Here is a 72,089-nt window from a genome sequence, read left to right as displayed (position 1 = left end):
AACCATAATTTGAATGGTAAATAATAAAAATTGAAATGAATTTTTAGAAAATGGAGGTTTTAATTGATATTTCTATCGCTAAATGTAATAGAAAAACACTACTAAAGAACCAAAATTTAAAAATCTACAAGCAAATAATGTCCATCAACCCAACTCAAAACCCATTAGATGCATACGTATACCAAAGGAGAAACGAAACTAAGACGGAATTGATAGGATGTATACGTACTTGCTTGACCTGAAGGATTGAAGATGGGTATTCATATGTCCCTAGTTGTAAAAGAAAGACGAATAGACTAAAAAATAAAAAAGCACATTCTCAAAAGATTGAAGACCTATGATCAAAATGACCAAAAAGTAATTGTTGGGTGAGGGCAAAAACATTTTACACGAGCCTTGGCCCGCTCGGATACGTGAGCTATCGATGCGAATCAGGGTGAATTTTAAGGGATGGTACATTGCTTTCTCCGAGTACTGAGCATTTGAATTGGATCCTGGGTTTTGAGAAGTATCAGCACGACTTGGAAAGTGTGAGGTAGATGTGGCAGAGGGAAAACAATTTTGTATTTTATTTTTTATTTATTTATTAAATTGTTCAAACACTGCCAAAATGGCCTTTACATTGAATACAAAACATGAAAACTGCAGCTTTAACAAATGTAAACTACAAAAAAACTGCAAAAAGGATATAAAAAATATAAAAAGGGATTCAGTAGATGGCTTTTCGAAGCTGCCTCTTGAATGATCTGATGGGCATTGAAAGATCCAGGGAAGGGTGAGTACTCGAAATGGCATTGAAGGAGGTAGGGAGTCTGTAAAAAAGTGATCTTTGAGAGAGAGAAAGACGGAATTTAGGTTGGTGTAGTAGGTGGTTACTACGGAAGGAGCGGGAGGGAATGTGGAGTGAGAAGAAAGGCAGCAGAAAAGGCATCTGAGGATCGGAACTTGCCATTTAAGGCATTGTAAATGAAGGAAATATCATGGAAATTCCTACGGGAGGATAGTGGGACCAATGATAGGGCAGAAATTACTTCAGAGCGAGAAGAATTACGGAGGTGAGGAACACGGTGACGGACTACTGAAATAAAGAAATTGGGCGTTCAAGAATTTTAAGGTTGGAGGGGCTGGCAGTGGAGTAAATGACGGAGCAGCACTCGAGGATTGGGAGAACGCAACCGGTGAAAATAGATCTCATGGCGATTGGATCGGTAACAGAAGTGAGACGATAAAGAACTCCCTTATCTGAAAAGAAGAGATACTTAAACGAATCGATGGTAAAGTGATTATGAATACGTCCGTTGACATTGAAATATCAACCGAATTCATATACCGAATGTAATTTTGAATTCACATGATAAACGTAGGCAGTCAGCGCAAGAGATCTTAAAATCATCTCAGGAATGAAATAGTTCGTATACGCTGACGTATGCACCGTCTAAAGAGAGATTTGAATGGCATCAATGGATATCTTGAATTAAATCATAAAAAATAAGTCTGACAATAAATAAGATGGATTTATGGTTTTTTTTTGGGAATATCCCGCGTCAGGTTATTAAAATGGCCGACGTTTCTTCTCCTATGCCGGAGACCTCATCAGGGCAAATGACCGGTTGTCTTTATTTCGCATCAATTTATAGGTGGTGGGTGGTGGTAGGAAGTTTTCTCGAAGCTTGTTTTTCTGGAAATGACCGGAAGCCATGTGTCACTGATCTTCTGCCTGTTGTCTCTGTTGAAGTTGTTTTTTGAAGTTGAAGATGCTTTTTGACTTCTAAGGCTTCCCGGAAAATCCTCGTTCTAAAGTACTTCTCCCTGGCGAGAATTTTTGGGCTGCCCACATCGATGGTATGTCCCTGTGCGGCGTGTTCAGCGACTGCTGACTTATCGGCGTGGCCCAGTCGAATCGCCGCGCTGTGCTCCTTCACTCTGGTTCTTATTGTGCGTCCAGTTTCACCCACGTACACTTGGTCGCATGTGCCGCATGTTAATTGGTATACTCCCTCCGTTTCCAATTTTTCCCTTCCTTTTACGTTTCGAATGATGTCTCTAATTTGCGTGCGTGGCTTAAACACGGTTTTTATCTGATGTTTATGTAGTATTCTGGATATTTTATCCGTGACCCCTTTAATATACGGCAGGAAGGCTTTTTTCTGCCGCTCTTCGGTCTTTTCTTCTTCCATCCTTGAATCCTTTTTACTTAATTTGCGTTACCCTCAGTTCTACATTCCTTTCTATATTTCAACCGTCGCGTCGGCCCATAAATTCTTCACAATATTTAAATACAAAGAATAAGATGGGATGGCGAGTTACAAATCACGCGAGAAAATAGGTTGGAGTTTGAAACGAGCGTGCAGTCACGAGGATTGCGGTGGCGCTTAAAAAGTAGAAAGAAAAACAAATGTAATTTATATTCTAGAAAAGATAGGTCGTTAATGGACACCCCCGAATAGGGTGGTTTCCTAATTTTTTATATTCCTAAATCGAAATATTATCACTCCTGGAGTACGTATTTCACGCTTTTGGATTTTAAAATGACGATATCTATTTTTCGCGATTAAATGAAAAGTGAAAAATTTCAAGAACGCGAAAACGCGACGGCTAAGTATGAATGCTGGGAAAAGCCCGTGTGACGTCTGGCTGCTGCTGTGTGAAGCCACCTGGGTGCGAGGCTATGAATGCCACGATTATTATTACCCTATCAAACGATGGAGACTTTCCGACCATAATGGCAATTTTAATAGGTGATTATTAAGACGTGTTTCCCTGAGCTCTGTGCCTCATGCGTGCATTGGTAATCTCAGACGATATAAAACTCCTGACTACTCGTATAGAACATGGGTCCCTGTGACGTCACGTACAGTGGAATCGCATTGGCGCCAATCTGGCCTTTTTCAAATGAGGTTAATATTGACCATTGCCGTTCGTGTGAACTGGGATTTCTAAAACCAAATAATTTGTATATTATGAATAAACTAATGGTGGGTAACGAATCGCAATCAATGCCTTTCGTTTTCTTTGGTGAAGGAAACTACCCTATTGTGACCGGCTCAAGGAAATCAACCAGACACGAGAGAAAAGGTTCACTTTTAGTCGTGGAACAACATATCTAATGATAAAGAATGTATCGTATTGCCCAATAATTTTTTCATAACAGTTTTCATAACAGAATAACACGTCATTCGATTGTTAGACATTGATTCAAATTCACAACTGATCAAAACGATCGATAATGATTGTGTAACAATTGAAACACGTGTAATAACCAGCCATAATAACATTAGTGGGCAATATGATAACTTGTTTATCATTAGAGAGATAGGAGAAGGTGAGGAGATTGGGCACGTTATTACCTTGGCTGCGGCGGAAGCGGCAGTCTTGGAGAAGGTGCCGTGGGTTCCATCTCTCGGGAACTGCTCTTTCAGCGACGAACACTCGACGGGAGCCTCACCAAAGCAAAAAGTGCCCAATGCTCGCGGGACTCGCTTTTGTAAGGGTCCGTACTACATGAAACTTGCGAAGTGTAATATATCAATTTATCAATATCAACCTGTTTAATATATGAATCGGTAGGTATCTTAATTTTGGATTGTATTTTTAGAGCACTATATTAAATAAAACAAGCTGTTTCGGAGACAAAAAAAGTTGTTAAAAGGATCACAAATCTTTATTGTCATATTTGGTGGTACGTAGATATTTGTGATTGGACTTGTTAACTATCGAGCGGGCGCGCCTGATATTTTTACACGGCCGCGCGCGTGGCGTACCTACTTTGCCCACGATTCATGCATGCATTTCTATGATAACTCATGATTTTTTATTAAAATTTATCTTTATTTGTTGAAAATAGTTCAAGCATGTACATTTATAGGTGATACAGATATAAAGGTACACAGGTGGTATACGGCCGGTCGCGCGGCGTAATTTATACGCCACGGGTGTCGGGTTCCTCTTGCCGGTCAATGATCCATCAGTGATCCCGAGCCAGAAACAAATTATGGAAACTTTCGTGCTATCTTACGGATGAGGAGCTGATGCGGAGACTCAAATTTGATAAGACACATGGAAAAATGACGTTTAACAATACCTACCTAAGCCCGACCATACAAAATGTAATTGTAGCCATTTGTGGTGAAATAGTACAGAAAAAAATTGTGCAAGGATTGAATTCTGCGAACTTTTATTTCAGTCCTTATGACGAAACTACTGATGTTTCACGACAAGATCAAATGTCAATTTGTGTGCCGAGACGAAATATGAAAGATGATGGATTTATCCTGCGTGAAGATTTTTTTAACTTTTGCCAACGTTGAGAATACAACAGGAAAATATTTAGCTAATGCAGTATTATCTGAATTGAAATCTTTAGGAGTAGATTATGAGTATTTGATCGGGCAAGGATAAGACGGAGGTTCTTCGATGAAAGGAAGTTTTAAAGGGGTACAGTCAGTAATTCGTGAGTCACATCCAGAAAGAAGCCTCACTGTAGCTCACATTCACTGAATTTAGCTCTGGGTCAGGTTCAGCCGATTCAAAATTCTATTGGAATTCAAAAATCGATTGGACATTTTATCTAGTCCTCGGCAAAACGAACAAAGTGCCTAAAACTATATATCGAAAAAACCTTCCCCGAAACGCAATGGAATAGCCTTACGGCAATGTTCGAGGCCTGTTGGATTGATAATCATGATGGGTTGGTTAGATTTAAAGAAATCTATAAAGCAATGGAGAACTTGCAAGGATTTTGTACAGGCAATTTAACTCACGCATCTTATAGAAAATCAAAAATCTTTAATATGTATACTTCTCTTTAACCTGAGTGACGCATATTAATTGAACAATAACGCCCTGAAAATAATGATATCGTTTTACGGCATTAATGACGCGTGACGTCATGCATGGTAACCAGGCATAACAAAGTGTTTATCAGTTCGAGACGCTGGAAAGTGGATTTACCTTGAGATATACATCTCCTGCGCTGTAGTACAAGTTTAAAGAAGTACGCTAGCTGTTTTTATTTCACACTTAAGAGAATTATCGGCATGGAAGCTGGATATATTCGTGCGGAGTCCGGAAATCTGCCCGAAGTCGATTCTCCCAAAATGATGGAGTACTTAATGAGCTGTGACAAGTAAACATCAGCTGAAATACGAAATGTAAAGGCTTTGCGGTAAGTATTTTATGTTATTTACAAGATAAATGAATATATAAATTGTTTTCATGTGAATTCTGTTGCAGTAGGTCGTCATTATTAGCAAAGTTGTGATAATACATGTGACCTTTTCGCAATGTTTACATTATGAATCTCTATTTCAGATCTGTGAGAAAAGAATACATGAGAGGGCAATTTGACGTGTGCGATTACAAAGATCTAATAATTTATACCGGGTGAAGTGTTTTTCTGTTACGTAAAGTTACGGCCAAAAATTATAATGCCACCATGGTGTTCGACGAAGCGTCGAAGACGATTTTGAGCCTTGACTGTCACGATTGCACAGCGTCGTCAGGTAATTATAATGCTTCGGCGTAATGATTCATTAATACTAGTTATTAACCAATTCATGCATATCTTTATTAGTAGCTGAGACCATAGTTAATGGCTTTATAAGTACCTTTATGTTATGATGTTTATTTGTAATGGTTTCAAGTAACTCTTAAATTTATTGTAATTTCATCAAAGTTTAGACGTATACTTACGTATTTTATAGACAAAATATTCACGTAGAATCGATGGTAATATGTAAAATAATCATTTGTAAAAAATAAAATGTAAATTATTTTTCTGGAAGATGACTAATGATGCAATGTTTACCACTTCATGTTTAAGGGGGATGCAAGCATGCCTTGGCTTTCCTAGTGTGGCTCCACAACAAGAGCTTAAAGCCTTCCCCAACTGAAGTTTAGTGCTATTGGCGCAAACCACCTTTGTCTGGTGTGGGAAACCAACTCCTAAAGGCCACTGATCTATGAAATTTGAAGCCTGTGTACCCAAGTCTTGGAATTGGTGATTTCAAGGACCGGGTATAGATGGACTGCAGGGAAAATAACGATTAATGTGTCCTGTTGGGTTACAACTCTCCCTCTCACTCCCTTGAGCAGTTGGACTTATTTCATTTGGGCATTTTATTTAAAACTCAAAATTTGACCAATAAGCTCTATGAGGATTCAGCAGACAGGTTTTCGGAGTTAATACCGCGTAGATTCATCTCTGCAGACGACAGTTTCGCCGGCATTGCAGCAGGCTTCTTCAGGTCAATGAAGTGGAGATCCGTGGTATCGCCCGTCTCTTATACACCCCGTCGGAGGCCGGTGTCCTCCCATTGGCTTACACCGGCCTAAGAGACGGGCGATACCACGGATCTCCACTTCATTGACCTGAAGAAGCCTGCTGCAATGCCGGCGAAACTGTTGTCTGCAGAGATGAATCTACGCGGTATTAACTCCGAAAACCTGTCTGCTGAATCCTCACCACACCGCGAAAGCCTACACAAGGAGCTCTATGAGGACTTCATTCAATTTCCTAAGCCAAAAATGACCCTGCCCCTTTGTTTACAAGCATCATTATTGACTGTTGGGCAGGCATCATGTCACCTGTGTTATAAGTTGAGGTATGCACGAGTGGGTGCCTCAATGATTTATACAGATGCTAACTGTAAGATGGATGGTGGTGGTGCCCTGGCAGAGCAGCTGTTGGGTGCTCGACCCTTTAAAATCACAGGGCCAATGAAGAGGGGGAAAGACCTAGAAGGTGATGCAATTAAGTCATTAAGACGAGAGTTGGGTGTTAGTTTTGAAAATACAGGACTTTTATTGAAGGCTGAACTCCCTGATTTTGTGGCATCGCCTGATTAGTTCTGAATATGTGGTAAAGGTGAAGTGTCCCACATCTGAAACATGCAAGAATTATATTAGAAAATGTGGGAAAGTGGGCAGAAGATGTCATGCACAACTGCAACTCCAAATATTGTTTTATTGGAAGGAAAAAGGAATATTGTGCATTGCTGACCCTAAGTACGAAGTCAACTCCAAAATAGAAATTAAAATGCTCAATTATGATACAGCGGAGATCCTGGTTGACGGGGCCAGAGAACTCTGGAGAAAAAATATATTCCCACTGTTAATGAAAGCCCTTTGATTTCAATAAAATGCTTTAATGGATTTTACTTTACAATTTCTTTTAAAACCTTAGTCCATTTAAAGTTCACCAGAAGTCAACTGTGTATGTTAACAACCTATATATGTATTCCATGAGTGGAATGGTTGGATTCTGGATGGCAAAATGTAAGTAATGTGAATATGAAAATATGAGTTACCTGAGAAGATATGAGGTACTTCTAAACTTATGGCTAAATTCAGAGGTTTGTAGAGTGTTTTTAATGCCTTTATTTACAAGTACTGCTATAATAATAGACAAGCTCTCACTGACTCATTAAATTGCAATACCTAATCACATTTCTTAATTATCTTATTTTCTAAATTTATCAGTCCTGCAGCTATTTTATTGACATAAATTTTACGCAATTTTTCTGACAAGTTGCCATTTAAGTTACGTTTAATTACCATATAAGGCTCCCCTGCCCTCCCCAAAACTCCGCCCGTGCACCTTTTCCCCGTTAGTGCCGCCCAGAGTCCCGGAGGAAGCGGCCGAAACGGCGGCCCCCGCTGCAGTACTACCTCGGAGTCCTCGGAACGGCATATGTGACGTCAGACCCTTGGAAACAACCACGCCCGCTTTCGAACGCAGTTTTTCGCGCCGTTGGATTTTCGACAACTTTGAGAACTTTTATCTCGGGAACGAAGCGTTACCTAGCCCTCGGGTTTTTTGCGTTGTGCAAGATTCAACGTCCTCTATCTCCTCTATTTTTTTCAAAAAATGTGCAAGTTCTCCATTGTTGATACACTGGACGACTTAAGCACTGATATGGATTCTGAAACATCTTCAAAGGCTGATTCTTTTCTAAGATCAGTCATTTCAAGTGATTTTGTAGTGAGCTCATCTTGCTTAGGAATGTTGTTCCATTACACACTGTCACTATACGAAATACATCAATCTCCCTTATACGATTTGGCAGCAGATTTACAACAGGTTGATTTAATTATTAAGACTATTGAAGATGTTCATCAAAATAGTGATAAAAATTTGCTGAACTTTTCAAGAACGCGAAGAACTTCCTCAGAACCGTTAACGAGGAAATGAAAATTCCGCGAATAACAGCCCGCCAAGAGCATAGGGCGAACTTAAACACAAAATACCCTGAGACTTATTTTAGAATTACCATAATTATTCCACTTTTGGATGATTTGATAGACAGCTTGCGTCGAGATTTAAAAATCACTAAGACACATTATTATCTCTCAATATTTTAATCCCATCTGTGTGTTGCAAGGAAGAAAAAAACCGCCGTAACTTTGAGGTCTATAAAAAATACTTGTAATGGGAAAAAACGCTGTGTAAACGCTGAATCAGACATGTGACGGTTGAAATGGCAGAAAGAGTCTGAAATAGATCGCCCGACACCGACATATGTTATTGAAGCTCTCGGATAATGCAATGAGGGGTTATTCCCAAATATTCACAAACTTCTAAAGATCTTGGCAGCACTGCCTGTTTCCACATGTACTCCTGAAAGGACTTTATTTTCTCTAAAATGCTTCAAAATTTATTAAATGCGGTTTGCCAATCCACCGCAGAATTGACATTGACACCGAGGAGTAAATTAATTTGCTCGCTGCAAAAAAGCTAGAAGGCTAAATTTAATTTTTAATAATATGTTTATATTTTCCTTTAAGGGTTTATTATAAATGTATATATTTAACCGCACACGCTATTTTATTTATCTTATAAAAATAATTTTACGTTTGCCTACTATTCCATAAACCCCCGCCCCCCAAATATTTTCTGGCCACGGCCTTGCTTTGCACCATTTGTATGGTTTCGGACATAGCCAATATCTTATTAAACGGAGTTTTGTATTTCACTTTGGGCGAAAAACAAAAAGAATGTTTAGAGAAATAAATAATGAAATTCGGCGTGAAACTAAGAGGGCATGGGAGGCCTGTCGGAAAACATATCGAGGAAATGGAAATATTTCGGAAGGAAGGGGGGTAAGCGCGTTGCATATTTTCTCTATGACCTTTGACCCCCAATATGACTTTCGGAGGTCAAAATAAATTGTTATACGGATCCAGGGGTGCCGACTTACAAAAATATTGGGGGGACCCAAACCGGGGATCTTTCCCCGGGAAATTTTATAAGCAGTGAGTTTTAATTTTTTTTAGGCATTTTAGAACAGTCATATGATCAGCATTAGAACCATAATAGCACGAATCTCGATATCTGGACACTAGGGGGAAATGGACAAGCCAGTCACATTTTTTCCTCACACCCATAACGAATTTTTGAGTGGGCTCGGGCCCCCTCAGGCCCCATGGAGTCGGCGCCACAGTACGCATCTATTAACTGCCTAACCGACTTCAAAACCTATGGTTTGACACGTTGGTTGTCATGATAGCCCGACGTTTAACTCTATAACCTTTGACCCCCATTGAGACCTCGGTGGTCAAAAAATCAACAATACGGATCTATGAACTGAAAAACCGACTTTGGCACCCTTCAAATCCTATGGTTCGACACCTTGGTAGTCACGATGGCCGGACGTTTACCTATATGACCTTTAACCTCCTTATTAACCTTGGAGGTCAATTAGTGAATAATACGGGTATTTGGACAATACCAATGACTTGGGCACCCTATAAAACCCATGGATCGACACCTTTGTTGGTATGCTACTCTTTTTGCCACCCTTATGGCCTTGACGGTGACCTTAATGGGTCAACGGTTGAATTTTCGCAAATAAAAGTGACATCTTGGTCAATGAAATTCAGACTTTTTTCTACCTCGACTTTTTAAACATTTGAACCCCATAAGGCAAATTCAAATTATTGCTTTGGACCCACATTGTGAGGTCAAAAGGTCAAAATTGTAAAATATTGCTTACACTCAAAAAAACTTAGGACCTTTCCCCATAAGTGTGATCTTGATTCATTTAGCTTTTTGCGCACAGTCAAGGCTATGCGATGCCATACTACATCGTAAAAATATATTTATTAAGTCTATAATCATTTTGTGTGCCCAAAATCTTCACTTTTCAGCGACTTTGCAGAGTATGAGTGTTAAAATATCTCCAGCGCGTATACGGAATATCATCTGCATTCCCAACCGTGACGTCACGCTCCCTCATCTCTCTCACTTCCACGCCGTGCGATGTTGGCCACAGCGTTCCGCCCGAACGGCAGGTCTACTTGATTATATGGTCTAAGACCGGAACGATTGGGTTCTAAGGCAGACTCAATGCCCAGTATGTCGGCTGTGTACCTACACTTATGTCCCGACGAGAGTAGATTCCATTCTAGGTGATTCGAGGGAGAAGCATACATCGTAGAATAGTATGGCGAAGAATTCGTAGCTGAATCTTTTGCGCCTTGTCATAATGCTACGAGCATGATTATTTCCCCGGTATAAGGGATATATTGCTTTTAAAAATCCCGGTTGTATGAGAGCATTACGAGGGCAAAATTTTGGAAGAAAAGTAGTTCCTGAAATGGCCGCTATATAAATTACTATTTATGTGTGAATGTTCTAATATTCCGTCTCATCTGCGGCGTTTGTTTTTGTGATTTTCTTCTGCTTTTTCTTTAACAGAACCCTGTCATTCACAATTATATTCATGAATTCTGCGCGAGAAAGTTCTTTTGTGCACTTGGAGGAACTGATTTTTCCCCATTTTTTCACACGTAGCCTTTCTAATTGAAATAGTTTATTTCCGTGTCGTAACACGACGCATTTTTTAGATACACTTGCACTTGGGCTGCTATTCTGGATAAGCGTTGCAAAAAATAGCATATGCTATTCTGCGGGTCAATATTGCAACGACCCCGTATTCAGAATGAAGCGTAGTAATAATTTTGTTCGGAATAGCATCATGCTATTTCTTGCGCGAGCTATTTGGAAGCTCCGCCTCTTCCCGTATGAAAAACTTTCTGAACAGTTTGCGCAACCAATGAGGGAGAAGATATTTTATATATTTTTCTGTATTTTATGGAATATTGACTTGCAATTACAAACAATTGCTTCATTTGCATTTAAAAATTATATAAAACCGTGGATTTATATAATACGCTTTGAAAATCTCGTTTAGGAAATCAGCTGATTGTTGTTGTTTTGATAATATAACAATGGCTTCAGACAGGTGGGTTAGGTCATAATTTTACTGTTATAATGATGATTTATCGGGCATAAATATTGAATCAATTACCTATATCCGATCGGTCCTTTATCGTGAGATATATGTTATGCGAAATAATCATTGAAAGCTAAATATGTTTGATTTTCTTCGTAATTGTCTTAGGCTTCGAAGTCTGTCTGTTCGTTGCATGTCAAAATAAATATGTACCAACTTTTATTACTTTGATCGTGACGATATAGCTTTACTGTATTGACTAGAAGCTTTCGTTTTTAATACTAACTTTATATTATATGACTCCCTAATTTCAGTATTCAATCTCTGTTTAGGAACTGAAGTAGGTGGCAACGTCACAGCTGTGCTTTCATGTATTACGATGGAATAGTATCGATATTTCAGCTGCAGATTTGGAAAAAGCAGAGGGAGGTGATGGTGAATTTGAGGATGATGGAACAGCTGTGAAAAAGTGAATCTAGCAATAGTGAATCGTGTGGAAAGTGCTGTTGTGTCAGTTATCATTGTTTTCGTATCAGCTGATTTTAATGTGCTCACTGAAATTTTTGATAGACCCTGAACTGTGCCGATATACTGAAACTTAATTGTGTGAATAACTTACTTGTCTATAGAGGAAACAATTTGTATTGAATTCCACATGATATATATTGCATTAATGATGTACATGGATATTCCATTAAACGTTTGTGGCGAATCATATTTGTTCGGAAACTTTATTGGTTGTCGTAGAAGTCCTTTGTTTTAAGCAAGTAATTCAAGTCGACTGCCCGTGTTATAAGTTTGTAAATTTTAAGTTTTAATTGTAGAAGGTATAACGAATAGTGGGGAAAATAATTTCGACTCGTTGCATGTATTTCTATATACTGTCCAATTGAGGAAATGAACGGCTGATCAAAGTATATGGTATTATGATGGTAATATATGGTTTTCATTGAAAGCTATAACTATTATTATATTTGGCGAGTTAGTGTGTTAACACAAGCTTGAAAATTTTCAAGAATCGACCTGATAGCCTACATTGAGGATATTTTTAGTAGCTAGTCAAGTGATGAAATAAAATTATGAATAAAACACGTAAAATTTGGGCTAATTGTAGTAATTCTTTGCATTAATTGTTATTGTTTTCGTACTGTCGATGAAGCAAGCTTGTGCTTCATATAATAAGCGCGAATGTTAATTTCTACCCAATTCACTTAACTAGTTAAATATTCATCACTTTTGCTACTATTATTTAATTAAAATAAAGCAAATATCATTTTATTTTTGGCTATTATTCCATTTTTCAATGCTTGATTAGGTTACTTTAACCTCAGAAAAACAAGTCGACATCGCAATGCGCACGTTTTCTGGTTGCAATACCGAATAGCTCGGCCTCGAAGACCGCGTAATATTATTGCAAGCCTACCGGTTGCAATTCGCCGTTCAGAATAGTGAATTGCTACGGGCCTATGCTATTCTGAGAATTACGTCTTCCGGTGTAGTAAAACCACGAATTGCAACCCTTCTGAATACCAAATACCATAGGCGTTGCAATACGCTATATTATAGCAACATCGGTTGCAATATCAAAGAATAGCATAATGCTATTCCATCCAGAATAGGAGCCTTGGTTTCCTTTTTTTGTTGCAATATGATTCTGTAGACTCATTATTACAATGAAGGAGTGTGTTTCAACCAAACTATTTGTCTGAGATTGATCATGCATTTAGGTTACCAAAAGAGAGATTAAATAGTGCCTCCCAACGATGTAAGAAATGCCTAATCTCCATGGGATGAGAATGAAAAGCAGTTGACAGATTCCACGCAAATTTTATGTTGACCGTCAAAGTTTTGGCACTTGTGCAACTATCAAGGTTAATTAATCGCCTCTTGATGAATGTGAAATCACCTGTTTTGTACCAGACATTCCTCCATGCATAAATGGATTTAAAAGGGGGTACGGGGGCGCTTGCCCCCCCCCCAACACTGACAAATGGACAAGACTTTTATTCTATAATCCAGTTATAATTCGTAATTTCTGCATTACAGATCCTCAATCATTCAATTTCATATTAATAACTTAAGTATTAAAATAAAGGGAATATTTCGAGCTATAATTGTATACTGAGTTAGTCTCAAATATGAGAAAATCGTTTGCCTGTCAGACCCTTGTGACCCCCCAGAAAAAAATTCTGGACCCGCCCTTGCCTCCATGCCTTGTGCATCAACAGCTGTTTGTATGACAACTGTCACCAACTCCTGTTCCCTTTCCACGCACTGCATTTATGCCATTTTGAGTCCCCAAACCTCCCTATGCATGGCCTCCTAACCTTGCTACCCTTCTCCCTTCCCTGTGTTAAACGGTACAAATATATTTTTAAAAGATGCTACCTGTATCTCCATAATGACATAGTACTGAAACCAGGTCGGTTAACGTTAAAATTTTGGGAAACTTATTTAATGTCTTTCATTCCCATCCCATACCTCTCAATGACTTCTGTTGTCAAAATACCCGAGTACATCCTATCACGCGCTGTCCTCCAAATTATTTGTGAGATAATTAAGGGCAGCTTCCAGAGAGATGTCCTACTTCAGTCAGATGCTTTACACCCATACTCGCCCGTGATGGGCCTGCGGTGACGCCTAATACCACACGGCGGCAGCTGGGCATTGCTAAAAGGAACAGAATTGTATGGGCTCTCGTGCCCAATAAAAGTTAAATGTAAGTGTCAATAAAAATCGACTCATATTCGTATGAAATGGTATTTGGAGGAGACCACCGATATCAGAGGGTATTGGCGCCATGAGGGAAGGGAAGGTAGACAGATAAGTAGCGATACCATCCTACCTAGCGACGGCATTAGCCTACCTATAGCCGCCAATGGCACCACGGTTTAACGTCCCATCCGACGGACGGAGTGTTGCGCTTGAAATGTAGTCCACACATCATTCAAGCAGGAATCGGGCATTCTCTGAAACTTCACTGCCGCTGTCGGGATTTGAAGCAGAGCCCACGGGGTAGGAAGCCAACACTCTTTCCATCAAACCAACCCGAACCTTTTGTGTAAAAATACCCGAGTACATACTCGCACGATCTGTCCTACAAAACATTTGTGAGATAATGAAAGGCAGCTTCGAGAGAGACGTTCTACCTCAGCCTGATACTCCACACCCATGCCCGCCCGTAATGGACCTGTAGTGATGTATGATGCTATTTAGTATTAGCAGGGCAACACTAAAATGAACGGAATTACATGGGCTCTCATGCCATAAAACATAAAAATTAAATACATCAAAATAAAATTTCTTGAGACTTCATCAGTTGATTAAAACGTTAAAATATTTCCACTGAAATACGTATCACGCGACGTGAGCAATGTCAAAAAGTGCACGGTGAAAAACCCGAGTAGACTTCCAAGATTCTGTACGCCGGAAAATATATAATTGGAAGTCTGCTTTACTACAGCGACGATGCACCAACTCCAAAAGCAATTACTCAAAATATGGCATAAGTTATTCCCCAACACTTAATGATTTGCTTAGTCCTATTCACTAAAAGAAGTTCATTGGCATTCGTTAGTAAGTGGGCGTATGTTGAATTGGGATAGGCGATCCATTCGCAATATGTGAAAGGCCAAGGCTGCAAAAGTTATGGAAGTCAAAGGAGAATCGGAGTGGTCCAAGTGTGAGGCAAGGCTTTCCATCCAGATTTTTCATTTTTATACTGAGGAAATTATGCGGGAGGCACGGGATGAGCTCAGAAGTTTTTCCTCACCACAAAATTCTTTCCTGGCACCCAAAAAATACAATATAACCTCACAGACCTCTATCCAATCATCAACACAAACCATACTACATCCAGTCTCCTCCTTTCCACCACATACGGGCACCCTACCTGCGGAACATATTCAGATCCACTCGCTCGTCTCCCCCTTTCTCCATCCCTCCAACCGCTGAAGATGCAAATGCTGCTTCATGTCCCACCCCTCCTACTTACCAGGGATCAAAAATTCATACTCTCCTCTCTGCTACATATCCTCCAATGAGGTGTACCGCCTATCCTGTAATTTTTCCCTGCCCATTGCATTGAAGAATGCACCACACATACATTTACTCTACATCGTTGAAGACTGCTAAAAGAGTGGCCTGCACCACTTCACTCTCTCAGACTCTAGTTCTAGAAGACTTGGGAAGGTCCGAACAATATTTGTTAGTGTCCCATTTTTTTGTGTTTCTATGTTTTAAAATGTAGGTATTAAAAGAAACGTGCAATTATACGAGGGGGATGGGGAAGGATTTGCTATACATTTACATTTAACAACAACAGGAACTCTCTCATTTACACAAAATTACATTTACAAATTTACGTTGAGTCACTCATTACGCTAAATAATATGATCATTGACACATAAGAAAAAACACTTACACCACACACAATTGCATAAAACTAAATAACATACTCATTCACACTAAACTAAATCTCATTTCAAACTCAATTACACATTCTCACCACACTAAATTTCATACCCTCATTCACACTTAATTAAAACGTAGTAGTCACTCTAAACAGCTTACTTCTATCACTCCAAGTCACAAAGTCATTTACACTCAAAAACAGATATTCAACAAACGAAATTACATAACCATATTTGCACTTTAACAGCACAAACTATATATCACTCCATATTAAAAAATTTGAAAGATAAAAATGCCATTGGTTTTCGTACAAGCAAAAAAAAATTATACTATCTTTTCAAGTTTTTATTTTCAACAGTAGCATAACAACTAGTATTAAAAGTAAAATGCATCGAAAGTAACTAGTTATAATACATTAAAATAATGGATGCACAAAGTTTCTGGAATACGAAAATAATATAGAATAGTGAATTCGATATAAAAAATAGAAAAATGGCGATATGATATTTCTATGATAAATACATAATATAAATATTTTATTTTAAATTTTTTTTGAAATTGAAACACCGCGTCATTGACCAAGAGGCACAGTTAAAAAAATAATTTATTGCAAATTTAATCGACAAAAACATTATTACAGACTGATTTCACACGTAGATTTACTAAAATTATATGATTACACAAATAGATACAATCTATATTTTAAAAAAGACACTGTTAATTCTGATACATAAGCATCCATACTGACACATAAACACCAACTGCATTAGCCAGCGGAAAGTCATGTAATTGGTTAGCCAGTTTTACATTTGGGAAACGTCCAAGTCGTTTCCAATGCATACTTAGCTAACGCTGTGAAAATAAGCAATAAATCCACAGAACATAATGTAGCACTTTGGAATGAATCTCATTGGCAACTTCAGTTAAGCATGACTGTCCGCTGTTACACCCCCTCTCCACGTTGAGGACGCAGTTGGATTTGAGGGGGACATGCACTACACTACTTTCTACACAACACTACCAAAATTCTACGATATGATCAGACACACCAATTTATACCATTCATAAATACATTCCAAATCACACTCTCTCACTCATACTAAATAACAATATACTTGATATCATACTCAAATTCTCTCATTCATACCAAGTTTTCTATATTAAACCATATTACATTCATTCATAATCCCAAAATGCAATGCTAAACATACCAAGACAAGCATTAAAATGCAAAATAAATCACATTCGACAATTAATCTCAAATAAACTCTTCTCGACTACGTAAAATCACTCATTCAAATGTACACTAGATATCACGTGCATTCACACTAAATTACATACCCCCATAGTCATTCACACTAAATAGCACACTCATATTCACACTATATTAAATAACCAGAGACACTCATTCACACTGTAATACACACTAAAACTCAAGAAATATAACATACTCTCATTCAAACTAAATCATATAGCCTCATTCACACTAAATTCTATTGTATCATTCACACAAAATTATACTCTATCATTCACACTTTAAATACCTTCATTCACACAACATAGCATAATTAAATACACCATACAACACACTCTCATTCATACGAAGGAACATAACCACTTAATCACACTAAATTATACACTAAAATTCACACTAAGCAACATACTCTCAATCACACTAGACAACATACACGATCTAATTCATACTAAATGAATACCCTCATTCATACAAAATTACGTTCTAATTCTCTCGCATAATAACATACCCACACTAACACTCAACATTCTGTCATTCACACGTAATACCTTACTCATTCGCACTAGATAGCATTCTCATTCAAACGAAATAACACACCTTCATACTAAATTAATACCACCATTCACGCCACATTACGCTGTAATATTCGCACTTAATGATATACCCTCATTCACACAAAGTAGCATACCATAGCATAAAATAGCATTCACACATAACCGCATTCAGCAACTTAAACTTAAATACACTCTTCCAAGCACACCAAATTACATCTTACATTCACACCAAATAACACATTCTCATTCACGCGAAATAAATCATCCTCATTCACGCGAAATAAATTTATCCAACTTAAACTAAAATACGCTCTCTCAATCACACCAAATAACAATCTCACATTCACACAATATAACATTCCCTCATTCACACTAAATAACATTCTCACATTCAAACCACATCACTTACTCTCAATCACACCAAGTAACATTCTCACATTCACACTAAATAGCATTCTCACATTCAAACCATACCACGTTCTCACAATCACACCAAGTAACATTCTCACATTCACACAATGTAACATTCTCAAGCTCATACGAAATCACATTCACACATAACCACATATTCCCTTTCACACAAAGTCACAATCATCAAAAAAATACAGAATGGCATATACAATTGAAATAGGCACAATATATCAAGCACAAAATAAAAACAAGTTCCTCAGATTGCCATTCTTCACGTCTTGATGCTAAGCAGTGAATGTTCCTCTTGTGTCTTCAACTCTTGAGGCTTCAGCTTCTCAAATTTGCAATGTTTTTGTTTCATTCTTCAGTTTTCCGAGTTCCTGTATAGCTTCACTGTAGCGGCAGTCTACTTCTATGTTATTCCTATGCTGCTGTTTCAAGGTCCATGATTGCAAGCTGCCGTAGTCTCCCTATTGTAAAAACAACATCGAATGTACTCAACAATATGATAGAAACGTCTCTTTGTCAGGCATAAAAAGTTTTAATTCATGAAAAAAGCAACTTACGAACTAACAATTATACAGGCTTTTGATTTAAATGATTACGCCGATCAGTAATAAAGACATTTGATGGGTCAAAGTTGCTGTATATTAGGTTCATGGCAAGGCAAGTAAAAGTATCTCTAGTAAAGTATAACTATAGTAGATTTCCCAAAATGAAAAAAAACTTTAAAAAAAACAGGGAGAAAACGCATTTTCATCGATCCAATTTTAACGAATGGGTTGCGAAGGATTATGACGTAAAAATAAATAACTCTCGATATAACATGAGCACGCTACCATGAGACAGAGCATTATAACTGGAGGTGTTCGATGGGAAGGTATCTGAGATTACATTTACATCGATGCCATAACGTATGGGTTTATAAAATGAAGTAGAAAACAAATTTGACGAGCGCGAGTGTAAATGTTTACCATTTAAAGGGCTTGAAGAAATACATAATTTGCACTTATAAGCGTACAAATCTATAAAACGTATTTTGGAGTATACTGACGAAGAAACTGAACTCTCACTGATACACCGTGAGATAATGTGACACTAATAACATACTGATGATAACATTAAAAAATTCAATGATAAGTCCATTTTTTATATATATTAAATGAGGAATGTAAACATGCTGATAAAACCACATCCACCTTTAAGCACCCAGATGGGGCAAACGTCAATTCAACGAAATCACATTTTGAGCACCGAAATTCATTTCTTTGCTAAACCATATGGAGTGAAACATCTTCCCGGCTCAAAGAAGGTATGGAAAACATGGTTGCCTTAAAAATATATCTCATTTTTTATAGTCCAGCCATTTGAGCACTTCATCACTTAAGCGAAGGAGAGAGACAAGGACTGCATACGGGATTGTAATGACCCCGAGAATAGATTTCCGTGGAGTCCTGAGTCTTAAAGACTTACAATACCTGTTTGAAAACAACCCTAAATGTGCCTAAAATGGATTTTATGTTGCGGTGTGGCAAAGGTTTGATTATCGCCCCATTTCGCTTCAAATTAATTTAAGTTGCCACGAATACTCATCGTTTATGATATTAAATGATTATGGTTTTATCTACGAAAGATATTTTACCTGAACATCCCTCAAAAAATTAATCATAGTTCGTAAAACTTGGGAGAGATAATTATTTTACAGCAGCACTGCCTGATCAAGATATTTAGTACGCAGTCACGCGTGCAGGTGCAAATTTACATACACCAAGGTTGAAGATCGCCATGAAAAAATATTTGACTTAGTCGGAATTCGAACCCGGATTTCCCGGTAAAGTCAATAATTTTTCATTGTGTACATCAACCTTGGTGTTTATATTTTACAACCTTTAACACGGGTCCTCGAGGTCATCAACATGCGAAACCCTAAGAGAGACTGAATTAGCAGCATCCAAAAGCAGAGAAAAGAAGACCACGAAGATGGAGAAGAAGACAACGATGAATGTAAGACTATGATAAGAGCAGGCAAGCTAGGAAATATTAAAAAGGAAATGGAGAAAGGTAAGATAGATATCTTAGGATTGCTAAGCAGTGGTATGATTATGGGTGGATGGGGGGATAGATCCCCCCCCCCCCAAAGCCTTAGAGAATTTCATAGTGTACTATTTTTTCCTCTTGTGATGATTTCCCGCGAAAAATAACGTGTAAAAGGAAAATTTTAAGTTCCACATTGATGTAAAATGTATCCTCAGGTAAAACGTCATTTTTCCAAACTTTTTGGGGGGCCTGAGGGTCACCACCTTGGGACCCCATCCCTCCAAAATATATACTCAGTCACGCCAACGACGTGAAGTGTGGCGGAGAGATTGTGGAGAATACTGAAGAGTAGAATATTTGTTTATACATATTTCGGTGAGGAATAAATTCTACGAGGTGGTTAGTATTCAATGAGAAGATGGGTAAGAGAGTGGTAGGTAGTATTAGGATTCTCGTGATCCCCCCCAAAAAAGAAGCTAGCTCAGAACGCGAGAGCAAAGATTTATATGCTTATTGAATCTGACAACTCTGGAGGTGACGGGAGAGCAGATGGCCTATGGTATGTGAATGCACCAGGAGGCCACTTATGATAAAAAATGTCAACCGGCATATAGGTCTCTCATTGGTTGTTCGATATTAAGTTAGTGAACTTCGATGATGTGGAGGAATACGTGAATAATTTCACTGAGATTGACTCCGAGTTGATGAGCATGGGAAACCTAATTTGCATAACAATGTATAGTTTGATAATTTTTACCAAACAAGCTAGCACCTTCGTAAAATTAACCATAAATTCGATAAGAGTTGCCAAACTCTGAATCGTATTGAATTAATTCAGTTATTTTTACCAATCTCTTTGGTACTGTTTACCAAATTATGAAATATCAAAATGATGAAATATATGAATAGCTTATTAATTTACATCGAAGTGCAAGTATATTTATCGAAAATACTCCCTATCACACCAGTTTGATAGTTTTAATGAAATCTTTTTTTCCGTGTAATATTCTTCAACTTGCATACAACGTGAACCAAAAAATTGTCATGATGAGCACCGAGCAAATGCGTTATGTGGAAAGCTTGTGTTATAAAAAGACAATCGGCCTGCCATGAAATATGTCAACTCTCCAGATATAAAAGAGAGATGCACCTAGACATCAAGTATCATTTTGCAAAAAAATTACGTGTACGATAATGTGATGGTGAAATATTCTCCTACTAGTCATATGGTATTCGATACAATGACCGAAGGACTAGTTAATGTCAAACATCTGGAAATATTGAGGGCATGTACAATGTTTATGTCCTCAAATACTAAACACAAATCCCGAATATATGAGAGGGTTGATCTATATACTCTAAAGCCCTCTTCCGACCACTTACTCATACCAAGTTTTAGGGTGAACGAGACGAGATACGACAAAAAGTCTTGCAACGGCACCCTCTAAAATTGTCTGAAACCCCCAGGAAAAAATTGTGAAAACACTAAATTTCCCAATGTTTATTCATTTAAAATTGAGAGTGGGATTAGTTCAAAAAATGGCCACCAAAATACAATAACGGTGCGGCGATCGTTGGAAGGAAGATTTAAAAAAATAATCACAGCAGCATATTTTTATGCAAAAAAAGGGGCGAAGTTGGAAAAGAAGATTAAGACGAGAGGATGATATTTGATAAAGAACGAATTAAGACAAAAAGATGACAAATCTAAGGTAGGAAATTTACAATGTAATTTTTGAAAAGTCAATTTCTTCATGGCTCCTTTCCATGTGAATAAAAATGTCTTTATATGAAATCGTACTCAAACGAAAAGAGGATTAAGATAAGGTAGTAAAAAACATTATTTTTGAAAATTTACATTCTGTATATAAACTTTCGGTGTTATGCAAATCGAGGGCGTTGTTGTTATTAATTCAACAGTTAACAAGTGCACATAATGTCATTTTAAAAAGATGATTCGTGCTGTTGACTGTACTTCCTGACTTGTTACCTATACACGATTGCAGTAGAAAGACATCTAAACAAAAATTCCTTTTTTTCCTATTTAAAATGCCTTTATTTGCATATACCAACTGGGTCCTTCTAAGCCATATGGCTTGTCAGAAGGCTTAAAAGATAGGTAGTTAAAATTATTTTATTTTCACTGTTTGTGATGGCCACAACGTTTTATTTTTGTTTACGTTATTTTTTCTGTTATTATCCAATTTAATGTGATTTAATTATTCCATTTTTCAATGCTTGATTAGGTTACTTTAACCTCAGAAAAACAAGTCGACATCGCAATGCGCACGTTTTCTGGTTGCAATACCGAATAGCTCGGCCTCGAAGACCGCGTAATATTATTGCAAGCCTACCGGTTGCAATTCGCCGTTCAGAATAGTGAATTGCTACGGGCCTATGCTATTCTGAGAATTACGTCTTCCGGTGTAGTAAAACCACGAATTGCAACCCTTCTGAATACCAAATACCATAGGCGTTGCAATACGCTATATTATAGCAACATCGGTTGCAATATCAAAGAATAGCATAATGCTATTCCATCCAGAATAGGAGCCTTGGTTTCCTTTTTTTGTTGCAATATGATTCTGTAGACTCATTATTACAATGAAGGAGTGTGTTTCAACCAAACTATTTGTCTGAGATTGATCATGCATTTAGGTTACCAAAAGAGAGATTAAATAGTGCCTCCCAACGATGTAAGAAATGCCTAATCTCCATGGGATGAGAATGAAAAGCAGTTGACAGATTCCACGCAAATTTTATGTTGACCGTCAAAGTTTTGGCACTTGTGCAACTATCAAGGTTAATTAATCGCCTCTTGATGAATGTGAAATCACCTGTTTTGTACCAGACATTCCTCCATGCATAAATGGATTTAAAAGGGGGTACGGGGGCGCTTGCCCCCCCCCCAACACTGACAAATGGACAAGACTTTTATTCTATAATCCAGTTATAATTCGTAATTTCTGCATTACAGATCCTCAATCATTCAATTTCATATTAATAACTTAAGTATTAAAATAAAGGGAATATTTCGAGCTATAATTGTATACTGAGTTAGTCTCAAATATGAGAAAATCGTTTGCCTGTCAGACCCTTGTGACCCCCCAGAAAAAAATTCTGGACCCGCCCTTGCCTCCATGCCTTGTGCATCAACAGCTGTTTGTATGACAACTGTCACCAACTCCTGTTCCCTTTCCACGCACTGCATTTATGCCATTTTGAGTCCCCAAACCTCCCTATGCATGGCCTCCTAACCTTGCTACCCTTCTCCCTTCCCTGTGTTAAACGGTACAAATATATTTTTAAAAGATGCTACCTGTATCTCCATAATGACATAGTACTGAAACCAGGTCGGTTAACGTTAAAATTTTGGGAAACTTATTTAATGTCTTTCATTCCCATCCCATACCTCTCAATGACTTCTGTTGTCAAAATACCCGAGTACATCCTATCACGCGCTGTCCTCCAAATTATTTGTGAGATAATTAAGGGCAGCTTCCAGAGAGATGTCCTACTTCAGTCAGATGCTTTACACCCATACTCGCCCGTGATGGGCCTGCGGTGACGCCTAATACCACACGGCGGCAGCTGGGCATTGCTAAAAGGAACAGAATTGTATGGGCTCTCGTGCCCAATAAAAGTTAAATGTAAGTGTCAATAAAAATCGACTCATATTCGTATGAAATGGTATTTGGAGGAGACCACCGATATCAGAGGGTATTGGCGCCATGAGGGAAGGGAAGGTAGACAGATAAGTAGCGATACCATCCTACCTAGCGACGGCATTAGCCTACCTATAGCCGCCAATGGCACCACGGTTTAACGTCCCATCCGACGGACGGAGTGTTGCGCTTGAAATGTAGTCCACACATCATTCAAGCAGGAATCGGGCATTCTCTGAAACTTCACTGCCGCTGTCGGGATTTGAAGCAGAGCCCACGGGGTAGGAAGCCAACACTCTTTCCATCAAACCAACCCGAACCTTTTGTGTAAAAATACCCGAGTACATACTCGCACGATCTGTCCTACAAAACATTTGTGAGATAATGAAAGGCAGCTTCGAGAGAGACGTTCTACCTCAGCCTGATACTCCACACCCATGCCCGCCCGTAATGGACCTGTAGTGATGTATGATGCTATTTAGTATTAGCAGGGCAACACTAAAATGAACGGAATTACATGGGCTCTCATGCCATAAAACATAAAAATTAAATACATCAAAATAAAATTTCTTGAGACTTCATCAGTTGATTAAAACGTTAAAATATTTCCACTGAAATACGTATCACGCGACGTGAGCAATGTCAAAAAGTGCACGGTGAAAAACCCGAGTAGACTTCCAAGATTCTGTACGCCGGAAAATATATAATTGGAAGTCTGCTTTACTACAGCGACGATGCACCAACTCCAAAAGCAATTACTCAAAATATGGCATAAGTTATTCCCCAACACTTAATGATTTGCTTAGTCCTATTCACTAAAAGAAGTTCATTGGCATTCGTTAGTAAGTGGGCGTATGTTGAATTGGGATAGGCGATCCATTCGCAATATGTGAAAGGCCAAGGCTGCAAAAGTTATGGAAGTCAAAGGAGAATCGGAGTGGTCCAAGTGTGAGGCAAGGCTTTCCATCCAGATTTTTCATTTTTATACTGAGGAAATTATGCGGGAGGCACGGGATGAGCTCAGAAGTTTTTCCTCACCACAAAATTCTTTCCTGGCACCCAAAAAATACAATATAACCTCACAGACCTCTATCCAATCATCAACACAAACCATACTACATCCAGTCTCCTCCTTTCCACCACATACGGGCACCCTACCTGCGGAACATATTCAGATCCACTCGCTCGTCTCCCCCTTTCTCCATCCCTCCAACCGCTGAAGATGCAAATGCTGCTTCATGTCCCACCCCTCCTACTTACCAGGGATCAAAAATTCATACTCTCCTCTCTGCTACATATCCTCCAATGAGGTGTACCGCCTATCCTGTAATTTTTCCCTGCCCATTGCATTGAAGAATGCACCACACATACATTTACTCTACATCGTTGAAGACTGCTAAAAGAGTGGCCTGCACCACTTCACTCTCTCAGACTCTAGTTCTAGAAGACTTGGGAAGGTCCGAACAATATTTGTTAGTGTCCCATTTTTTTGTGTTTCTATGTTTTAAAATGTAGGTATTAAAAGAAACGTGCAATTATACGAGGGGGATGGGGAAGGATTTGCTATACATTTACATTTAACAACAACAGGAACTCTCTCATTTACACAAAATTACATTTACAAATTTACGTTGAGTCACTCATTACGCTAAATAATATGATCATTGACACATAAGAAAAAACACTTACACCACACACAATTGCATAAAACTAAATAACATACTCATTCACACTAAACTAAATCTCATTTCAAACTCAATTACACATTCTCACCACACTAAATTTCATACCCTCATTCACACTTAATTAAAACGTAGTAGTCACTCTAAACAGCTTACTTCTATCACTCCAAGTCACAAAGTCATTTACACTCAAAAACAGATATTCAACAAACGAAATTACATAACCATATTTGCACTTTAACAGCACAAACTATATATCACTCCATATTAAAAAATTTGAAAGATAAAAATGCCATTGGTTTTCGTACAAGCAAAAAAAAATTATACTATCTTTTCAAGTTTTTATTTTCAACAGTAGCATAACAACTAGTATTAAAAGTAAAATGCATCGAAAGTAACTAGTTATAATACATTAAAATAATGGATGCACAAAGTTTCTGGAATACGAAAATAATATAGAATAGTGAATTCGATATAAAAAATAGAAAAATGGCGATATGATATTTCTATGATAAATACATAATATAAATATTTTATTTTAAATTTTTTTTGAAATTGAAACACCGCGTCATTGACCAAGAGGCACAGTTAAAAAAATAATTTATTGCAAATTTAATCGACAAAAACATTATTACAGACTGATTTCACACGTAGATTTACTAAAATTATATGATTACACAAATAGATACAATCTATATTTTAAAAAAGACACTGTTAATTCTGATACATAAGCATCCATACTGACACATAAACACCAACTGCATTAGCCAGCGGAAAGTCATGTAATTGGTTAGCCAGTTTTACATTTGGGAAACGTCCAAGTCGTTTCCAATGCATACTTAGCTAACGCTGTGAAAATAAGCAATAAATCCACAGAACATAATGTAGCACTTTGGAATGAATCTCATTGGCAACTTCAGTTAAGCATGACTGTCCGCTGTTACACCCCCTCTCCACGTTGAGGACGCAGTTGGATTTGAGGGGGACATGCACTACACTACTTTCTACACAACACTACCAAAATTCTACGATATGATCAGACACACCAATTTATACCATTCATAAATACATTCCAAATCACACTCTCTCACTCATACTAAATAACAATATACTTGATATCATACTCAAATTCTCTCATTCATACCAAGTTTTCTATATTAAACCATATTACATTCATTCATAATCCCAAAATGCAATGCTAAACATACCAAGACAAGCATTAAAATGCAAAATAAATCACATTCGACAATTAATCTCAAATAAACTCTTCTCGACTACGTAAAATCACTCATTCAAATGTACACTAGATATCACGTGCATTCACACTAAATTACATACCCCCATAGTCATTCACACTAAATAGCACACTCATATTCACACTATATTAAATAACCAGAGACACTCATTCACACTGTAATACACACTAAAACTCAAGAAATATAACATACTCTCATTCAAACTAAATCATATAGCCTCATTCACACTAAATTCTATTGTATCATTCACACAAAATTATACTCTATCATTCACACTTTAAATACCTTCATTCACACAACATAGCATAATTAAATACACCATACAACACACTCTCATTCATACGAAGGAACATAACCACTTAATCACACTAAATTATACACTAAAATTCACACTAAGCAACATACTCTCAATCACACTAGACAACATACACGATCTAATTCATACTAAATGAATACCCTCATTCATACAAAATTACGTTCTAATTCTCTCGCATAATAACATACCCACACTAACACTCAACATTCTGTCATTCACACGTAATACCTTACTCATTCGCACTAGATAGCATTCTCATTCAAACGAAATAACACACCTTCATACTAAATTAATACCACCATTCACGCCACATTACGCTGTAATATTCGCACTTAATGATATACCCTCATTCACACAAAGTAGCATACCATAGCATAAAATAGCATTCACACATAACCGCATTCAGCAACTTAAACTTAAATACACTCTTCCAAGCACACCAAATTACATCTTACATTCACACCAAATAACACATTCTCATTCACGCGAAATAAATCATCCTCATTCACGCGAAATAAATTTATCCAACTTAAACTAAAATACGCTCTCTCAATCACACCAAATAACAATCTCACATTCACACAATATAACATTCCCTCATTCACACTAAATAACATTCTCACATTCAAACCACATCACTTACTCTCAATCACACCAAGTAACATTCTCACATTCACACTAAATAGCATTCTCACATTCAAACCATACCACGTTCTCACAATCACACCAAGTAACATTCTCACATTCACACAATGTAACATTCTCAAGCTCATACGAAATCACATTCACACATAACCACATATTCCCTTTCACACAAAGTCACAATCATCAAAAAAATACAGAATGGCATATACAATTGAAATAGGCACAATATATCAAGCACAAAATAAAAACAAGTTCCTCAGATTGCCATTCTTCACGTCTTGATGCTAAGCAGTGAATGTTCCTCTTGTGTCTTCAACTCTTGAGGCTTCAGCTTCTCAAATTTGCAATGTTTTTGTTTCATTCTTCAGTTTTCCGAGTTCCTGTATAGCTTCACTGTAGCGGCAGTCTACTTCTATGTTATTCCTATGCTGCTGTTTCAAGGTCCATGATTGCAAGCTGCCGTAGTCTCCCTATTGTAAAAACAACATCGAATGTACTCAACAATATGATAGAAACGTCTCTTTGTCAGGCATAAAAAGTTTTAATTCATGAAAAAAGCAACTTACGAACTAACAATTATACAGGCTTTTGATTTAAATGATTACGCCGATCAGTAATAAAGACATTTGATGGGTCAAAGTTGCTGTATATTAGGTTCATGGCAAGGCAAGTAAAAGTATCTCTAGTAAAGTATAACTATAGTAGATTTCCCAAAATGAAAAAAAACTTTAAAAAAAACAGGGAGAAAACGCATTTTCATCGATCCAATTTTAACGAATGGGTTGCGAAGGATTATGACGTAAAAATAAATAACTCTCGATATAACATGAGCACGCTACCATGAGACAGAGCATTATAACTGGAGGTGTTCGATGGGAAGGTATCTGAGATTACATTTACATCGATGCCATAACGTATGGGTTTATAAAATGAAGTAGAAAACAAATTTGACGAGCGCGAGTGTAAATGTTTACCATTTAAAGGGCTTGAAGAAATACATAATTTGCACTTATAAGCGTACAAATCTATAAAACGTATTTTGGAGTATACTGACGAAGAAACTGAACTCTCACTGATACACCGTGAGATAATGTGACACTAATAACATACTGATGATAACATTAAAAAATTCAATGATAAGTCCATTTTTTATATATATTAAATGAGGAATGTAAACATGCTGATAAAACCACATCCACCTTTAAGCACCCAGATGGGGCAAACGTCAATTCAACGAAATCACATTTTGAGCACCGAAATTCATTTCTTTGCTAAACCATATGGAGTGAAACATCTTCCCGGCTCAAAGAAGGTATGGAAAACATGGTTGCCTTAAAAATATATCTCATTTTTTATAGTCCAGCCATTTGAGCACTTCATCACTTAAGCGAAGGAGAGAGACAAGGACTGCATACGGGATTGTAATGACCCCGAGAATAGATTTCCGTGGAGTCCTGAGTCTTAAAGACTTACAATACCTGTTTGAAAACAACCCTAAATGTGCCTAAAATGGATTTTATGTTGCGGTGTGGCAAAGGTTTGATTATCGCCCCATTTCGCTTCAAATTAATTTAAGTTGCCACGAATACTCATCGTTTATGATATTAAATGATTATGGTTTTATCTACGAAAGATATTTTACCTGAACATCCCTCAAAAAATTAATCATAGTTCGTAAAACTTGGGAGAGATAATTATTTTACAGCAGCACTGCCTGATCAAGATATTTAGTACGCAGTCACGCGTGCAGGTGCAAATTTACATACACCAAGGTTGAAGATCGCCATGAAAAAATATTTGACTTAGTCGGAATTCGAACCCGGATTTCCCGGTAAAGTCAATAATTTTTCATTGTGTACATCAACCTTGGTGTTTATATTTTACAACCTTTAACACGGGTCCTCGAGGTCATCAACATGCGAAACCCTAAGAGAGACTGAATTAGCAGCATCCAAAAGCAGAGAAAAGAAGACCACGAAGATGGAGAAGAAGACAACGATGAATGTAAGACTATGATAAGAGCAGGCAAGCTAGGAAATATTAAAAAGGAAATGGAGAAAGGTAAGATAGATATCTTAGGATTGCTAAGCAGTGGTATGATTATGGGTGGATGGGGGGATAGATCCCCCCCCCCCCAAAGCCTTAGAGAATTTCATAGTGTACTATTTTTTCCTCTTGTGATGATTTCCCGCGAAAAATAACGTGTAAAAGGAAAATTTTAAGTTCCACATTGATGTAAAATGTATCCTCAGGTAAAACGTCATTTTTCCAAACTTTTTGGGGGGCCTGAGGGTCACCACCTTGGGACCCCATCCCTCCAAAATATATACTCAGTCACGCCAACGACGTGAAGTGTGGCGGAGAGATTGTGGAGAATACTGAAGAGTAGAATATTTGTTTATACATATTTCGGTGAGGAATAAATTCTACGAGGTGGTTAGTATTCAATGAGAAGATGGGTAAGAGAGTGGTAGGTAGTATTAGGATTCTCGTGATCCCCCCCAAAAAAGAAGCTAGCTCAGAACGCGAGAGCAAAGATTTATATGCTTATTGAATCTGACAACTCTGGAGGTGACGGGAGAGCAGATGGCCTATGGTATGTGAATGCACCAGGAGGCCACTTATGATAAAAAATGTCAACCGGCATATAGGTCTCTCATTGGTTGTTCGATATTAAGTTAGTGAACTTCGATGATGTGGAGGAATACGTGAATAATTTCACTGAGATTGACTCCGAGTTGATGAGCATGGGAAACCTAATTTGCATAACAATGTATAGTTTGATAATTTTTACCAAACAAGCTAGCACCTTCGTAAAATTAACCATAAATTCGATAAGAGTTGCCAAACTCTGAATCGTATTGAATTAATTCAGTTATTTTTACCAATCTCTTTGGTACTGTTTACCAAATTATGAAATATCAAAATGATGAAATATATGAATAGCTTATTAATTTACATCGAAGTGCAAGTATATTTATCGAAAATACTCCCTATCACACCAGTTTGATAGTTTTAATGAAATCTTTTTTTCCGTGTAATATTCTTCAACTTGCATACAACGTGAACCAAAAAATTGTCATGATGAGCACCGAGCAAATGCGTTATGTGGAAAGCTTGTGTTATAAAAAGACAATCGGCCTGCCATGAAATATGTCAACTCTCCAGATATAAAAGAGAGATGCACCTAGACATCAAGTATCATTTTGCAAAAAAATTACGTGTACGATAATGTGATGGTGAAATATTCTCCTACTAGTCATATGGTATTCGATACAATGACCGAAGGACTAGTTAATGTCAAACATCTGGAAATATTGAGGGCATGTACAATGTTTATGTCCTCAAATACTAAACACAAATCCCGAATATATGAGAGGGTTGATCTATATACTCTAAAGCCCTCTTCCGACCACTTACTCATACCAAGTTTTAGGGTGAACGAGACGAGATACGACAAAAAGTCTTGCAACGGCACCCTCTAAAATTGTCTGAAACCCCCAGGAAAAAATTGTGAAAACACTAAATTTCCCAATGTTTATTCATTTAAAATTGAGAGTGGGATTAGTTCAAAAAATGGCCACCAAAATACAATAACGGTGCGGCGATCGTTGGAAGGAAGATTTAAAAAAATAATCACAGCAGCATATTTTTATGCAAAAAAAGGGGCGAAGTTGGAAAAGAAGATTAAGACGAGAGGATGATATTTGATAAAGAACGAATTAAGACAAAAAGATGACAAATCTAAGGTAGGAAATTTACAATGTAATTTTTGAAAAGTCAATTTCTTCATGGCTCCTTTCCATGTGAATAAAAATGTCTTTATATGAAATCGTACTCAAACGAAAAGAGGATTAAGATAAGGTAGTAAAAAACATTATTTTTGAAAATTTACATTCTGTATATAAACTTTCGGTGTTATGCAAATCGAGGGCGTTGTTGTTATTAATTCAACAGTTAACAAGTGCACATAATGTCATTTTAAAAAGATGATTCGTGCTGTTGACTGTACTTCCTGACTTGTTACCTATACACGATTGCAGTAGAAAGACATCTAAACAAAAATTCCTTTTTTTCCTATTTAAAATGCCTTTATTTGCATATACCAACTGGGTCCTTCTAAGCCATATGGCTTGTCAGAAGGCTTAAAAGATAGGTAGTTAAAATTATTTTATTTTCACTGTTTGTGATGGCCACAACGTTTTATTTTTGTTTACGTTATTTTTTCTGTTATTATCCAATTTAATGTGCACTGTTAACCGTGAGGTGGTGCATCAAAAGGCTGTGAATAATGGAATACGGAGGATAAGTGAAATTATAGGTATTTCATATTCAATAATCTTATTTTCTTACGAAAATCGCGTTTCATTGAATAACTTAGTTATTTAACATCTTCGAAATCATGATATTTATAATGTCATGTTCATCAAAAGTTGTCATCTGATACTCATCACATGATTTAACTGCGCATAATATTGGATATTATAGCTGCAAGGAGATGTTTGTGCACAACGACTCATACAAAACTTAAAAGAGAGGTATTCCTGAGCTGGTATCAATCGCGGTTATGAGAAATAATGCTTCGATAAAATTCGTAATACAAGCCCCAATTCATGCTAAGGATCTCCACTTTGCGCATTTGCACTAGATATTGAAATTCAGCTCTTGCGTAAATCTGTAGCGCGCATCATCCTCTCTTAAGCTTACGATGGGAAACTGCAGCCACATCTCATTCATATTTTAAGATTTTGGTTGAGTTATGAGAAAACTAATTAATAAACGTGTTTTTTATAATGGCAACCGATTAGTCTGGTCGATAGAGTTTCGATCTGCACCTCCACTGCACAAACGCTCAACAATCGCCCACCGAATAGAATCCGTTCATCTAGATAGCCCTTATAGCACTAGATGAGAGGATTCGATGATTTGATGCAGTCAGTTATTACGCGTGGGGTGCCCGTGTTCAATACCCTATGCAGGCACATTTCTTCTCCGCTTTTTGTATTTATTTTGAGATCCCCTAGATTTAGCTCCGAATTTTATGATTTTCAATCAGAGCAACGTTTTTCTGGGAGGAAAATCTTTCATATTCTCACGCTACGTCGGGTTAATTATGCGTTAGATCTTTGTTGTTTTATGAAAATTGATGGGTGCCATGTTAATAGTATTCATCAAACTACATTTATCAAACTTGTTTGGTCAAAGTAACAGAAATATTCAATGCTCCATTTGAATCCAAATTACGATGAGCCCGATCAGAAACTTGTGTTTCTAACTACACCTTTTGCAATGTTTACTCCCTTTATGTAATTCTTTATAAATTAAAATTTAGTTAAGTGTACTTCATTTGATTTCGTAAATTCTGTATGTTATGATATTAAGTATAAATTGAGTGTTACAGTGGAATATCCACTGAACTTTTTGAGTTTGAATTGAATTATTTAGCGACAATGTCCGACTATGTTTTTTTTAAGTCCCTCAGAAATTCATTGCTCTTCTTTAAAAATTTATTTTCATATCGTAACTTAAGTACCATGAGCTCGTTTAACTTGAAAGTGGAAATATTTCTGGTGTTAGTGAAATATTGGAAGTGTAAGACCTTCTATAGTGGCCATAACAGGCCGCAGGTCTTTTGCGAGAGGGGTCTGGGGACCGCCCCCCCCCTCCCCCAAAAGTAAGTATTTATTCACGTGATCGAGTTAATAATGTGTTGCTTGAACTTTGGCTCTCTTGTCACCTATATACTATGTGTGTTGGTAGAAATAAAAGACTATCGTCTCCCGGTGATGGTTACTTGAGTTGATGCGTTTCTTTTTGACTTAGTTACAAGCGCAAAAATATCCACTGCCTGATCAGTAATCTCTACATACGACAAGGCTAATTCACCAAGGGGCGGCGAAAAAGGTCAAGCCTAAATTAAGGCTAAGGGTGGAAGGATGCTAACCGAGTGATACGAGTTGTAGAGTAGATGAAGGAACGTGAAGATAACCTGAATGACAGCAGGAAAAGGCCGGAGAGACCGAGTTTCGATGAGAACTAGGACATAGGATCTATGAGGAGGGATGTTGGCCAGAGGATTTAATGAAAACTTATCCAAGTCTGCTACCAAAACAGAAGAAGGCTCCAGAATGCGGACACTGTGGGACTATTAGCCTAATGTAAGATAAGGTGAAAGTTGTAATGAGAATATTACACAGATGAATAGAAGTGAGGGCAAACGAATATTTGGGCGAATATCAGCTTCATTTCATAGAAGAAATGTCTCAAGGAGAGAGTCTCTGTAAGAAACCTCGTAATGGAATAATGGTAACGCGATTACTAGTGGAGAGGAAGCTAGAAAATAACGGAGACGTGTATGCAAGGTCTGAGGATTTCGAAAAAGAAGTTGGTAGAGTAGACTGGATAAAATAGAAGGGATGGTGTCCTGAAGTGAAGGAAGTAAGGGGGATGAAAATCATCACCATGATAAGACTACAGGATAGGAGAGCGAAATTGCGTGGAACATTCAAATTGATTGTGATCATAATTGCGATGAAACCATTGGAAAAGCAGTGTGATTTTTGATCGAAGGATTTCACGTCCTATGTATAGATAAAATAGAAGTCGAATATATGCCTAGCTTATTCATTTCTATTCGTTTAACTATTGCAAATCAGAAAAAGTACTCTCGTGACTGGACAGCAATTTACTATAATTTTCTATCCATAGCAAAGTAAGCATGGCTGTAAAAACGCGTGCGATCCGGGCTTTGTGAAATAATTAGAAATGATTCGAAGTGATACTCTCAATAAAAAGGTAAATCATGCTATCGACATTATGACCAGTATTAGGTACTTGATCAATCAATCCTAAAATAAAACTAATGGAAAAAAAGGAACAGACATTTTACGGTTCAATGAAAATTCCTACTTTTCTTTTCTTTTTCTCACAGTCATTAATAATAGGAAATGATTCTGAGATTGCTGGAGCAGCTGATTGTAATATTACGATCATTATTGAAAATTGCTTTTCGGATATCGACCCTGTCCGAATGAAAATATAGTCACATTAACTGTAATCATAAAGGATACTAAAGAAGCATTGAATGAGCAATTGGGTTTTTTAATATTATTATTTCATTTATTTTGTCGAGTTGTCATTCACTCAAAAAAAGAGAAAAAACAAGAGATAAGCTACTATTGCCAGGAACGCTTTACTTCTCGTTCTAACGGTAGCAGCACAATTGTGAAACAACAGGAAAAAAACAAATCTAGCAACATAACGCAACTGAGTTTAACGAAAGTAAATATATAATTCTTTTATTTTTTTATGATTATAAGAAACTTTTTAAATAGTGAACAAATCTACAGAAAAGAGTAAATGATATGATTTTCTTACCGTTTGGTGAGGTCAGCGCACAGTCAGAATCCGGATTCGCGTGATTGGTCCACATGCTTGCTGACAACATCCTTCTAGATGAATTGCAGCTGAGGAGATAAAAATGGTACATATTTGAATTTCTCTCGCAGATATTCATAAACTCAATTGCAGTGCAATGATAATCATCCATTCAAACAACAACAGGTTTTCCAAATAAAATGATAAAATGGAAGGCACCGCTACCGTTGGCAAAGAAGCGGAAGAATAACTATATTATTATCAAATTAGGATTTTCTGAGTAAATATTGAACTAGAATTCAGAAACAAATATTATTCACATTGAAATTGATCAATTAATAAGAAGAGCACTATATGTATCAAATGACGAAAAATACTTTCTGTCATGACGAAATTCAAATTAAAAATATACAATTGAAGAAACTACACAGAATGTATTCACACAATTTGAATTCCGAAACGCTTTGGGAGAAATTTAAGGAAATCATAAAATTTATTAACGAATGATTCAAAATAAAGAGATTTGTAGAATAAAGGAATACATGTAAGTTCATTTATAGCTAGTAGAATCACCTGGTATTGACGCAAATGAGTCAAAAAAATAATTTAAAAAGTATAAATGGCATAACATGCAATACGATTAAAACAACTCTGTAGGATGTGGCAAAAAAATGAATTTAAAGTCGAATAACTCATTGACAAATTGGAAACTAAAATTGGTTGATGTAAACTCATCCAGAGTATGACTTTATAACAGCATAAAACTGAGGTCGATTAAGATTGTCAATCAAGGTTTGAATTGAGTTAAGGAGATGAGACATATCAAATTTAATCTGTTTAGAAAATAAAGAACCAGAGTAGTATATTGGAGAAATTATTTCTCTTCTAATAATATAATTGCATCATCTCGATAGCTATAACAATATTAAAATCAACACAAAAAGAAGATGCGCTAGTTGCATTTATTAAAAAATTTCCTTCATACCGAATTCAATAGGCAGATTTCGGGGATGGCTCGTTCCTTCTTCTGTGCTCTGATTCCGTATATCTTACGACGTCTTCATTTCTTCGACCAATGAGACGTCTTCAGGATGGGGAGAGAGCGGGTTAGTACATTCAAGGAAAATAAATCACCCTTCCCCCAAGGAATCGCATACGCTCCACTGCAATACACGGGAAGTCACCATAACACCAGGAGGAAATGACCACTTTTCTCTCCCAGTGGCACAGTCTCATCCCCGTATAGCGCAATGGTTTACAGCACAAGCAAAACCTCGGTTCGACAAAAAAAAACTAAAATTAACGCAAGCTAAAGGACCTAGCCTTACTCGACGCTATGATTCATAGCCATAATGGCCCAAAAGCTAACCTAGTTTTGAAGCTGGGGTCCTCTTCACGTGAAGTTCCGATGACTTGAGCCTGGAGAGAGAGTACATACAAGGAAAATAAATCACCCTTCCCCCAAGGAATCGCATACGCTCCACTCAAATTAACTGGAAGTCACCATGGCACCAGGAGGAAATCACCACTTTTCCATCCCAGTGACACATTTTCATCCCCGTATACTGTAGTGGTTTTCAGCGCAAGCAAAACCTCGGGTCGACACAAAAAAAATTAAAATTAACGCAAGCTAAAAGACCTAGCCTTACTCGACGCTATGATTCATAGCCTTAATGGCCCAAAAGCTAACCTAGTTTTGAAGCTGGGGTCCTCTTCACGTGAAGTTCCGATGACTTGAGCCTGGAGAGAGAGTACATACAAGGAAAATAAATCACCCTTCCCCCGAGGAATCGCATACGCTCCACTACAATACACGGGAAGTCACCATAACACCAGGAGGAAATCACCACTTTTCCATCCCAGTGACACAGTTTTATCCCCGTATACTGCAGTGGTTTACAGCGCAAGCAAAACCTCGGTTCGACACAAAAAAAACTAAAATTAACGCAAGCTAAAAGACCTAGCCTTACTGGACGCTATGATTCATAGCCATAATGGCCCAAAAGCTAACCTAGTTTTGAAGCTGGGGTCCTCTTCACGTGAAGTTCCGATGACTTGAGCCTGGAGAGAGAGTACATACAAGGAAAATAAATCACCCTTCCCCCGAGGAATCGCATACGCTCCACTACAATACACGGGAAGTCACCATAACACCAGGAGGAAATCACCACTTTTCCATCCAAGTGACACAGTTTCATCCCCGTATACTGCAGTGGTTTACAGCGCAAGCAAAACCTCGGTCCGACAAAAAAAACTAAAATTAACGCAAGCTAAAAGACCTAGCCTTACTCGACGCTTTGATTCATAGCCATAATGGCCAAAAAGCTAACCTAGTTTTGAAGCTGGGGTCCTCTTCACGTGAAGTTCCGATGACTTGAGCCTGGAGAGAGAATTCAGACAAGGAAAATAAATCACCCTTCCCCCGAGGAATCGCATACGCTCCACTTCAATACACGGGAAGTCATCATGGCACCAGGAGGAAATCACCACTTTTCCATCCCGGTGACACAGTATCTTCCCCGTATACTGCAATGGTTTACAGCGCATGAAAAACCTCGGTTTGTCACAATTAACATCAAGTACAAAGGGCCCAAATCTAATCTAAGTCACTCGATCTCCTCCTAGTGGGGTTCTGCTGTCCTGGAGTCTTCTAACTTCATCTCCTTAGTGTGGATGTCACACGCATCAGACGCAGCCTTTTGCCGTTCATACGATCAAAAGGCAATATCGCTAAATCACGCAATGCATCGCATAAAACGAACGCAAAAGGTTCGCACGCATATCGCTTGTATTTCTTCTTTCTTCGAGCTCTTCTCCGCAGTTCTGGAATAGAGGGGTTAGTGCTCATGACCTTATAAGTAGATACAGTACATAAATGCAAGTTACCAAAAAATACGACACCGAATGAGCAATACCATAGTCTTCCCCAATACCATACCAATGTCATACCACTTTTCCCAATAGGTATTAATACCTTTTTTCAAATTTATATGTGTTATTTGTTCCCAAAATATGCTTCATTTTCCTCATTTAAGCATATTTTGTGCACATTTCGGTACCTTAAGGATTTTTGGCCCCTTTTGCAAATTTTATCTTTCACCATGTGCACTTTAGTGCATTTTTCGTTCACGAGATATCTCATAAAAATACCAATGTAGTTCAAGAGTCAATATGTTTTTGACTCTCAGGGCCCTATTTTACCATGAGCTGAATTCAACTCATGCGACCAGGTGGCCCCTCTTGAAACACGCTATTCAAAGAGAGACCTCATTTTACCTTCATACCTTGGTATATACCATGATCATGATCTTTTGTTTGGATGAACTCCGTGAAGGGAAAACACATATTATTTACTAAATCACTCAATAATATGAAAAATAAAAACCCTCAGCAATGAACAGCGTCCCGCTCATCACTGATAACCTGGATTTGATAGGAGATCCGCCCGCCGCAAATACGCCTTCCTCAATACTAGATACATCTTGTGTCTCCTTCATTGTGTGAGCATCCATAATTCTTCATATAATAGCTCAACCTTATACTCCGGAAAAACGGCTGCCTTCCTTCACCCTGGAATACATAAAATAAAAATTATATTGTAAGTTTTTCAGTTGCTTAAAAAGCCAGTACATATTGCAATAAATTATTCAATTAAAGACACATGCCATGTAGTTATTTCCATTAAAAACCTATATCTACCATGTAATATTTTAGCCAGTTTTTACGTGTTCTCGTAACTATAATTATATAAGTCGATTTCTTTTAGGCATCAAACAATGACAAAATGTCAGAAAAATTAAGTAACTTCCCATGACATATATTTTCCATATGTAGGCTCGTTATCATTCAATTTTCGAAGCCTTGAACGACGCATGGCTCTGAATCATAAATTGTTCAAATTCTGTCAAAAGAGTAGCAAAATATTTCTCGGGGAAATATAAGATCATTTCCAAGGTTCGGAAATTATGATCATACCATAAATAATTTATCTGTTGCCACGTATTTATCTTTCCAAAGCGAAATAATTAATTAGTAGGGCGTGAAAACAGTTCTAAACAAAAATCTTAATTAAATTGTGCCAGAAATAAGACATTAGAGGTGAAAAATAAATAGTGAATTGAGTAAGGCTAACACTTAAGGACAGTTTTGAGGTCCAATCATAATATTTTGTTCCTCCGTGTTGATGATGTCACGCAGATAGGTCATCGCTAAAAAACTGTTCGTGAAGAAATTAAAAGATAAACGCGAAGAGACTGGCCACTTACTGACATGAAGATAATCTCTTTCGTATGAAAGTTGGCAAACGGAATAAAACTAAGTTTTCCGAATGCGAATTCTCCGGTGCATTTTCTCACTCCACAGGATGGAGAAAAATCGTGCCACGAAACTTTGTCCTGGATAGCTGTTGCCAGTAGGAACCAAATTTAACTAATGATGTTTATGTCGAAAACGCGCCATTTTTTAAACCACAGAAACTTTGAGCCAAGCGTTCCAATTGTCTGCGAGTTTGTCCTGTTGCCGGATGCCTTGGACATATCGTGATCTCCGGCAGGCTAAAACATTCGAAGTCATGAGTTATCGACAACATCTGGCAACACAGCAAACTCGCGGTTAATCGAAGCGTTTGGCTCTTAAGCTTTTGTAGTTAAAAACGGTGCGTTTACGACGTGAACGTCATTGGCAACATAAGCATCCATTGGAATCAGCAACCAAGGGTTAAAATTTCGAGACGCAATTATTTCTGCACCCTGTTTCACCCATATTAATATTTCTACGCATCTCAGCTTCGTTTATCAATGTTTGTGGTGGTTTTCGGGAAACGCAGCGTAGGTAACATTAATTGCTCGACGGATCATTCCTCCTACAAGGAGGGTTTACAAGAGAATGGGGAAACAAATAATAAGAAAAATTATAAATTAAAATGAATAATATAAGACACGGTCTCGGGCGTTACTTTGTGGAGCTGCATCACCATAAAATAAATTACTTTGTTCTGTTCCACACTTTATTTTAAATAGTACGACCCGGGTTTCTGCACATGATGATAGCGTAATATGCAGAATCCCGGGCCGTGCTATTTAAAATAAAATGTGTAATAGAACAAAGTAACATATTTTATTTTATAAAATAAATAATATGAAAAATAAAAACCCTCAGCGATTGGCAGCGTCCATCACTGAGAACCTCAATTTGATAGGAGATCCGTCCGCCGAAAAACTCGCCATCCTTAATACTAGATAGAACTTAATTTTTCCGATTCTCTTGAAAACGCTCCCAGTAGCAGTGAAACGTCGGGCATATGATGTAACCTACGCAGCATTTCCCAAAAGCAACCACCAACATTCCTACATCTCGTTCTATATTTCATTTATAATGTAGGAAAAAGTGGAGACATTCGAAATACGATGCCACTTAAAATTGATGAATATATAATGTATTCACCCAATAAGTAACGATTAAGTGCTAAGATAAGCCAGTGAAAAGGTCTTCTAAAAACGATAATAAGGCAGGGCAACTCAGCAGGCCGCGTCGGGAGGCATTATATTCTTACGAAGACAACTATGGACAGATAATTGGAATTAAGGAAAGGCAAAGGACGGAGTTAGTTAACATAGTTAGAAAGTACAAGAAATCAGGGGTGTATAAGAGAAGAAAGACGTAGGAACGAAAAGGTTAGCGGATGGAACGGAATGGAGATCTGCGTAAAACCAATTTGGGGATTTTTGAGCCATGATGATGAGGATTTACATTCTAATGGACGACAGGAAGAAATAGAAATTGAGACATCGCTCTTTGTTTAAGACTCGTAGTGGAGGGAAAACTGAAGAATAATCCCTCAAGTAGGGATTGGACGCAAGTAATGACTCATTGGAATCCGAGAACTCGATCGATTCTTTCGGTAATCAAATCATTACTTCAGTATACTAAGTTCCGGGATGATTATCGAGAACTCTAATAACTACGGGAGTACTCATATACTGGGTGCGCTGACTTTAATGCCCATCGTATCCTAATTCACTGTGGTACTCGAATGATTAAGTGGGTACACAAGCCATTACTCGATTACCCAAACGAATAATGAATACTCGTATGAGAACTAAGTACTCAACTCATCACGTGAGTACTCTTATTGTGGGTGTACCCAAAGAAATCTATCATTTTTACTTGAGTATCCTATCGATTATTTAGATAAAGCGAACAATGAGTAGTCACATGATTACTTAGGACTCATGTCAGTGATAACAAGTTAATCCAAATGAGATCAAGTTCCATTCGGAATGCGATCGAATTCTAATATTCTGGCTGGGCGTGACGGAGTTCTTATTAGGGCTTTTGAGGTAGTGATAGGAAAGTTACCAACGCAACGGAGAGAAATGGTCTTCTCCAGCATTATTACGGCAGCACTCTTGAAAAGTAAATGGGGGCTTGCCTGTTTACAAGGCGAGTTACGTTCGCGATTTGAACAAAGATGTTTATCTGACTATATACAGTAAATATAGATGAACTGTCAAAAGTTTCTTTCCGGTAGGCCCATTTTTAAAGGATAATCGCGTGTAAAGACCTAGATAAACACTCATTCCCAACAATAACCGTGGCGTAGTTGGTTAAAGCGAATGGTCTGGAACTTTATCGAAGAGTGACCTAGTCTCAAATCGCAGCGGAGGAAGTATTTTTTCTACCCTATTCAAGGAATCACTACAGCAACCCTACCCCATCCATTCAAGTCAGTTAAATTGGTATTATTTTTCTTTTTCTATAATATTTTAAGGATTTTCAATGAACCTGAGAATGAGGAACTACGACGCGACATCGAAGATTATATTTTCCCATTAACGGGCTCACATGCCACCCTAAGCATTTGTAGAAGTTGGATGATCCATGAATGCTTTTTAATTTTGTAAATTAGTATTCTGAATCGATTTTCGATTTAAATTTTTAAAATTTATTTTCAAAAAGTCGATTATTTATTCAACTTAACCGTAACTCGAATCCTTAATCAGTGTTAAAATACTTGATTAATCGCGTACTTGAATAAGGATGCGCTGTTGAAACGACATGCAATATATGGATCAAAATAATTGTTATGGCTTTTTATAACGTTGAATGCCGTAATTTTATCCTAACTCTCTGCATGAGCGGTATATACTATCCATTAGCAGAGGGCTTCATTTTTCGGCGCTCTCAGTAATTCGTAATTAGAATTTTCGCTCTCGCAATGAAGGAGTCAATTGCATATACCGCCGCGCAGTGGGCGGAAATCGAAAAAAGCTTGGCATAACCAATGTCTCCATTATTATTCAACGTAGATCCACGATTTTTTCGATTTCTATTTATTTTTACCTCCTTGATCCGAATTAAATGTTATTTTTGCTCTACAACAATCAGGGGATTCTCTTAAAACAAAATAGCGGAAACAGTAACAAGTCCCTAATTTTAATATTAAAAGCGCAGCATGTTAAACGCTTATAATATTCATACAAGTACTATCAATGACTTAGAAACTTCGATACATAACCCTAAACAACTTTGCCGTGATGTATCGATACACCGCAGAATATGTATCGATGCGCGGTATCTATATAATATTAATGCTATGGATTTTATCAATGTATTCCACGGAAATTAATGCAAGTATTTTTCGATTATTTTCATTAGAAGTTAAAACCACATTTCTGTATCTGAAATGAATGACTAATGAAATGGAAATAATGCATGCCTGAGTAAATACAGTTATAGGTCTTCGTCATCTGAATCAATCTCGTCTCAAACCGACTCTGCGTTCTCGTCAATCAGAAGGAGGTTCCAAGCTCCTTTAGGTGCCTTCACATTTCCGTCATTCGAATCGACTCGAATTAACGAGGATTCTATTGGGTCCGACGATAGAAGAAGTCTCCGAAAAATATCTTCGAGCGACACCATTATTGAAAACTTTCTGCAGTGCTGCTACCTGAACCTCCTAATATATAAAAACAAGTCGATATTATTGACGGAATAAGCGATCACAGAGTAATCTTTCCAACGTTAAAAATTGATGTAGCGTCAGACGTAAAACCAAAACGCAATATTTACTTATTTGATAAATGCAACTTCACTAAATTTGGCAAGATGCTTAATCAATCCTACAAAAAATTCGTAGCTATATCAAAAGACCTAAGCACAGATGTAACATGGAATCACTTTTTAGAAATTCTGCGCCAAACAATCTACCAACATATTCAGCAAAAACTGAAATGTAATAATAAGGAACCACGCTGGTACAACAAGGATGTCAGAAGGGAACTTAGGAAACAGAGAAAACTATACTACAACTTGTATCAGAAAGTCATTTACGACGCGTAATAAATTGAAGGAATTTGAAGCTAAAGAAAGTTACGTTGCACAACGCTCAATAACCAAGAAATCATTGCGAACTGCAATGCAATAGTTTAAGAAAAAAGTACTCGGTGAATTACTCGAAGAAAATCCGAAATCCTTTTTGTCGCACGCGAGAGAATTTCAGGGAAAACATTCAACCGTAGATTCGTTATTAGGTAAAGATGGTAAACTTGTCACCGAAAATATTGACAAAGGTAACACTTTAAATTCCCACTTCGAAAGTGTATACACTACTGACGATTCTCAAATTAATTTCGACATCCCATATACTGAGGAATCGATGGAAGAAATATCTATACAACGTTATGGGATAACTAAACAACTACAATCGATTAAGAATAGTAAATCTCGGGGTCCGGAGGGAATACCCGCGCGTGTTTTCAAGGAGTTAGCTTCACATATTGCACCTTACTTAGAGATCATATTCTAGAAGTCATTCTCCGAAGGGAAGTTACCACTAGAGGGGGAATTTGCAAACGTTACACCCATATTCAAAAAGGGAAACAGACATGACCCCGGCAACTACCGTCCGATTCCATTAACATCGGTTATAGGCAAGATACTTGAGCATATCGTCGTTAGCAATATCATAACTTTCTTGGACAGACGTAACTTCCTCCATGACTGTCAGAACGGATTCCGAAAAGGTAGATCATGCGAAACACAGCTCGCGCTCTTTTTTCACGACGTTATAAAATCTGGTGAATCGAATAGACAAGTTGAAGCACTATTTCTAGATTTTAAGAAAGCTTCCGACACTGAAACTCGCAACAAACTTTTATTCAAATTACAGTCATGCGGATTAAACAAAAAAGTTCTAAACTGGATACGCGAATTTTTCAGTGATCGTAAACAAAATGTAGTTCTTGACGGAATTAGCTCTGATGTTGTAAAAGTTGCATCAGGTGTTCCACAAGGAAGCGTAATCGGCCTCCTGTTATTCATTTTATACATAAATGATCTCTGCTCCCGCATTAGCGGTAAGATACGTTTATTTTCTGACGACTCTGTCATCAATCGCGAAATTCGTGATCATTCCGACTATGAAATACTATCATCGGACTTTCTGAGTGATCGTAAACAAAAAGTAGTCCTTGACGGAATTAGCTCTGATATAGTTAAAGTGACTTCAGGTGTTCGACAAGGAAGCGTAATTGGCCCCCTGTTGTTCATTATATACATTAACTAGCAATAGACTATGAAACTCTATCATCGGACTTAAACAACGTTCATTTGTGGAGCGAAGAGTTGGGACTCGAACTTAATCTGAGCAAATGCATGACGGTACATTTTTTTCGGAATTCGTACAACTCTAACCATGTTTATGCTGTGGATGGTATTAACATAAAGGCAACAGACGAAGTGAAGTACCTGGGAGTTACGATAACCTCGAACCTCACGTGGGAAACACATATAAAGAATATTTGCGGCATAGCCCTGAAGAAATTAGGATTCGTCAAGCGTATTGTGGGAAGATTTTCGGATGAGAAGTAAAAGAAAGGTGCTATTTCTCACTCGTCCGACCGCACCTTGAATATGCAGCGAGCGTATGGGATGCAGTGCAGAAAGACTTAGTCCGCGAGCTGAATAAAATACAAAGAAAGGCTGCGCGTTTCGTCAAAAACTGCTACGGGCATACAGACAGTGTTACCCAGATGTTAAGCGGATTACGCTGGGAGCCGTTGGAGACTCTGAGGCTGCGCGCTTGGCTTAGATTGCTTGAACAATTGAGAATGGATATCTTTAAGAGCGACAAGGGAACATAATATTAGAGCCACACTATATTTCCAGGTCCGATAGAAGCGATAAATTAAGAGAGATGTTTTGCCGAACAGATAGATATGGGAATTCGTTTTTCCCCCTAACCATTAAGAACTTTAATAAACGATAGTCCCAACTTCGTTAGAGAACTTAATTTTTTTAAGCTGTAATCGGCAGGTGTCCTAACACCCCCTGCCACACGCCTTTTAGGTGGCTTGCGGGGTTTTGTGTAGATGTAGATGTAGATATCCTTGTGCTTCAATTCAAGGGCCTCCTCCGACAATTTTCCAATGGGTAGCACTGCTGCGTTTACAATAGACGCTCCGTGTATCAGAATCTTATGCACAGTTAGGGGCATAAAATACCATTCATAGTGCTTCACATAAAGGGCAGCAGTGAAAGAGCAATACCCGCGGAAACGATCTACGTCAATTGGAAGTCCCAAATTTCCCAAAAATCCTTTATCTCTGCATCTCCTTCAATGCTAATTTTTTTGTATAGAAATTTGAATGCCAATAGTTTTTTCGACTCTATCGTCTGCACCATTCCTTGGCAAATAGCATCGTGCAGTTCTTTTCGAGTCACTTCCCTCCTTCCCATTTTCTCCGCTGTCGGAGATAAAAATTACAAACCACAAAAAATAGCTACATTTTCTAACGTTGCCTTATCGAGAATAAATATTTCTACAACTAGCGGTTTAATCATCCCTGTGACCTATTAATATATTCCCTCCGTCGTGTACAACCTCTCTGTATTAGAGTAACTTTGACAACCTCATCGTCGGGTTCACCGAGGAGAACTCCTCTGTCAGTAGTCACTGTGGCTAAAAGACGTCGATGTTTCAACACTCACCAGCTAAGTTAGACTGACCGTTTGAGTAAAACTGACGAAGCAAGACATTTTCTAAGCCAACAGAACGTTCGCATTTTTGAGAAAACCGCCTTGTAAATCGCCAGCTAACTCGTTCACTAGCGTTTTCCAAGGAAGCGATCTTTTGGAGGATATTAACCGATGAACGTGCGCTACGGTGGTAAAATAATTAGCGGCGACTTTTCAAAGGAACACCCTCATCCCAAACACCAAATTCATGAGCCCCACATATTGAAGGAACAATATACTGGAAAACTAAAGAGGTGTTACTTAGTGATCTACTAGAATTGGAAGCGGATTACCGCCCCAAGGGATAATTGCGGTCTGTCGGTCGTGTGAACTGACCGCGCCTGCTTCGATTCTTTTCCCTCTGCTCAAGGTCGGAGGATTGCTTCCACGAGGAAATCGCGCTTGGGGCTCTTGACGACGTTTAAAGTAGTCAAGTAGCACCATTTGTACTAACTGATCAAGTCGAATCGATCCTCAGTGCACAAGGAACGCGTAAGCAATACGCGAAGGTCGACTTCGAAGAATAATGGAGACGGCTGCGCCGGGTATGGGGTCCGTTTTTTGAAATTAATTGTACGAGTATTACGCAGAAAGAAAAGGACAACACTTCCTACGATGCATTGTGGTCCAAAAGCCTATTTTACTGAATGCCCATAAATAACTCGCAATTTCTTTCAGTGAAAGTTTATAATTATCTTTTTAGCAATCCAAGGCAATGCGATTGCTCATCTGAAAAATAATGCAAAAATGATATTCCCTCATGTAAAATTATTTTACCGGTAGTTTTTGCCAGTTTACAAATTAAAATACTTCATATTATTTATTTTCAGGATAGAAATAAGTTGAGGCATTCGTAATCTAGGCACTACTTGTGTTAAAAATGAACTTAAACTTAGTTAGTAGCCGCTATTTGACTTGTTAACATTGAAAATCCTTCACCGCCGACACAAGTGAACGCGAGTGCAGATGGTAACCGAGAGGCAAACGATAATATTAACACTGGCGTATAAAGTTACGTATTTACTTAAGGGTGTGCGGAAAACATTGGAGTTTTAACCTCGAAGCTCTCCGGGAAATTTCAATTTCGACGTCACATCACTTTTTAAGAATATACCTGTAGAGGAGGCGGCCTAACTAATATCAGAAAATTTTGACAAGAATATCGCTTCTCTAAAATAAATTTCCCCACTCAGCACCTTCTTCCGCTGGTGAAAAAACTTTTACGAATAAATCTCAAGGGCGGCGATGGGATATCCCATCCCTCCAGCTAAGGCGAACAGTTACGTGGAACACCTGAAAACATTGGAACTTAAAAATGCAGGGGATAAACCAAAATTTATCTAACACACATAGATGACAATTTTATCGTTTTGACGACAGAAGCTACTTGTAGAAGAATATTTCGAATATTTCAGTAACCTTATTAGCCATCTTAAATTGATTGAGGAAGTAGAAAAGGCATAAAAAAGTCATTCCTCGTCCTAGGACACACCTTGCTTATAAAACTGACGTCTACAAATCGGTATCAACGTGCTAATTCTGATAATCACCTCGCCCATCTCAGCGAGGCCATGACACCTCAGTAACGACCGATCGACCCCACTGAGTGACAAGAAGAATCTACCTTCAAAAACAATTAAGTTGAGGTGATCCTACGATTTAACGGCAACGGCAATAGACCTACATCCCGCAATATCAAAAATATTGCATACGAGAATAACAGAAATACATCCAAAGATACAGACATCAGCAGTCAAAGGAAAACCTTCCTCCCTTTCCATAAAGGGACAACAGAAAAGATCGGCAACATTCTTCGGAAGTTTGATATAAAGGCCATTTTTACACCCCACATCCAAGTTAGCAAGATTTCACATATTTGAATCATTTACAATTGACATTGAGGGGGCGTTTTTTCACTTCAATGTGGTCTATACATCGAGTATGCCATCAATAACTTTCCCAATAACTGTCCCAATCCTCAAGTGGTCTTTGAGTACCGCAACCCTTATTAGAGGCATTTCAACATTTTGCCTCAGTATTTTCTTAAGCGCAGGTGTTTTGCGGCTGAGATGAAGAGAAATGCTGAAAATGATGTGGCTACCCTGTATTCTCTGAAAATTTCAAGATGATAGCGATACATTTTAAACGAGCGTGCGTGGCCAATTATCAATTGGAACCGTTCGAGAGGAAGTTATTCTTCCTCCTGAATGAATATTCAGTCAAAATAATCCCAGCCAGTGATGTTCTAGGCAATGGAGATTATTTATTAGCACAATCTTTGGTTGGGGAGACGGCCATAGAAGGACTAAGAGAAGGAAAATGGGTACGAAAACAAGCTTAAACGTTTAATCCACACCCAGATATCAACAGACCCGTCAATAGAATAGCCCAGTCAAATGTGGCTTTCCTCAAAAAGATGAGAATCTAAGCAGCCAGTAATATAAGTGCTGAAATAAGGAAGAAGTAATTTACAAGACATATTTGGAGCATACCTCATTAAGGTTGGGTTGTATGAAGATGACAGCAGCAGAGAATTCGAAGTTCGAAGCCTTCGAAAAGTCCATCGCGAAAGATTGCGTGAGTACGAAGCCTTGGCGTAGTTAGGGAGGGACCCCCCAAACCCATTAATTTTAGCAGAAAAATATTAACGAATAAAACAAATTTATTCTACTCCGTCAATATGTCTCAGCAAAACAGCTTCCCGACGACCCGTCAGTTGTGTAATTAAGTTAAGTGCCAAATTAGACTGAAATGTGATTTTAAGAGGTAAAAAAATATACACATTTTCTCATGCATTGACCAAACGGGTCGTGTCTCCCCATCGTCCAACACATCGTCCTGGCAACGTAGGAGAGAAGTCTCCTCAAAACATATCAATAATTACAAGAAAATATTATCGGCAATATGATGAGACAGGCTGGCCTGATGTAAATCATCATAGGAGGACAAGTGGATCACAAGAACAGCAGAGTAAGGTCTCAAATGATATTCACGGAACAGGTGTCAAAGGATGTTAATCCAAAGAATTTATGCCAGAGTTAAAAGGTCAGATAATCAGAATTTAGCGAAGAGCTGCGTCAAACAAATTATATCTGATCGAAACCAAATGATGATGATGTTGAGGCCACTTCTGTAGCAGTACAAGACATTTCCCCCCTAAGAAATCCACTTGACATGAAGAAACAATGAGCCTAAGCTTCCGTATGGTTTGGACATAAATACTCTGCACATAATAGTACATTAATGGTCATATATATTAAAGAAAGTCGTCAACTAGTAATATAAACATTGGGTTTGGTCAAACAAGAACTAGATGGACCGGTACACTAAGTCCAAGCAGAAAATGAACCAATGGAAAATACCAACATGAGAAAGTAAAGCTACTACGTCACAACTCCATGCAGAATATTACATAAGGTATAATTCTTGGCTAAAGGCAAAGGACGACCGAGAATTTGGCACGTAGAATTATTGCCGATGAAACTGGTATGGACTTTTAAAAATAACACAAAAAAAGAAAGAAAAGGTTGGAAATGGAGTAATTTTGGAATTCATCCCTGCAGCAACAAGGGTAACCTTCAAATGAAGGACCTAAGCAGAACAGTCTTTGGACGCCAAAGCTTTGCGAAAGATTTGAATTCACGTCAATAACTCTAATGATCTATCGCCTATCTTCCGCAAAATTCAGGAAGCATAGCTCAGAAGGAAGCAACAATGCTACAATTATTTGATCGTATTTTCAACCATACGTTTCATAACATTGTTTTCTTTTTTATTACGAAGGCAATTAATCCAATGTAAATATGCGACTCAAAAATTCCTCCGTGAACAACGTTGGAAAAAAATTAAGTGACGGCGATAGTTGTCCCTAAGGGCAAAATAAACAGCTGGAAAGAATATTAAGCGTTACAGGCCATTACCTATAGAAGGCATCTCCTAATTGCACGGAATTGTTAACTAACGTTATAACTAAATACATTTGGAAGGAGTGAACGATTAAGTAAGGAGCCTTTGCAACACCTTATACCACCCTCAAGATACAAAGGTAAGAACATATCAAAAACTGTCAGCGTTTCAAGGAGGAGAGCTCATTGAAAGTTAATAGATTTTCAGTAAATTTTTACGAGACAGGACTATCAAGATTTCTTTATCAGGTTAAAATACTATCGAATAGTAGTATGAGAACCAATCATAACAAGTAACAATGAAACGTTAACGTGTTAGTGTTACAAAGGAACAAATCAAAGTATTGCCCCAAGAAATAACAACAGCGAAATTAATAAGGTCAACCATTCACGAAGTGCATATATACCCAGACGATGACTCGTGAAGCGTATTCAGAAGAAGCTAATACTGACTACGAATACTTAAATGAAAGTAAGATTTTAGATGCTGCTGAGAGATCTAATGGTAAACTTGGAAACAAAAGAATCAATGCTACGGAAAACTAAAAGAAATCCGTCTCCTCCATCTGCTGATTTTTTTGAGAACTCTCGGAGGAACAAATCAAGCAAAACCCAAGTACTTGTTCTTAAACACAAGTATATAACCCCACACACGAAAAAAATTCATTCTATTTCAAACAAAGATTAATAATAAGCAAAACAATATCAATTTCTTGGCATATGACATAATAAAGTGGTATATAATATTGAAAAAAATTCAATATGCTTACCATAAATTCCAAGTATCTCTCTCCAATTTAGAAGAATTTCAATAAATCTCAATGGTATAACAGACAAGCCATCACTTTCACACAAACTCGATTTACTGGAAATAATAAGAAAAAGACACACATTAACATAATTCTGTCATCATGTACGAACCGAGAATACTAAATGCATAAAGGATAAATTATGAAATATTATCGTAGAAACATCCAACTACTATTACCACGAAAAAGCTTAGGTAGGAAAAGCTCTTGAAAAACGATAGCTAATCCACTAACTTACATTATCGCCTTTCAATATTGATGGTTCAGACCATATAAGTGAACAGCCAAAATGGGAAAACTAATACGGAAAACTGAAAGGTCTTGGTTGGTTGAATTCGGATGCAATCCCGGAATAATTGTGATAAGTTTAAGCAATTACACGCAGACTACAGAAAGGAGACGTATCTATTCCAACTCTCGAAGCTATTATTAAATGAATCTTGGAGGCTCTCAGCATAAACCCATGAGACTGATCAAATTGCGCCAAGGCAATCTGCGGTCAAATGGGACTGTCTTATTTACAAATTCACTCATCTTGCCGTGTACCCCACGAAAACTATTTCAGAATTATCTTCGTAGCAAAGGAGCTACGAAGACGTGAAAACTCGATTAAAATCGCTATCAGCCATCGGCGGGAGACATACAATTATGTTTTAGCGATTCTCTTAGGAATCGCCCGCGTAGCACATACGTCTGACCTTGCGGAAACCACTTCCTGAGCGAACCACAAATACTCAAATCAGGAAAAATAAATCAGAATACGTCTTAGCGACAACATCATCACAATATGAACAGTGGATCGCGACAAGGGTCAATTTACCACCAAATCTCACTCGAGGGACATGCAGTCATCATTACTGAAATTGGGAAGCCAACTCAATGATGAACCATTCAGTCTTATCTCCTTCCACAATAGCAATCGGACGTGTGAAAGAGAATAAGCGAAAAACAATAAGTGACGATTTCGAAGAATATTCACACTGTCGTCGTATTTCTTACAAGAACAACGAAAGCACAAATATCACTGGCGAAGAAACATATACTTCACAAAAACCCTTCCTTCAAACCTTGGCATTCTTCGTGAAAGGTAAAACACGTTCTTAGGAGAAATAAAGCTCAAAAAAGCAGCGAACTCGAGAATAATTATCGGAATTATTTACAGCGAATTTAATGATGCCTTGAACACTGTCATGAAATGGAAACGGCGTAGATACGAAACGGGGAAAGATAACTTAAACATGACTTGCTCACTTACCTCTTCACACGAAGGCTGTCACCGCCAAACTGACAAGAATCGAAGATCCGCAGAGAGCATCGTCACGTGAGTGACTAACACCTCTGACGTCACGAAAAATAAGCCAGACGTATTTTAGTAAAAGCTATAAAAATAAAGTTTAAGATGAATGGATAAATAGGATTTAACTGGAATTAATTTTAAAATGAATTATTATTTATTTTATTTTATTTATATTCATTTAAAATAGTGTGATTTTCTGATCACCTTGTTTCAACGCCACCTATTGGTTCTCATTTTTGGAAACCGATAGTCATTTGTTTTTCCGTCATATCGTCTACTTTCCTTGTCTTACGCAATCAGTTCGTTAGTTTCAGTGCCAGGGCGCTTTTGACTGTCCGATGGTTTTCAGTACTCAATTCAACCAGGTATTGTTACATCGATAATCCTCCCCCCCCCCCCAAGCGTAAAGACCTTGTTCCCCGTCAGCTGACTATGATTCGCTCTCTCATGTCATTACTATCTTCGCCCACCCCGTTGTCGTAACAGTGTCTACCACGGACCACCGTCGCGTCGGTAACATCACCAACATCGGTGTTGCGGCCCAATGGATACACGATTGTAGGGACACGACTACTTGCTTCACATACAGCATACGCTGGATAAATTTGAAATGGCGTGAAAAATGTGTGCATTTGAGGTTAGAGTTGGAAGAATACCTGGCGATATAAGCGGCTGGCTGGGACGAAATTCACGTGATTAAGTGAGTAAATTATTTTATTTTATTTCCATCGTAATTTGCATTTAATTGCATAGTGCAACGTTTTTTGGTATATTACCACAAAAAACAATAATATGGCATTTTATAATGCAATTTCTTTGGGCACCAATCCTCTCAATGGCTCCTCAAGTGAAACAGGAAAACACTAATATTCCTTCAAACTTTGATATTACCCGTAGATTCTCAAGAATACCAATAAAACCTTCTCTCTTCGTTGCTTATGCGCATTTTTCAGCAGTCTTCATTTTCGTTTTTTGCAACGATCTTAATATACTTAAATTTGGTGTACTTTACGGCTTACAGAGAATGTGGCAACGAATAGAGGGGAAGATTTGGTGCGGAGCAGAAATCCACGGGAAGAATACCAGGAGAGTGTGAAGACGAAGTGGGAGAAATCAGCTTCTTCTCAATCAATAGACCCCATTTGGAAAACGCTGCCAGTGTTTGGGATCCTCATTAAATAGCCTTCAAAACAGAGTTACCAAGCGTACAGAGAAGAGCTACCAGGTGAGTGAAAAGCCGTTACATCAGTCCTCTGGATATAAATGACCGCTTAGATAAACTCGGATAGGCATCTCTGTCAGACTATAGACTAAAAAATATACAAAACCCGTAATGTAAATTCAAGAGCAATGTCTTTTCTTACGAAGGCAACCATATCTAACGAACTCCAACATCCTACGGTAGGTCAGATCATACAGATTAAATAAGAGATACAGGCTGTAGAACAGAAACTAGGAGAGTGCTGAAGGCTAAAAAATGCCACCGTGCAAATTAAACTATTAGTTAGTAATAGAAAACGAAGAGTTAGGGCAGTAAAATATTCAAACATGAGATATAACATACCAAGAAAATAGAAATGCCTGCATATAGCTAGTATAGATATTAATTGTAATTAATTATTAACTATAAATTGAGAGCCTATACTACCTAGTCCTAATCAAGCTATCCTAGAGCTAAACTATTGCAAGTTATATGATTCCTTAATGTACACAGAAAAAAACGCAATCATAAACGGATCGGTACTGCAGTCTATTTCCCAAATATTATCCTTTTGATCGTTTCTACAATAATAAATGGGTTCTTTCAAAATATCTTGAGCATCAGCCGAAAAGCATACTACTTGAAATTTCCGAAAAAGATTTTGCTATTTTTTCCATTCGATCGGTTGGACTTTTCCATTCTAAATTACTAATAAATTCGGTTACACTGCTATGTTCATCATAAACGTTTTAAGAAATCCAGCTGCTTGCCACTGTATTCAAAGCAAATGTTTTTTCACACGAGTCCCAAGCATACACAAGCGGCGTTCTCCAAATGAGGTCTCACGTAACACTAATAACATCGCTCTGTTACTTAAAATCGCATATTCCACGAGTTCTTTAAATAAATCCTAATTTACGATTTGCACGCCCGAAAATTTCCTGTCCAGGAAAAGAGTAAGTGCCGTCATCATATATCAGCAATCCGAAGATTTGTTTGTCGCAGCTCTCCTTTCAGTTGCCATTTTCATGTTAACGCGCCGACACTTTCTTAAGTCCGTCCCCACGGCCAGCAAGAGCAGGTGAGTTCTGTGCCCGAACTGAATGCAGTCCTATTCCCGGTGTGACTTGAAAGGGTCAGTTCGACTCACTCCACGAAAGTGCACTTTATTCTTATGGAGTCATATCCCTAATTTTTCGCGTTTCTCCCCGACCCTTGAGGTAAGGCCACAAGATAAAGCATTGCTCCCCCAGTTAGGCTCTTCTCAGTCCGATAAGTAGTGTGCTGTATCTTAAAAAATACGGCGCCGTATCTGCGTCGCAACGCACATTTAAGGAAGAATCAAAAAATCAGAATATCGGTCTGAACTGGAATACCAAAGGTTACGTGCATAATAATCTAGAAAGGTAATATCTTTTTTACGCATAATTACAACATACCGACACTGATGAGCGAATACATTAGTCCCGTTATTTTCTTGAGATGTTTACTTTCCTACAGCTTTCTATGCGTCTTAATACATCTTAAAATAAATCTATGATTGAACGATAATGAAATATCTTCATTGTGGCATAATATTTATTCCAGTCATAACTCGCAATAATACGTAATCAATGTTTTAAAATCTAAAGATATTGCAGCTATAATTATGTGATTTAACCAAATCTTTACATCCATTTGAAGGCTTGAATTAGAAATGGTCTTCATAACTATAATTTATATGATTAAAGAAAAGCATCCGAAGCATTTATATTTCATCCATCTGTATGTATTTTATTCCGTTGTATTTTATCCATACGAAACTACTTATGCAGAATGGAAACAATGATCATAAATTCACCATCGACACTGGATATCAAAACCGCGAGATGAATATCCGATGGATTTTTTGGGCAAAAAATGATTATTATTTGGCTTCAAACACCTCAAAACTACGCGTGCGACGTATTCGTCCGATAAAAGTATGAGGCAGGTGATAACTGTTTCTGCGTAAGAAATAATCGAATTAAATTTATCTGCTACTAATTATAGCGTAGGAATATACGGTGCAAAAACTAGGGCGTGGAGGAATAAGGAAAAGAAAATAATGAAGACATGACGGTAAAGAAGGGAGTACTTGGGAGTGAGAATTAAATCTTGAAAAGTGTATGGTGATGAATTTTTGGGAAAAGAATATATCTTCAAGAAGGAGGTACACCGCTAATGTGATTCCACTACCAAATGCCGAATTCGTAAAATACTTGGGGGTAAATAAAATAAATAGACTGCAAAACAGAGAGATTTAAAATATCATTCTTCCCTCGTACTATTAAGGATAGCAATTTTGTCTCAATTGATAGGATTAATGGCGTCGCTCGCTAGGATCACTCATCGCACCTTTTTTCATAGTTCTAACCTTGCATGCATTTGCTCTAGGAATTACTAACCATTAGCAATGTCTTTATGAATAAGCATGTATATTTTTCTAGTGGGCGTAATATTCCTATGACCGTGCGCTGTACATGTGGCGGTCCTCTTGCATGCTGTATGTTTGTGTTTTATCACCCCCCCGCCAAACACCCTGGAGGTGGCTCGCAGGGTACTGTGTAGATGTGGATGTAGAAGGGAATGGAGGGGATGAGACGGACGGAGAGGAAAGGGAGCGAAGAAGTGCTACGTTTGGTGGTTGAGAAGCAGAGATAATAGGTTTGTGGAGGAGGGGGAGGAGGTGAGTGGAGATATGGATAGAATGGAAGGGCCAATAAATGTGTTTATGCCCCGCTGTGAATTGTAGAGAGAAATTCAAGTTGGGAGGTGGGGATGCGAAGTGAGTCGCAATTACTCCATGTAAACCTACCTATGTTAAAAGATAGAATACCGTCAATATTAACCTATTATACTTCCTGTTTCTCTTCAGAGGCAGATGATTTATGTTTTACCACAGCCAGTGGCGGATCTATGGGGGGGGGGGGCAATGGGGTTAGAGCCCCCCCCCCCCCTTGGGTGTCCCATTTACACTAGGTAGAATGGTAATTTTTTCCGACCCCCACTACTGCTGGAAATTTTATCCCCCTCGTAGCAGCTCCCCCCTTGTACATATCCTGGATCCGCTACTGACCACGGTCATAATAAATCTTTCATTCAAATTAATTATTCCTCGCAGATGTTGCTATTAAAAATAACAATTACTCTAATATACGAGTATTCTCCGAAAATATAAGGGCGAAAATATAATCCTGTGGCTAACGAAAATAAACTATCGTGTACATTTACGTGCTTTTCTTGAAACGAAATAAGGAAAAAAACATTAGAACACTGCCTCCTAAATTCGATGACAATCATATTTGTAAAGTATAAACTGCATTACGTTTACCAGCCACTTCAGGAGGACTCGTAGCCGGATGCTTGTCTCTCTTACATTAGTCGCGTTGACAGTAACTTTCAGGTAAACCCTAAATTCTTGTCAGTTTTCTTCGACTTTGGAATGTTTTCACTGGGGATAGGTGTTCACGAGGGGTTTCTGACTCTGAAATCGTGCTTGGGCCTCTTGGCGTGGGTAAGGTTGTCAATTTGCACCATTTGCATAGCCAGATCAATTCAAATGGACTCCTCGTAGAAATGGAACTCACTAGCAATACACGAAGGTGGACTTCGGAAAATTCCGGAGATGTCTACGCATCGCCGCTCCTGAGGAGCGACTTTTGCAAGTGGTTGAACATCGTAATCGGGTTGAGGCATTGAGTGAGCGATGATGTTAGTTATATTTTTATAATCCTACTAAATGTTGTTCCACACCAAATTGATATTCTCTTAATTTTTAATGGATTGTATTGGATCTCTTATTAGCATTGTTTTATGTCAAGTCCCGTGAAAGTTTATAACTATTTCTTTCATTTTTCGAGTTGCGTCCTAGTTCCTCAGCAAGGTTTTATTGAAATTTAATTGATAATATCTGGTCACTTTTTGACATTTCCTGGTGCCATCTGGTTACTTAATCATCTCATAAATCTAATCCCAAGAAATAATTTAGATATCGATAATTGTTAAGATTTTTCTCAAAACATTGGATTCATACAATGGTTATCAGGTGACCTAATTTTCAAATATCTTTCGCATGCCGTTCTCTTTTGTGTTATGTTGCAGAAATCTGAACTAAGAGTTTTTCTACCCATTGGTCCCAAAGTACGTCGCGGCTGCTGTCACGGATACCAGCGAGAAGTGAAAAGGAAATTTGGAGCACACTCTTTGCACGAGCACGCCAGCAGATTAGAAATTCACGGGAATAATAGTGATTGCGTGAGTAAAAAAATTAATTTTTAAGTATATTCCACTGAAATCACAATCTGAACAAGACTACCAACTCCAAAACAGCTCACCCTCACAAAAATGACGACTATTCACTCCAAATACAGAGTACTCACCTCCGTAACTTTTAATTTGTTATTCAATAGGCCTGCTATTTCTAATGAGTGCCCATCTACACCAATCTTAAGTGAAATTTAAGGCAACATTTCACATAGTTGGGTAATTATCCTAAATTATTCGGGAAAGCTAAATAGGTCTATGAATTTTAGGAGGGTTGAGAGGGTAATTTTAAAGGAGTACCTATGCCTGCGGAGGTTTCGTTCATGCGAAGCGAATTTATCTTTAAGCAAATTCTATTTATGAGTATTTTCCTTTCTAAATTTCGCCATTTTAAACATTAATGCTGATCTTGGGGTTTCAACGTTGCCCTCAGGTTACAGTAATTGCGCGGCTGTCGCGTATAATGAAAGGAATAGACCGAAATATTTATTTTGGCACATGCCCTCCGCCAACGGCAATTCATAGACCTAACAAGCAACCATAGAGATTATATTACCATGCATACTACATTTACACTACACAATATTTATGCAAGCGACTATCAGACCGATTCCCTTCCTTCCGCGACCTTCGGTTGTCAGCGCATTCATGATGAACCGTCTGAGTCCCCACCTCCAAACTCCTTCCTTCCTCACACCCTCCTCAACCGACGACCTTAAATTTGAGTGAAAGACTTTGTCTCCGACTAAAAACCCCCGTTTCCTTCCAGCTGATTGAGTTGGTTCAAAGTACAGCAGAGCGTCATAACCTGAATTGTAACAGGATCAAGTCCAAAATATCTAAAAGTAAGGATGTACGAAAAGAACCACAAGAGGCAGTTTTATGCCTTTTACATGAAAAAAATGTGTTTCAAAAATTGGAAGTTACTGTGCATGGGCGTACCCAGCGGGAAGCAGGAGTTAGATACAGATAGTAAGTTACAGATTAAACCTGTCCTCCGACAGAACCAAAAATCGCAAAATTCTTTAAGAAAAATCAAGACTGAACTGAAACAAAAAATTGTGAACAAACTTTTTTTTATCCACAACAAATGAAATTAGAATAGCATGTAATTAAAATATTTTTTTTCAAACGGGTAATTTTAAAAACTAATAAAGGGCAGTTATAATTTTCTTAAAATGTTAGTTTCATCAACCATTTTATTGCTTAAATGTTAATGTTAAAGAAATCATCATAAGACAGTCTTATTTGGATATTTTCTGCTGCCAGCTGCTCCTTACACGAACTGGCTGCAATACACGTGATTAATAGGCATCGAAGTACATGAATTCATATAAATTTATCATGTTATCATGTATTTAAATTATATTCACGTCAAGTTGTTTTTAGCCAAATGTGTATCCGGATTTTCGGCGCTCTTATCAATGACCATCTACTGTACTGCAATGATAAAGCCTTGCTCACAAACAAATTGAATCTCTTCACTAATCATAGATCAGAACAACCGATGAATACTGTTTCAATCACAAAATAAACCACGCAGCAATCCTGAAATTGATTATAGAAGAAAAAGCACCACGTGGATATTTTTCAATAGGTAGATAAAACTATCTGACTTAATACGAGCTAATTTTAAAGAGAAAGTTTACGTTATATCAAGTTACAGATTAAGAGTTACTGAATTTTAAGTCGATGTTTAATTTTAAACCGAGATGAAACTCAGATCAGTGCTGGCGTGGACGCGATACTCCTCGACTGCTTATCTTTCCACCGTGGCTCGTTGTTGACTTCATTGATGTTTGACCCCAGGTATTCCATCCCCATCGAAAGACTTCCTCATCGGCTCTGGATGACGCACGCCCCTTCCAGCGAGGGCCTAACTTCTCGTGCATTATGTGCCAATCCCCGAGAGAGTTTACCACAAAATTTCCCTATTCATTCGACCGGATAGTGGAGCATATCATGCACACAATCTTGTCGTAACGATAATACACAGTACGAAATTCAAAACACAGGAATTGATATTTATTCATCACGAAGTGTATGAATCAGGCATAACCTTATATTTATGCATGCAAATTATATCCACTTGACTGTCGATTTAATGACCCTCTAATGCATTGCAATGCTGAAGTCTTATTACCAAATAAATTAATCACTTGACTAATTATGGCTCATAACAATCAATGACTTATTCCTTCAATGACAGAACAAATCGCGCATCAATCCTGCAATTGATTTTAGAGGACTTTTTTCAATTTATTCCCTAGGTAGATACAACTGTCTTGCTATTTCTTCAACCCTCTTTATAAAATTTAATCCGCAGATAATTCCATGAGGGTAGTATTACATGCTGGAATGATAATTAAAATAGTACGTTCGAATCTATTTCAACCGGAACACCTTTACAAACAACGTTGCACCGTTGTTGTAAAGTCTCTTTTATTTTGTGAACGTCAACTAAACATTCAGCAAGTTAGGATGCATAAGGGGATGTATTCTATAAAAAAATGACCGTACACATGATCGAAGAAAAGCTTACAGAATGGATTGATAAGAGGTCGGGTGAGGTCACTGCTTTGGTCCCAACATGCCTCGAGCGTATATAGTAATATGGCTTGCAACGCGTAACTTAAAGATGATTAGCGGAATATTGGATAATGCTGCACAATTTGGTGCCAAAGAAAATTATTTAATGGAATTTTAGTGGCCATCTGTTAATGTGATAAGTTATAAATATCATAATTTGTTTTTTGTGTGCCTAATTTTTACTCCGGCGCCCACAGATGTTTATATTTCCATCGTCACGTGATACATGTGATGTGTAAGCGTGTTTAGTGCATAGGGCGCTATCTACTCGCCCTGGCTAATCCTCACTCCAACAAGGGCGGAAGACAGGGCATTTCGAATCGACTCTCCACCAATAACAAACGATGAACAGAAAATAAGTCATTGCGTTCGTCTGTTGCGCAAAGTGCAATAATATATAGGAAATAAAACCACATTTGTGTCACTCAGAAAAATACGTTATTTTCGGATCCATTCCTTTGTATATGCGAATGCTGCACCGTGAAGTTAAATCATTCTAAATACACTCGCTGTGATTTCTTAAGTAAAATGTTTTCCTCACAAGCAACTGCGCAGATAAAATAAGTAAGAAGATTTAAAAGGTAAAAACTATCGTTACTTGGTTGTTTCTTTGGATTTAGAGCCACTTACTTTTTCCACGATATGAATGAACCCAAATACTAAAACCTGAGTATCGTTTGATATATTATTCCTCTTCTGTAACTCTCACGGTAACTCAACAAACTTCAAAATGCAACACGATCACCACAAGATGCTTCCACACATACACCATCGAACACACTATACACTATGTCATGTGCAGACATAGTGATTTCCAACATCAGATTTTTTCTTACTCCACATTGACCACTGCACTTATTCACAATGCGCAACGAACAATTTACGAGATTAGAATGCACAATTCACCTCCTTCATGTCGTTGGAAATTGAGAATAATTACTTCACAAGACGAAAAAAGGCACACTTCTTCAGGAAATTAATTCAACACTCTCGTCAAATGGCTTTCCAGCAACTGAACTATATTCTGAGCGGCTTCGCTCTGATTCGAAATTTTCTCCGCCCTCAACTCTGAATTGCGTCACGCCGAAGGCCCAAAGACACGGGCTCTTCCTGCGGTTAGTGCATGACCACGGCTCACAGCTATTTTCTATCCTTAGCAACGAAGCAAATACGACCGGTTGAGTGGGAATGATGCTCCGTGTTAACTGCACGTGTAAGTGATAGGGATTATTCATGACGGCTTCGTAGGGAATCCACAGTGATTCTTCCCTTCGAGAGCATTGCCAAATATAATGTGAAGCGAGGGATAAAAGACCAGCCCTCACCGCGCCATACAACAGACCACACACCATAGATAGACCACATAAAGTAACTTGTTCCCTGCCCTGATTAGAGTTGACTCCAAATCAAAAGTATGTATAAGGTGATACCAGGAATCATGAATCTACCCAGCCAGCACACTCGCCGACGTTTATGTAAACGTCCAAGACAACGAAGCGGCAACAGTTTATCCTTTGACGTTGCGCCGTGGATGATATCAACATGACGGCAACGCGTTGCCGTGAAGTTGCTCAGTTTTGACGGCTGCTTCGTGTCTCATTTTATGTGAATGCATTCGCTCTAATTAACGATCTGCTAGAAATAAAAGGTTTCACGACTTACGCAATTAACTTTGTATAATGTGTTTTATGGGATAAGTGGTATTTATTCGACGATTTTGTGGATTTATTAATTAATATGTCTCCAAGTCACTCGGTGGTGATGGAAAAAGATTGAGATAATATAATTAAGCGTCTCTCAAGGTTGACGATTCTCTGGATATTTATTATCGGCGAAGTGAAATTACTAAAATACCATTGATAATTAAAGGCTGTACCATTACGATTTCCTCCTTCGCATGAAATTTTACGCTCGATCATATCGTCTGCTCACGACAGCGAGGCCATGCGAAACCATCGTGAAATGCACTTAGGGAAGATGGAAGAACCCGTTAATCCGCCGTTGCCGGTAGCCATAGTAACTTTGGTACATAACTTTGTTGATATGTGAATTCATGCTTTGTGTTCGTCGTGATGCTTTTCTCCTTTTTGAATGGTCGAGGGACGGGTTTCGTTCACCAAACCTTTAGTAAATAGATTTTTTCAAGAATTTTAATTTTACATAAATTGTTCATTTACTTCATCCGTCAAACTTAACGTGGTTTCAGCTTCTCCATTTTCACTTTTCATTTCATTTCGCCTTCATATCCGATTCCTAATTTTCACTGACGTGAATTTTCGTTTGTAATTTTCACTAACGTAAGTTTTCGCGAGTGATTTTAACTCTTGTTAAATCGTGTTCTTAGTGAGAAAAAGTGTTCAGTGGTTACAAGTTTTTTTGGCTTTGGCTAGGGCAGTGCAAGTTAGAAGCCTCTTCGAGGGTTCAACCACCGTATTCCGCCAGGATTCGTGAAAGGTAAGTCTGGACTCTGTTTACCGTCGTTCATTATGAAATTCATTAACAGTACACTTAAGTTTTCATTACCATTGAGTTAGTTCTGTTGTGTTTCTATTGTATGGATCGATGTATGTCTGGTGGGTGCTCATACTGCGAGTTTGTGGGTGCACGATGGAACGCTTAAGTTTTTCATTCAATGGAGTGCAACTGTTCAGTACTGCACGTTGGTGAGAACTCACCCCCTACCAAACACTCTTGAAATATTGAGTTGAGCAGTAAAATTTAGCATAATCGCAGAGATTTTTCCTCAATTACTGGAGTGTGCAATCATTTAATGCATCACTATTAACTAGTCTTCATATACAATAATTAACTTTACTTTCAATGGAATTTTATGATCTTATGTTTTAAGTAACTGAAGAGTGAACGCCTCATAGTCATGATTTTTTTTCCTCTTTTTTCAGGATGCCTTGGCAAGTGTTAATATTTCTTCCACATAAAAAAATTTCTGGCCTCACAGTGCAGGCTTTTGCATAGTCATGGGTGAAATTGGATGGAGATAAGATTATTGAATATTACCCTAGGCTATAACTGGTCTTCAGTGTCACATGTCATAAAATGGCTCTCGACTCAGTGAGGAATGGGGTATCTTGGGCGTGAACTTCTGCATGCCTCCATTTGGTGAGTTTGCAACAATATTTGTGAGCATTTGTTTTGATTGAAGGGAGGGTTAACATCTTTGACTTGCAAGGGCAGGGTGACTTTTAAGTGTATTCAAAGGGGTTGTTTCATGGTGTGTGTTTGAGAGCACTGACTTTTTTGTACATGTTACTAGTTCTCTAAGCCAAGTATTTAATATTTTTATTTTAGTTAATTTTGACATTGACTGCATGCTTTGAAATGTGTGGCTAATGGTGACATTTTATCATAATTATCTTCCAGAGACTGTAGTGGCAGCCATCACTATTGAACAGAGATGGCTACTTGTGAAGATGGAGAACAGACATGGAGGCATTTTAGTCACTGAAATTAAAAAATACTGGGAAAGGAAAAGGAAAAAAAAGAATTGGAAGTATCCTGATGTAAGTAATGCTTCATCCATGGAGACTGATGATGACAGAATACTGAAACCACCATCACCTGGTAAATGTTTACATATAAGAATTTGCTTTTTTGAGTGCTTTATCATGTGCAAATGTAAGTGTAAAGCTTATCTATTCTCTTTTCAGTTGCATGAGTGCCTCCTAAGAAGGAAATATTGCACTTAAAGATTCCTCTAACAATGTTGGAGTAAAGGAGCCTGAAACTTTTCTATAGAATTGCAGTGTTATTTCTGAAGAATAAGTGAAGTCCAATTGTTAGCACCTGGTGCACCCAATGAGGTCAGGGGTATCGGGGAAGATTTCTCGGGATTTGCACCGGGTAAGGTCCTCCATTTCTCCCTCCAATGTTTCTGCAAGCAACTCACCAATCGTCTTCGGGGATTCTGGAATCCAAGGTTGGATTCCTAAATCATGTGATTCCTGAATCCCTGAAGACGATGGGTAAGCTGCTTGTCGAAACGTTTGAATGAGATCTGGAGGACCTTATCCGGTGCAAATCATGAGAAATCTTCACTGCTCTTGTTAGCTGGGAAAGAACCTGAAATAGTGTAACCCTCAAAAGTTGGAGAATGAATCCCGAAAGTTCGGAGGCAAAGGAGCAGGTGGGAGGTGTTAGGATTAAAAAGCTATATTTATTTTGTTTCTATTGCCTTATGTTGATTGTAAAGCAATTAGAGGAATGTTAAGTCTTTTTTTTGTAAATACTAATGCACTCTGTTATTATTTTGGAATGTGTGAATATATTGTATCTATTTTGCTCCAAAGAAAAAAAATTATTTTCTTTTGTTATCTCAGCCACAAATTATTTTCTTTAGATTTCGTATTTTTTTTATCTAAGTTCATTGCCTCTGTAATTGGGAGGAATAAACTCAAATCCGATAGCCACGTACGTCAATAATCAAGTGTGTTTTGTTTTTTTTATAAAGTTGTGTGCATGTATTTGAGGTTTGTGAGCACTCAGGACATCGGCGATCCACGGGTCCGCGGCAGAGGGACTGGTCACCCCTGGCCGTGGTCTGGGCGATACCCGCCTTCTTCTTCTGACGGCTGACCACCGCAAGAGAAAAGGTCAGGCTAACGCATGGCGCAGACTAACCAGAGCGCCCAGTTTGGACTCCCGCCGGCGAGGAGGCGCACGCAGGTGTATGTGCCACCGGAATGAAGCGTCTGCTAGAGTGCGACGCTGCTGCTGCCCTCCGCGAGGGAAATGCTAGAGAGAAGAGCTCGCCACGAAAAAGCTCTCTTTGGCCTACGAACTTTCAGGAGTCCACATCTCTCCATCAAGTGTGCTTAAAAATTCAAACCAGTGTGTGTGTGTGAGTGAGGGATTGAGGTATGTGGCTAAAGGGCTTTGATGATTTCTAATGTTCAATTTTGCTTTTCGTGATTTTCTGTTACGTGCCCGTTATTGGGATCTAAATTCTTAGCGTTGATTTTGGGTTGTGTTCCTTGCTGTTTCCAATTCATGTGCATTTATGTCAGGTCTTCGGGACCACGTGCGCCTTATGCCAAACTTTACTTTGTGGTTGGGATTTCTATAGGCATCGATGAGGCGAGAATGTATTGTAAATTTGTCGTTCTTTCTGTGAGCTGCCAAATATTAAAATAGTTGGGGGAAAACATTATTTTGTGATTAGGATTGCTATATTAGCCGATGAGGCGAGAATGTATTTTAAAATTGTTGTTCTTTCTGTGTGCTGCCAAATATCCAAAAATAGTTGGAGAAATAAATATCTTACCTTGGCTTGTAACAGCTACTATTGAAACGTGTCGTTTTCTTCAAGGTCATTAGAAACCCTGGATAGTACCTTTAATTTTTTTTCCGTTGCTTATTATCTTATTTGTTTTCTTGTTATTATTCACTCCACTGTTAGCTATCCGCGTGCTTACGTGGTGGACGGGCCTCTAGTCGAATTAGGCTGAATTTGCAAACCCGACGAGAGACACCCGTTACAAGAGGAGTATTTGGTTGGTATTTCATTTACATTGTCAACTGTTTGACTTCATAGCCTTCTAAGTGTTAATATGCTCATGGTACTTTATATAGATTACACTGGTCAACAGTGATTTTGTTGACAATTAATTTTCAGTGAATTTAGGATAACTTTATGGCCCTGAATTCGAATATGTCATTTGTTTTGCTAGATTGGCTCTATTTATTGTTGTAACGTACAATATGTAGATTAAAAAAAACAAAAAACTTCAAAATATTAATTGAGATACATTGTGCACACAAGCAAATGAAAATGAGAAAACATATGAAAATAATCACAAAAATGTTGATCCATTGTTCAATCAGCATGTAATAGAAAAAGAAAGAAAAAAAAGTCTTTAATATTGCAATTAGCATCTCGAAAAACTCCGCCTGTGTGATTTTCTGTTGTGTTGAACATCAGGATAGCCACGCTGAAGATTCCAACAGTAGTCTGCCATCATGTGCTGGTCCCATCTACCTTGATATCATTCTTCCATCACCTGAAAATCTTGATGGAATCTTTCACCTTGTTCCTCGCTGTAGTCACCAAGATTGTCCGGAAATCTATCAAGATGGCTGTGAAGGTAGTGAATCTTAATGCTCAAATTTGCCCCCAAGGTTTTGAAGATTCTGAGCATGTTTTTCACCAGTTTCTCATAATTATGTGCTTTGTAGTTACCCAAGAAATTCTTGACAACAGATACAAAACTGCTCCACGCAGATGCTTCATAACTTTAATGAATTCCAAATCATGCATAAGTTTCCGAATTTGGGGACCATCAAATATACCAGCTTTTAATTTTTCATTACTGAGTCCAGGGAATGATTTGCATATATATTTGAAACAGTCACCATTTTTGTCCAATGCTTTCACAAATTGCTTCATTAGACCGAGCTTGATATGAAGTGGTGGAAGAATGATTTTGTCCCTATCAACTAATGGTTCTTTTAGGATATTAGCTGTTCCTACAGTAAAGGTGTCTCTTGATGGCCATGAAACGTTCTCCCAGTGATCATGCTTTGCTCTGCTGTCCCACATGCAGATAAAGCAGGGGAATTTTGTATATCCACTTTGCTGTCCAAGCAAAAAGTTAACCATTTTCAAATCAACACAGATAGACCATTGGTGTTGGTTATAACGAAGTTTCTGGAGAATCATCTGGATATTTTCGTACTCCTCATTAAGTTTTGTTGAGTGGCCAATTGGAATGGATGCATAGCGGTTACCATTACGCAACAACACACATTTTAGGCTTCTGCTTGAGCAATTGATAAAAAGCCTCCAGTCTTGAGGTTGATATTTTGTTAGTCCCAGTTTCAGTAGTATACCAGGAATGTCACTGCAGTAAACAAGTTCATCTTGTTGACTATAGTATGGAAGTAGATCTGCTTCTCTTGTCCGGTAAGCTGTGATTTTAGTTCCTGGTTGCAGGCAATTCTTCTCATTAAGTCTAGATGCCAAGAGTTCAGAAGACTGTTTAGAAAGACCAAGATCTCTTATCAAATCGTTAAGCTCTTCCTGACTGAAGAGCTGATGTCTTGTGGAGCTTCCTTCGTATTCACATTCACTACTACTAGTGTTCACGTGCTGCAAATCATCGTCATCTGAAGGGAGTAGTTTTGGCAGAGTGGTGAAGACTGGTACAGGAATGTCATCGTTGTGTGGCACTGGTCGCCTTGCTGATTCTAAATCGGGATATTCCCACTTATGCTTCTTGTAGCGATTGAAACCTTTTACATTGACCATGCAAAAATAGCAATCATTATGGTGGTCTTTTGGCTCTCGCCACACCATTGGCACTCCTTTAAGTTTAAACCCCTTCGTTTCCTATCAGTCCACAGTCGTAAAGACTGCACACAGCGTTTGCAAACTTTATGAGGAGCCCAATGTTTATCTTGGTCTCCCAGTTTAACACCTAAATATGCAAGATAGGCCTGTTTCACAAAGTCAGTAATATTCTTCCGTTGTTCTTGCAGAGTGTATTCTCCACAAATATAGTAGAACTCATCAGGAGAGTTGAAACAACCTTTATGCGAAGAACTCATGTTAATCTATGAAAAGAATAAAATAAAAAATATATTTGCAAAAACATTGTAAATATGGTAAGGTGGAACTAATAAGACAATATTTTTAACAATATTATCTATATGTTACATTTAACTAAGAATATAATGTAGTAACTAATCGCGACATACCTTTTTCTTGATTCTGTGAACGAGAAATTCTTCACTAGGAAAACTTTTAATGGCTATTACACAAACTGCGTCCTCTCACACGCTCGTCCCTCTCTCGACTTCCGTTGTTCGCTTTCGAAATTCGTATTTTCCAACGAAATGTCCAAAGGGTTGGTTACGTACAGAAATGAAAACACGAACTTGAGAATGGTTTGTGGACTGTATTACGATAGTGGTTCACATCACTGGATAGGTCACACTCGCTCGTCTGACGCCGCGCCGAAGACTGAGCGCTCCGTCCGTGTCTCTGAGCCGACGAAGCCCGTCGAACAAAGCCACCTCTTGTCACGCCTGCCTCCACACCCCATCCCAATGGTCCCAACAGCCGTTCTGCGCACGACCCTGACCTTCACTGCAACAGTGTGACTAACTGACGCTCCTTGAAATTGTGAGACACATGAGGGTATCTCAAATTACTACCACGTCCCATAATCTCACCTTCTCCTCTATATTGTGTAACATAGGATATTACATATGTACATCCTAGGATATTACATTTGTACATACGGAGTTACAAAATATAAAATGAATAGGCATACAGAATTGAGGAATCACAACCGATTTACTAATAATTAAACGATTAAACGCTACATGTCAGAGATAGCCTGTATCTAAGAAACTAGAGCCAATTGGGGAAATCCGTTTTCAGATTCAGCATACCAAATATACCCAGTATTCGTTGAAATATCTCCGGCAACAACAAAAAACATTTTTTTTGTAGAGCTGTGTTATCACTTTGAGTCTTTAACTTAAGTTATGATACCATCATTACCTCCTTGTTGATATTTAATTTTATGATAACTCTGGGATATACTTAGAAATTAAAAATGCTGTGCCACTATGTTCAATGGTACTCAGCAATTACCATAGATAATTAATTATCTGGTCATTTCATTTTTCAGATTTTATTTCATGAAGGAAAGATCTTCGAACATCATGTTTAAGAGCAGTCAGAATTATCAAATAAAGACTGGGCTTAACAAAAGCCAACAACTAGTGTTCTACCCTAATACAGAATGAGTTAGCTGTGTCTTTTTGTTTGAAGGGCCACTCAGAAAACAAGATAGCCATAGAAGTGCATTTTAGCTCCATTATAAATGTCACATTTGGTAAGTAGTTTGTAATCATTGGTGCTTTCGATTTACTCTTCCCTTATCTTGGAATACAGTTGAATGAAAAGAGCTTTTCAGCGTATGTGCATATTTCATTTTCAGCATAATATCTAATCCAATTATGAATACTTTGCAGGCGGTGTAAAAGCCAAAATAAGCCTGATTTGATACTATCAGTATGAAAAGAAGCATCAGGGAATGATTCCAGGCCTCGAAATACAGAGCAGAGAAAGGGAATAAGAAACAAGAAAGTGTTCTGAAAGGCAATTCAAAGGGGGTCTCGAAGAAATATGATTCTTCCAATTTGCCTATCTCAGAACCTGCTAGTGTGGAAGGGCAGTTTTGCTTGTAATCTCACAACATGATTGTTGGATAAGGTGAGGTCAGCGACTGATCACTGTTACGACAGACACAGCTAGAAATGTCATTAATGCTCCTTGATTTTTGTCTCACAAGGGAGGAGGAATGATTCTTTGCCTTCTTAAATGCCCTATTTTTTATGATTTTCAGAATGCCAAATGCTGCTAGGAATAGGTCCAAGTTTGGTTGAATAGCCTATCGTATAGCTGAAATAAATTAATTTTAGTTCATTTCTTTCCTATGAACCTAACTCAAATGCTATAGAATGCCCTACCCTTAAACAGCTCCATTGGTGAAGTGGTGAAGATTACGGCTTATTCCATATATGGAGACATAGAATGCTGCAGGAACACTAGGGTGTGTTTGCTTGTGGTGATCAGCTTCCTTATCATCATAGAACACAGCAATTTCATAATAGGGCATTCATAATCGTGCTTGCTATGGCAGTGAATTACTGAATGTGTAAATTGTATGAAGAAAACTTCTTTAAAAATAACATTTCCTAATTACCATATGCTGATGTTGCCTGTCACCACAAGCTTGAATGTGTATGTCCTCGTATGAAATGGCTGTGTTCCTTGGCAATTAAGGAGTTGACCACTAAAAGGAGAGGCCACATTAAATAGTGTACACTAGTGTTGCTATTGCATTTCATGCCTCCGTGTTCGGAATTAGACTTCAATATTTATGTCAAGTATAACTTTAAAAAATATTCCCCTGCCTGTTAGGATCTGCTGCAACAGAAAATTTGAAAATAAATTCAATCTAGACTCCAAAAAATTGAATGCAAGGTTATGTTAAGACCTCAACCCTAACTATATAATTAATGATGTAAAACTATAATTTCTTAATTCTCCTATTTTGATATTGGAGTCATGTGTGAGACTGATATTTTTCGTACTGTTCCTCGTGGGGGATCTATTGTGCTTGCGGCTTTTACATAAGTACCTATTGCTGTAATTCTATAATTTCCACTTGAAAATGATCATGCTATCTGCTGGTTAGCAATATCTTTTGTTTTGTATTGATGGAGACCTGTTTATTTCTTTCCATTTTGGGTTATGAACTACCCTGTAGCTCATTGTTTTTTCCAACTGTCATTTCCCCAGATGGGGCTGTTCTGATTACAAAATCAGTTGCTCTATGGTGTTTGGTGCTTGTGATATCATTGCTGTTGTGACCTCTTAATACCGTTTGCTTGAATATATAATGGATTTTAATGCTTGCAGCGAAAATAAAAGTTTATTTTCAAAATTCTGTCAATGATTGATTTCTCTATTAAACCCAGACCTAGCAATTATTATTTGAATATAATGGAATACCCCGCTATGGTAGCAGTAGCAGTATCAACGTGATATCAAAAAATCACGATAGATGGCGCCACTGTCGCGATGTTGCTCAGTTAGTTCTCGAAAGTGCCGGTAGGTGTCCCTTGCGTCTGTGACGTCACCGAAAAGAAACTGTTGCCTTATCGTTGGCGACATTTAACGGTGTTTTTGCCCCTTCGTTGCTGCTTCGTTGCCGTCATGTTTATCGCAACGTATTTGGCCGTTTCTTTATCGTTGATAGAAAGTTGCCGTAATTTACGGGGCAACGTCCTGTTCTGTGCTGGCTGGGTAAACAATAGAAAAACGATCCCCATCAACTGAAGCATAGTCGCCCATGAGACGTACGAAATAAATTCACTAGCTCATGTAGAATCTGAACATCATGGTTAACTTTGAGGTATTCCATTATAAGTTTTCCTGGATATCACACAATTACTCATACCACTTATTTTTTTTAAGAGCGCGACCCGACTTTCAATGAATTATCATCATGTTCAGGTGCAAATTATGATATGTTTACCTTATTATTGTTACCTAGTTACTTCATGGATTTTAAAACGGACGCCAGAATGGGGAAAAGGATGTGTAAAGGCATTCATTTACATTAGTACTATCATGACTTTCAATAACGACCATCTGAATCTATCTGTTCTACAGTCTATCGCTCTTATTTTATTTTTATGATCTGATCAACCTCAGCATGTTGGCGTTAGTATGATACAGCAAACTTGGTCGGAAAATTCACTGCTCTTGAATTTATCTAAAACCCCTATGAAAAAATTGTATAAAACTGTTTCAAATTTTTATACATTGCCATGGCAATGTATAAGAATGTATAAAAATTTGAAACAGTTTTATACAATTTTTTCATAGGGGAAGGTTTAGTGTACTTTTCAATCCACAGAGATTTCCATCCGACTGGGGAAAGAAACAATCCAGTGGCCGTAACAAGGGACCTCGTCACAGGTATAAACAAAACACTGTGTGGTATGCTGCAGAGTCCTCTAGATTGCTCTCTCAACACTACTCTCTCATCATGTCGAGTCGTCGCATAGGCTTCCACTATGGCAACCACGACGTCCGCCATTTTCGGTGTAAATAGGTACTCCGTTTTCCCATAAGGCGATGTGGTAAAATTTCTTCGTTTTTTTGGTAAGCGAAGAATGTTGGTAATTTTCGGATAGGTGATATTGATTTTCGAAACCTTCAGTAACATAAGTACAAATTTTCTAGGCATGACAACAATGCAAACGGCGAAAATAAAGGTAAAACCAGGGCAAAGGCTAAACGTATTACGACCTGATCGAACCCTTGTTTTAATGGGTTGACACCCAATAGAGTATGTGCACTCGGGAGGAATACGAGTGAAATGCAGTTTATTCGATAAAGTGTATCGTAAATATTATTACTTTCGATTAACAGCATTAATTGTTGCTTAGTTTGTTTAATAATTACTATTTAATATGCATTGTTTTCGCAACGATATTAGGCAGACGAAAACGCTCATCTATTGGCTCCTCGGTATGTGACGTCATTCTGGTCTATCTCATCAGCGTGCAAGGTGTTTATCGTGTTATGATCGTGTTTATGATTC

At 38.0% G+C, this 72,089-nt stretch overlaps 3 long non-coding RNA genes across 3 annotated transcripts; 2 read left to right on the top strand and 1 right to left on the bottom strand.

Moving 5' to 3' along the window:
* Nucleotides 1–27,851: 27,851 nt before the first annotated feature.
* Nucleotides 27,852–35,989, bottom strand: LOC124165059. The gene is made up of 3 exons (XR_006866115.1): nt 35,831–35,989; nt 34,846–34,934; nt 27,852–27,938 (listed from the first exon to the last, which is right to left on the bottom strand). It is a non-coding gene; the product is annotated as an uncharacterized LOC124165059 (long non-coding RNA).
* A 16,461-nt stretch (nt 35,990–52,450) lies between these two features.
* Nucleotides 52,451–57,340, top strand: LOC124165147. Its single transcript, XR_006866127.1, has 3 exons — nt 52,451–52,572; nt 52,894–53,097; nt 57,196–57,340. It is a non-coding gene; the product is annotated as an uncharacterized LOC124165147 (long non-coding RNA).
* Nucleotides 57,341–62,202: 4,862 nt separating this feature from the next.
* On the top strand, nt 62,203–63,836 carry LOC124165696. Its single transcript, XR_006866287.1, has 4 exons — nt 62,203–62,400; nt 62,847–63,063; nt 63,325–63,525; nt 63,612–63,836. It is a non-coding gene; the product is annotated as an uncharacterized LOC124165696 (long non-coding RNA).
* Nucleotides 63,837–72,089: the final 8,253 nt, after the last annotated feature.

This window comes from Ischnura elegans, chromosome 9 (assembly GCF_921293095.1).
Source record: "Ischnura elegans chromosome 9, ioIscEleg1.1, whole genome shotgun sequence".
Taxonomy (NCBI): Eukaryota; Metazoa; Arthropoda; class Insecta; order Odonata; family Coenagrionidae; genus Ischnura; species Ischnura elegans.
Note: the sequence above shows the minus strand (reverse complement) of the source record. Positions and strands in the feature narration are given on the sequence as shown.